This window comes from Mirounga angustirostris, unplaced genomic scaffold (genome assembly GCF_029215605.1).
Source record: "Mirounga angustirostris isolate CCGP_5_RB_7025 unplaced genomic scaffold, mMirAng1.0.hap1 SCAF_15, whole genome shotgun sequence".
In the NCBI taxonomy this organism is placed as follows: Eukaryota; Metazoa; Chordata; class Mammalia; order Carnivora; family Phocidae; genus Mirounga; species Mirounga angustirostris.
Genome location: NW_026991723.1, coordinates 46,657,535 through 46,728,249, shown reverse-complemented (window position 1 = coordinate 46,728,249; position 70,715 = coordinate 46,657,535). Strand labels below are relative to the sequence as shown.

Genomic DNA, 70,715 nt, shown 5'->3' with positions numbered 1-70,715 from the left:
CACATGTGTGTAATGACTTATGTACAATATTATTCATTGCAGCATTATTTATAATATCCAAAAACAGGAAACCACACAAACTCTTTTAATTAGAGACAGTGAAGTATATTCACACAAAGGAACACTACTCAGCTGGAGAAAATGATGAGGATGCTCTTCCTATACTGAAAAAAAAAGTAAAAAAAATAGGCAAGATGCAGAACGGTGTATATAAAATGCTATATTTGACATTAAAATGTAAAACAAATTTTACATTTGCCCTAACTTGTGTATGAACAAATAAAGAATGTATAAGAAGTAAATTACAATGATAACCTGTATTTTGGGGAGGAGACACTAAGGGAAGAGGACAGGGCAGAGGTCGTTTTACAGCTTATTTTTATATTTTAATTTTTAGTCCCATGAACATTACAAAGTAAAATAATAAACTAAAATGCATCTAACAAGTGCCAGTTATTAGAAATATGCATGAAGGAGGGGTGCCTGGGTGGTTCAGTCATTTAAGCATCTGCCTTCAGCTCAGGTTGTAATCTTGGGGTCTTGGGATCAACCCTGCTGGGGGCTCCCAGTGGGGAGCCTGCATCTCCCTCTGCCCCTCCCCCTGCTCATGCTCTCTCTCTCTCTCTTAAATAAATAAAATCTTAAAAAAAAGTAAAGGAAATATTCATGAAGGAGTCTTGCCGGCAAAAGGAAGTGTTAGATGAAGATTAGAAGAAACAGAACTGCACCAGCTTACCTTGGCGGGGAAGGGAGTGGCCAGGAGGAAGAGAGCCGGACAGAAGGGCCCCCACACCAACCAAGGGAGAGGGCTTCCACTCGCCAGAGCTGCCGGTGATGAAGGCAGTCCAGCGCCTCCAACCAGGAGCTCTCAGAAATCCTCATGGAGCAACTGTGGGGCCAGAGAAACTGCCATTCAGTGAGACTTGGTGGCTTTCCTACAGTCACAGTGACTTTCGCCCAATGTAAGAAGCAGAGCCACGGCCCAAAAGTCTGGGTCTAGTTCCACTACTTGACGTCATGTTCTGCTTTAGATTCATTGCATAATTTGAGATGAAATGGATCCCTGAATGTGAAAACTTGCTGAAGAACAAAACCTATTTCATCCCTGTTTAATTAGCATAAGTGTATTATTATTTCGTACATTTCCTTGACAAGTCTTGGACAAGACCTTTAAGGTGAAGTAACTTGCTCAAAGTAATGTAACAAGCCATAGAGCCAGCCAATGCCAGAACAAAGATTCTCAACCAGCTCCACCTGACTCAGAAAGCTGCACTGTGTTCCAGACCCCACAAACCCGAACAACACTGTGCAGTATCTCTGCAAAATAATAATGATAACAAGAATGATGATAATTTGCTCTGGCTTTCCTTATTCAAGTTCACACACTGTCTGCAGCCTTGAATTAAAGAAAGAACATTTTCTCTCCCTGGACATTTCTTTCCTCAGAATTGAGGGAAACAGAATGGAGGAGGTGCCAAGTAGAAATTCATAGCAGATAATACATACTCATATTTAGAAGCTAAAACTGATACTGTATATGCTAATGTTTCCCCAAACATTTAGCTTTATTAAGTTGACATCCTGCTTCTCTAACTGTCTTCACTGCCTAATACAAAATAAAAGTTGCTTGCTTTTAAATATATGTGCCATCTTAAAACTTTAAAACCAGAGTTCTAAACTTGGAGATATTGAGGAAGATAAATACTTTAAAGAGACTAGATGAAAAAACAAACAAACAAGCAAACAAATAAATAAAAATAAAGAGACTAGATGCCCTGCTAGCAGGGCATAGGTGGGCTCAGAGTAAAGGTAAGATCATTTGTACTCACAAGCTGGGTCATCTGAGTTATCCTTGTTACACCTACATGTACTGAGCTAGATAGATTATTAAATGAAAAAGCAGGTTACAAAATAAGCAAGTATAGTATCATCATATTTTCTATAAATAAAAATGCATGTAAAATGTCTGGAAAAATGCGCTAAAATGTTCGCAGTAGTGCTACCTGGGTGATAGAATTTTCATTGTCTTATACTTTCTGAGTTTTAAACATTTCTCCCATGAATATGGATTCATTTTAGAATCAGGAAAAAAATTAAATGATTTTATTTTTGAAACTTAAAAAAAGAACAATAAATATGGCTCCTTGTAGAGATTTGGCTCAGGATACTTACCACCTACAATAAACTAAGCCCCACCTCCAGTATGTATCAGAAACATCTAGAGAGCTTGTTAAAACAGATGGCATGGCTTCACGCCCAGTGTTTTTGATCCAATAAGTCTGTAGTGGGGCCTGAGTGTTTGCATTTCTAACAATTTCTAGATGATGCTGATGCTGTTGGTCCTAAGACTCCATATTACAAATCATGTCTCTTGTTTCTTGATAGCGTTGGTAGACTTTTAACAGATAAAGGCCTGGTCTCCTTCAGATTACTGATCTCATATTTTCCCACAATACCATCCTAGGTGGGAGATAGCTGATGAGGAGGGTTTTTTCTTTTTCTTTTTACTGCCTTTTCACAGCAGCAGATTCGATGGTCTTTCTCCTTCTTAAAGAAGCTGGATATAGAGATTATGATACCCCAAGGGCACCCCGTGACAGGAACTGTCTTCTCAGGAAAATGACCCAAACCAAGTTTTTGTCTGGAAGGGTTTCTGTTCCTCATGCCTGTGATTGTATGAAATCAAACCTACAACCATTATCTGAGTGGATGAGGAATATGATGTGAACACAAAGGAAATCAAACCTCTGAAAGATGGAGGTTTCTAAGGTAAAAGATGGCAGACTGGTTCAATAATCCAGAAGTATAGATGTTTGGTAAATACAGAGATTTGGGGGGCATTCTTGGAATTGCCTTTGGCTGAAATGAGTCATTTAGCCCAAGTTTTCTCCCCTGTATCCAATGACTGGATGTGGGAGGAACAAGGCTCAGACCCCTCACTCCACCTCTAAAGGGGCATTGCAGCTTCATAGCCCCGTCCCTCACCCAGGTTTTGACTAAAGCCATGTTGTGACTGGCCTGCATTTCAGCTTTTCCTCTCTTCCACTTCTGCCTTCTCTTCTTACATGTGTTGTGCCCATAGCCCTCCCTAATAAACTCCTTGCATGGCAATTTTGTCTTGGAGTCTGCTTTCTCAGCACCTGACTTCCAAAAGCATAACCCACAGACCTTCCATTTGGGGCCATAGCAAACCCAAATTCAGGGACGCCTGGGTGGATCAGTTGGTTAAGCATCTGCCTTTGGCTCAGGTCACGATCCCGGGGTCCTGGGATCGAGTCCCGCACTGGGTTCTCTGCTCAGCTGGGTGTCTGCTTCTCCCTCTCCCTCTGCTGCTCCCCCTGCTTGTGCTCTCTCTCTCTCTCTCTCTCTCTGACAAATAAATAAAACCTTTAAAAGAAAGAAAACCCTAATTCACATATTGCCTTGGTCAAGTACAATTAGCTTCCTAATATGTGTTACTATCTTATTCTTGCTATTTATGACTCCTTAAAATTTGTCACTTCACAGAAAACCCTTAGAGTCTGATTTGTCTAAATCTGTTTGCCTCTCCAGAGAACAACTCCTATCATGTCACAAACCACACTGTACTATGAGGAATTACTTCTCTTTCAACAAAAGTATGACCTACTTCAGGGTGGGGAAAGGACTTCTTGACTCTTTGCCTAGCATATTCTTGAACACATAAAGGGACAATCTAAATATTGAATGAATAAGGACATTTAAAATGCAGTGTTAACAGAAAGAAGAGATAGACAGGGGCACCTGGGTGGCTCAGTCGGTTAAGCATCTGCCTTTGGCTCAGGTCATGATCCTGGGGTCCTTGGGCTCCCTGCTCAGTGGGGAATCTGCTTCTCCCTCTCCCTCTGCTGCTCCCCCTGCTTGTGCTCTCTCACTCTCTCTCTTTAAAAAATGTTAAAAAAAAAAAAAAGAAAGAAAAGAAATATGTAAATACCATATTGTCATGGTCATTTATATGTGTGAGAAGACACTCTACCTAGAGATGAGGAAGTCTTGTTTATGTGTCTGCTAAGAGGTTAAGTTCTTATTTTTGTTTTTCAGTTTCTCTACTTTTCCTGGATGGACAATTTGGATAAGCTATGTCTTGCAGTAAAAAATAAAGTATCTTTCTTTATCTAACGAAAGATTGTTTTTTATCCTTGTATGGTATGGATACAATAAGATAATGACATGATATGTAGAGCAGAAGTGCTGGTGGGAGCCCTTCTTCTAATTGTTCTGCTTATCTGAGAAAATCCTTTCCTGAACCCACTCTTCATGGGCTTTTGGCCCCTGACTGCTGGTGATGGTTAGTCATGTTTTCAACTACCAATTAGTATAGAAACCATTGACACCAAACTTGAATGTTTCCTATTTTTGGTTCAGTTAAAAAAAAATGCAGTAGAAAAATATAAAACAATACATGTAAATAGTGTAAATGGCTCATTTTTACAGTTGTATAAAGTGCAACACTTCTCCCATTGTTCTGTTCAAAAGACCACTTGTCTTGTTATTGTCCAAAGTGGGTGGCTGCTAAATTAGTTTTTCCACCCACGATTAGTAGAGATTTGATGACAAAATTCCTTATTTCTTTGGCTTGTATACTTGAAACATTATGGGTAAGGAAGATAGCCAGCATGTAGTATCTGGAGACTAGTAGCCAGAGTCACATTACAACGATGCAGGGAAGTGATCATAACACAAAAATGGTCCCATGGTTTTACCTTCAATGCAAGAAGAATCCATCTTCTTAGAAACCTGTTCAGGCAAGTTTCAGTCACTGGAGGTGGAGATGTGTACCTCTTGGGAAGGGTGAAGCAAGGTTCAAGGAGAACAAAGAACAAGGTTAGCCTTGACCCATAAATCATGTGACTTTTTCTACCTAAGAGAGCTAAGTGCACATTGTTGTAGTGAAATTTATTCCAAGTTTCAACATAAGCCTTATAATTAATAAGGTATTTCCCTAGGAGAAAATTTAATTATTCCAAATAACAGAAATTCATGTGGGTTCTTGTCAGATGAACAAGGTAGTTATCAATGTGGATAAAAATATTTATGATCAAAATGGAGTTAATTTGAGAGCATTAAAAATTGAATTCTTAGCTGGTATATTATTCAGTATAGTGGACTTATTTTAGTAACAGCTCCTAACCTATTGTCACTCCTTGGGAGGAAGGTTTGAGTGGAAGAGAAAGAGGCTCACTGAAACTGGGAAGGAAATAAGCGTATTTCCAGAGCAAATTATGGGATTACATGAGCAATACCTTGAAGGACCTATTTGTGCCCACTAGAGGGGGAAGAAAAAGAAGATGTACTCTCTGTGGGTGGGATAGGGTTCAGGAGCTGAAACAAAAAAGTCCTCAAAATACTTCTGACTAAGTGGATTTCTACTATGGGTTGAAATTAGAAGGGCAAAGGGAGGGGTTCGGACATTTCAGGGTTTCAGCTGTAGCCCTCTACAGGGAAATTGTCTCAGAACACACAAACTAGGGTCCTATGCAGGAAGGATGTTAGAGATTTCACCAACAGATTCATCTCTAAGTTCTGTGCAAAAAGTTCCTTGGAACACTTGGGTCCACATCTGAGGCATTAAACATCAAAAACCACATGTGGCATTATACATACATGGGGTAGAGCGCACGGTTCCAGAGGAAAGATTTCTTCCCTAAAGCATCTCTCTCAGATTGTTGTGTGCAACTAATGCCTAATATATTAAAAATAAACAAAACATAACAAAAAAACACTAACTGTCCTCATGACCCTGAGGTCAGACCTGAGCTGAAACCAAGAGCCGGTTGCTTAACCGACTACACCACCAACATGCCCCAATACATAATTTTTTTAATTTTTAATTTTTTTTAAATGATCAGCTTTTTTTTTTTAGGATTTTATTTATTTATTTGGCAGAGAGAGCACAAGCAGGGGGAGCAGCAGACAGCGGGGGAGGGAGAAGCAGGCTCCTCACCGAGCAGAGAGCCTGACGTGGGACTCAATCCCAGGACCCTGGGATCATGACCTGAGTCGAAGGGAGACGCTTAACAACTGAGCCAGCCAGGAGCCCAATATATAAATTTTTTTTTAAAGTCTGTCCAGTAAAGAACTATCAAGAAAATAAAAAGACATATAAAAAAATCTCAAAAAATATATTGATATTAATATTTTCAATATAAAAAACTCAAAAAAGTTTAACAATGCAATAGCAATGTCAGCAAGAAATACAGAAGCAATTTACAAAAGCAGATATAGCTACAAGTAGATAATATGCATAGATAGCCTTCCTAGGGATCATACATATAAATGAAAAATCTGACAAACAAGATGGTTTGGAGATGGTTGGGCTAAGAGCACACACCTATACACAGTAGAAGTGTAAAATTTTCCAAACATGGGTGGTTATTTTGGTAAAATCTACCAAAATTTTTAAACCACTGGACCCAGCAAATGCAGTTCTGGATATTTATATTACAGAAATAATCTGTCCATACACCTGCCTAAATGTGTGCCCAAATTTATTTATTGCAGCATTATTTTTATAAAAGATAATTGCAGCCAAATTAATGTGCTCTTATAAAAGATTAGATAAGTAAACAATGGGCATTCCATATTATAGACTACTGTACAGCCATTAAATTCATTTACATAAAGATATTCACCTGCATCCAGGCTCATGTTAAATATTAATGAATAGATTGTTTTGAATTTTTCCCAGTAGTTTGTTAACCTTAAAAAAATAAAACTGCCAGTTATTTACCAGAATAGATAGATTTATTCAGGAATAGCACAGAATTACCATCAGGCACAGCAAGGTATAGCAAAACAGTAGGCAAGTTTGGAATAAAAAGAAGGAATGTAGGGGTGCCTGCGTGGCTCAATAGGTTAAACGTCTGCCTTCGGCTCAGGTCACGATCCCAGGGTCCTAGCATCAAGTACCCCGTAGGGCTCCCTGCCAAGTGGGGAGTCAGCTTCTCCCTCTACCCCTCCCCCCTGCTTGTGCTCTCTCTCTCATGCTGTCTCTCTCAAATAAATAAATAGAACCTTTCAAAAAAAGGAATGTACTTTTACAGAGAAAAGTGGTGGGGGGGGATGGGGGCAGCTGGGGGGAGCTGTTATAAACAAAATTCCATTGGAAAAAACCGGGAGCTCAAAGTATAGTGGCTTCTCATTGGCTGAATTGTGACTTATCTCTCATTGGCTGGGCTTTTGCCAGGGGGAGAAAGTTTTCTTCCTTCTGCTGAAATAGTAATGTAGTATTGGCTTACAAGGTCCATCTCCTCCTATTGGATTTGCAATTGACTTTGAGTGGTCGCGATGGTAAGGCATGAAGAGTTGCCTGTGTCCAACCTCCCAGCTCCATTTTGGTGAGGTTTCTCTTTATTAATTTTCACATGTTGTATAGAAAAATCCATGTTACTGATCACATTATTGATTGTGATAACTAGCTTAGAAACAATGCGTACAAAAATGTTCTGTCATTTTATTTAAACAGCAAACGTATTTATGGGAATCTAGAATAAGTACATAGTGCAAAATAAAGGAAAGGCAGGCTTTAAAATGGTGATGTCAGCCTAATACCAGTTCTGTGTTGTTATTTACTATCTAATCTGACCACATCACACCATCCAATATAATTGGTTTTTAAGGGAATTTGGGGAACTTTTTTTCCATCCCGATTTTAATAACTTTGTTCTCTGGTGTCCCTTTGCTAAGAAGCATATTGGAATGGCTTAGGGCTGGTTAAAAAAAAAAAAAAAAAGCTTTATGTGTCTTCATTAAGGATGAATAGAACATGGTGCTATGTTAATTAACCAGATGCACTAAGCCATATGAATACCTAGAGTTACTTTATTTCTTAATGTTGACACACTGAGCAAACCATTCTAGTGATTGATGTTATTCTGCCCTCTAGTGGTTAAAATTGAAAATCCCTGTTTGACTACATTCCAGGAAAATAGCTTTAAGGCAGGATCTTTATGAAATTTTCCCCTTAAAAGGACAAGCCAAAAATGAAAAACAGCATGGAAATACTGTTTTTGTATTGATGTATATACATCATATACAATATACATATACATATACAATATACAAAATTGATGTATATACATCATCAAATAATCAGAGCAGAAATATTTTGATCTCATCATATTTCAGATTTGCATTGTTTTGCCCATTACATCATTCCAAAATTTTCAAAACTGCAAAATTTCAACTCGATTTTAAGCATTCACAACCAACAGTGGAGTTCTACAGATGCTTCCCCATGCCATTTCCTGAACAGAGTACCATATCTTCAAGCCTTAAGAGAGTAAGGTTTTTCAAAGGCAGAAAAAAGAGACCACACAACATATCCAAACAAAAGAAAGCTGACCAAGTCTTAGTATTCTAAATGCTTTTTATACACTACTTCCTTGAAGGCACTAAAATCTTTGCTGCTTTAGTTCAATAGCTTTCATCCAGTTCAGGCAAACACATTCACAGGCATACATGTATGAATGACACAGAATGGCTTCTGGACCAGCTAACCCAGATTCTCCCAGTGTTCACAGATGTTTCAACCAAGGTTATTTGGTGACCTTCTAAATAGTCAAGTGGCATTGACTACATCCCCCCATTCTCCAGCCCATTCCCTCGACATTGTTCTCCTATACTAAGCATTGCCTCACTTAGGATGGATGTGGCTGTAAACACATGTGCTATTCCATGGTGCTTCCTAAACCTCAGCTTGCCTGGACATATTTCCATCTTTCTTTTGTAGATATGACCGAAGGAATCGTTTAAATAAGAAGCAGTATCAGAATGAGATCGATATACATCAGCTGAGAGCTTGCCAGGTCTATGACTCAAGCTGAGCAATTTTATTATGCACAGTCTCCTTTTCTAGTTCTTGTCTATAAAAGCATGTCCAGCTCTTTACTGGTCCATGTTCCCAAACTGTTACAATAAAAATGGGGGCTACTCATTCTTTGACTTACTCCAGCCAAGGGCCAGTCAACAGCTTTGGGGATAAGGATGAGGAGGCTGGGGGAGGGAGATTATACTTACTATTGATTCATCTACTTTATCCTAGTAAGTGGGGAAAGTGTAATACTCAGAAATCAAAATATTCTTTAAGTCAAAATTTAGCCATCAATAAGAAATTTTCTCTAACTCAGTGTGATTTTAATTTAAAAAACTCAATATTAACTCATAATTCACAATCCTTGCAAATCTTGCTTCTTCCACCAGACCTAACATTTACTCCATTTTTTCTGTCATCCCCTCTGTCCACACACGTACACCTTCCTCAAGATAATAATTACAAACTTTACTTCAAGAAATATCCTATGTTTTGTATATATCAACACTAACCTGGGGAGGTCACCTTATTTTAGTTCAAGGAAAAAGACAGACATAAGGTCTCCTGCCCAGGGCACAGGTGAGCACACTGAGCATACCCTTGCTCTTTTGGATCCATTCTTCCTACTTCTTTGCCCAAAATATTCCCTCCTGTCCAACATAAAAATCCCATTGGCTTGCTTTAGCTTCTTTCCAGTTCTGCTTTTCTTTCTAGGCAATGCATCATCCTGAACACACAGGATAAAGAATCAATCAGACAAATTCAGGATTTTCTTTGGAGAGAGTCCCTAAGATAAGAAAGAGAGTGAATGAATTTTCCCATGTTAGTAATTTCTGTTTCTGTTGCTACCTAATAAGCTTTTTTTCCTCTTGTGTCTTTATGTACAACACATAATAATTATGTGTTGTTGAATGAATGAATGAATGAATGAATGAATGAATGAATGAATAAATACAAATAAATGAGGAGTATCAGGATCTTGGCAGGAGTGGTAGTGATTAAGCACTGCACATGAACTGACAACCTTTGAAGGCCACCGCTTGTAGATGCTGAAGATACTCGGGGAGATTTTTCTAGTAGTCTGCCCATGTTCTCTGAGATTTCAGAGTATCAGGGGAGGCCATTCCGTGCTACAGCATCTCTGGTATGGGAGAAACCTCTCAGGTGGTGGTAACATTCTTGGAGTTGTCAAAATGAGCCATCTATTTTTGCCTTTAAGTGAGTTCAATCTTCATCTTCAAATACACTTAGAGCTCTCTTAGAGCTAGAATATTTTGTTACAGCATTTATGTTAAGTGCCTGGAGATTCTCCCTCATCCTAAGAACTTAATGTATCTATTGGTCCTGAACAAAAATGCTTCACTGAGATTCCACCCCAGAGTCAGTCTGGGAAATATAAGTGTTCCTGGTTTCTCGTGTAGGTCTCTCCTGGAAAAACATCACCTCTCTTGCACTTTATGTTTTCATTGACTCAGATACAAAAATTGAACACATGAACACATAACTTTTGAGAAATTCCATGCATTGGGATGGCTGGGTGGCTCAGTCAGTTAAGTGTCTGCTTTCAGCTCAGGTCATCATCCCAGGGTCCTGGGATCGAGTCCTGCATCGGGCTCCTTGCTCAGCAGGGAGTTGCCTCTCTCTCTGCCTTCCGCTCCCCCTGCTTGTGCGCTCTCTCCCTCTCTTTCTCACTCCCTCTCTGACAAATAAATAAATAAAATCTTTTTTAAAAATTGCATGCATTGTTACAAAATAAAGTTATTATACATGGTAATGAAAACATTGTTCTATAAAATATAAATACCAAGCGCAAAATAAAATATGTAAAAACAAATTTAAACCTGTCAGATAATTCATATTTCTCTGCTCTTAAGGTCACTATTATTGATTCCAGGTTTCAGTTTTCAGTTGGTAGCGCACCTTCTAAAATGCATAACCACCTGGACTTTGTATAAAATCATTTGTCGCTGTTTTGTGAGAGCCTAGTTCTCTTCCGTTTTTCCTTAGTTTTCTTTTTTTTTTTTCCAAATAAAAGGTGGGTTTTGTGGGTCCCTGGACGCTCTCCCGGTCAAGCGCTCTGAGCCCAGTGCCCAGCCATGGCGTGCCCCCTGGATCAGACCATTGGCCTCCTCGTGGCCATCTTCCATAAATACTCGGGCAGGGAAGATGACAAGAACACTCTGAGCAAGAAGGAGCTGATGGAGCTGATCCAGAAAGAGCTCACCATTGGTGCGAAGCTGCAGGATGCTGACATTGCAAAGCTGATGGACGACCTGGACCGGAACAAGGACCAGGTGGTGAACTTCCAGGAATATGTCACCTTCCTGGGAGCCTTGGCTTTGATCTACAATGATGCCCTCAAGGGCTGAAAATAAATCAGGAAGGTGGAGACACCCTCCATGTCTAAGTCAACTCCAGTGGTGGGTAACTGTTCAATAAATATCTTTTTTTGGTAAAAAAAAAAAAGATGGGTTTTGGGTTTTTTTCTTAAGATCCTATTTATTTATCTGAGAGAGAAAGCACAAGTCGGGTGTGGGGGAGTAGACTCTCCTTGTAGCAGGGAGCCCAACGTGGGGCTCAATCCCAGGACCCAAAGATCATGACCCAAGCCGGAGGCATATATGCAACCAACTGAACCACCCAGGCACCCCTTCCTTAGTTTTCTTTACAGGTTTGTTAATGAAGAGAAAGCACCTGCTGATTACCACTATGACAATTGCTTAAACACAGAGATGTTAACCCACATTTTCCCGGAAGTAACACCTTATTTCTCTCCTCCACAAACAAGCTTAGAGAGATAATCTTCTATATGTGGTATCCCTAATTCTCATTCTTGTGTTTCCTCTTCAACCTACACCTATCTGGTTTCTGCCCCATTAATTCCACTAAACTAGAACCATGCTAAGGTCACCAGTGGTGTCTGCTTGCAGGTCCACTGGGACAGTTCATCCACACCTGCCCCACAAGCAACACTCTGACCCATATTCCCTTCAGGAGTCTTGTCCCCATGTGACCTTTCAACTGCACTGGCCCCTCCTGCCTCAGTGCCCTTGCAGACTTTCCTCTGCCTGCCCGTTAAATGTTGAGGGTCTGCAAGACTACATTTGGGCCTCTTCTCATTGTCCTCTCTACTTAGAAAATGACTACATCCATTCCCTTGCCCTCATTCGCAGATACTCAATAAGGAATCGCAAATTGACACCTCCCTCATGGCATTCCTATAAATTCTAGACCCACATTCCCAAATGCCAGTAAGACTTCTGCATTTATATGTCTCCCAGGCACCTTAGAAAGGACATCTAATATTATTTTTCCGTTCCAGCGTCATTTGTATCTAAAGCTTCTTGTGTAGGGATGCCTGGGTGTCTCAGTCAGTTAGGTGTCTGACTCTTGATTTTGACTCAGGTCATGATCTCAGGATTGTGAAATGGAGCCCTGGGTCAGGCTCTGCGCTGGGTGTGGAGCCTGCTTGAGATTCACTCTCTCCCTCTCACTCTGCCTCTACCCCCTTCTCCCGCTCTAAAAATAAATAAATAAATACATAAAAATAAAGTTGCTTGTGTAAGAACATCATTTTCCTTTACTTCTCTTTGTAGTTTTTAACATAATTGAAAATGAAATAAACGTTAGTACCATTTTTATGTATCCCTCCCTGTGAGACTAAGTTTCAACACAGAAAGAACTACATGTGCTTTATTTATCTCTAGTTTTTTTTTTTCATTAAAAAAAAAAATATTTTATTTATTTATTTATTTATTTATTTATTTATTTATTTATTTGAGGAGGGTACACAGGCAGAGGGAGGAATCTCAAGCAGACTCTCTGCTGAGTGTGGAGCCTGACCTGGGGCTTGATCTCACAACTCTGAGATCATGACCTGAGCCAAAATGAAGAGTCTGAGGCTTACTGACTGAGCCACCCAGGTGCCCTTTTTCCCTTTTTTTTTTTTTTAAGATTTTATTTTTAAGTAATCTCCACACCCACCGTGGGGATTGAACTCACAACTCTGAGATCAAGAGCTGCCTTTCTTCTGACTGAACAAGCCAGGTGCCCCAGTTCACCTCTAGTTCTCGACCACAATTACACATTTGTCATTTAGATACTCTATTTTGACGTATACTCTGAATGGAATGAATGAGTAAATAAATTTTACTATCTGTTCTTCAATAACATTTACAAAACGATTTGGATTTGGATTTTAGAACAATCCAGTAAGTTTTCTTGGTAAGTATTTAATATATAAAACAAAGTGCAAATTTAATAACATGAAAAGGTAAATACATTTTGTAAATTTTAATGCAGTGAAAAGATAAACATTTCGTTATATATCATTTCTGATCTATAAATGTGATAGGTGCAAGAAGAAATGAGTGAATGAATGAATGAATGAGCCAGAAAGTATCAGGGCAGTCATCTCTTAGGAATTAATGATCCTGAAGCTGGATTTTTTTAACATTTTTTTAAGATTTTATTTATTTATTTGACAGTGAGAGATACAGCGAGAGAGGGAACACAAGCAGGGGGAGTGGCAGAGGGAGAAGCAGGCTCCCCACTGAGCAGGGAGCCCGATGTGGGACTCGATCCCAGGACCCCGGGATCATGACCTGAGCCGAAGGCAGACGCTTAATGACTGAGCCACCCAGGTGCCCCTTTTTAACATATTCTTGCTTCATACTATTCACGAAATATTTGCTGAATTAAATTCAATAACTTCTCTACTAAGGCAGAAATGAGAGCCCCTTGCAGTGGTGACCAGACGTAGGTGCGGGGCGGGATACGGCAAATTTGTCCGTGAGAGTCATTTCAAGATGACCCCAGGTCCCTTCCCTAATTCCTAACCTATCTTGGAAGTTGTTGGATGAAGACAAGGATCTCACGATTTCCGCTCTGACAATTTCCCAGGCGCAGTCGCTGTACTTCTTCTCTTCCAGGAGACGGATTTCCCGGAAGTACCTCTTCAGGGCCAGTGTCGGGCGGTCCATTCCCAGGGCACAATCTTCCCGTCCCACAGCCCGCAGCAAGCAGGTGTCCAGGTCTGGCAGCCGCCGATGGAGGCCGGAACGCAGCTGGTCCAGCAGGGGGAGCTCCAGGCAGCCGAGGCGTGCTCGGCGAGGCGGAGGTTGAAGGAGGGCGGGAGCAGCTCCTGGAGGACGGACGTAGCCTGGGCCTTCTGCAGCTGGCTGCCCTCCACCATCTCCCGCGGGAGTCTGAAGGCGTTGCTGTCCTGCAGACAGAAGAGAGGGGACAGTCTCCTTGCGTGGCTCAGAAGCGCGAAGTGCTCCCTGCTCACCAGCGCGTGGCTCCGAGGCAGGGCCCAGCCCCGAGAGCCCTCAGGGCCGCAGGTGAGCACCCCCGGGGCGGGAGCAGAGTGTGCAGGAGGGCCGCGGGGAAGACGAGGCTGCCGCTGGTCCGGCCGGGCTGGGCGTCTGGTGAACTCGGAGCCGAGGTTCTCTGAAGACAGGCTTTCCCAGCATGGCTTTTCAGTGGGGAACGCAGAAATTTTCACTTTCTGAACGTTCCTCTTCGCTTTTACTTCCTTTTTTTGTTTGTTTGTTTTCATTTATGTATTCTCCCTATTATCTAAGAAGATGTGTTCCACCTAGATCATTACTTTCACAACAGAAGCTGATTTTCCCAGTAAACTTACAATGGGTCCATCCACGTGGATACTTCTCGGCCAAATGAGAGACATCTTTGTCCTGAAGACTGAGGTGGTGTAGGTATGTATGGACTGAATACTCACACACCTACACACATATCTATTTTACTATAGAACTTTGCTCTTCTTTGTGTGAGGACAAAATTTGGCCTTGATTCTGGACGAAGTGTTTACCCTCCTTCCCTTACACAGGGAGACGGGCTCCTTGGTCTCTATGGATTTGAATCTTGTTAGGTACCGACCAAACCAGGTATGGTACAGAAGCTCTCTAGAACCAGAACTGAGTTTTATTTACTGTTATATTCACAACAGAGGCTTATGGTAATGAGTGAAAGACTCTCCAATTTTTCTCTTCATTCTAGAAATAATTCATGCAGGTCCATGTGGTTATGTTCACTGGGGCCTCAGGGGCAGGGCTCGTACAGACACTGTCCTTTCTCTGTCATTTTATAAACTGTCTACACTGCTCCTAGGCTGTGCCAGTGTCCCCAGCAGGAAGCCTGGTTCTTGTCTGGATGTGGAGGTGTGAAGATTCTAATTCCAGATAATTGGATTTTCCTAGCCACACCTCCCTGACAAGGTAGTTATCACCTCTACTAACATTTTTCCTCTGGAGTGACTGAGTGTCTTCCACCCAGGCTCTCCTGGACTCACTCCCTGAGGGCAGGCTCAGCATGTCCTGAGGACTTTAGATGCCCCTACTGTGCAGGGGCTGGTTTCCTTGTCAGCAAAGCAATGACTGGCCCTGGATCCTTGCCCTTGCCCCTGGAGTGTTTGTGCTGGGGACCCTAGCTCTCGGTGCTGACCTCCTCCTCTCCTGACCAGGTATCAAAAGTGTCAACAGCCCTTAGATGCTGAGGGTGAATGTGTGTTTTGTCAAACTGGAGGAAAGACCCAATTGTAATCATTTTGCCTTGAGTAAGGGAATACATTTATTTGCCACCACAGTTCTTACTTTTCAATTTTTTCATTTTTTTAAAGTAGGCTCCACACACAGGGCAGAGCCCAACGTGGGGCTTGAACTCACACTCTGAGATCAAGACCTGAGCTGAGATCAAGAGTCGGGTGCTCAACCAATTGAGCCACCCAGGTGTTCCTATTGTTCAATCTTTTACTTAAATTCCTGAACACTCATTAGTCTCCCCTTTGGAGGTCAGTTACTGAAGCGTAGGACACACAGTTCTGAAGAGGATAAGAGGATACCTACCACATTTTAAGTCGTTCCTTTATGGAAGATGCAATGCTAGGTGCCTTTAAAGTGCATGAGTTCAGTTAATATTCACAATATTCTGTTATACTTGTTAAATCTGTTTTTACTCCTGAGTTATATACAACTCACTCTTCTATGGATTTCCATGACTCATGTTGTATTTTCAGCTGATTTTGACCAAATTTTTTTTCTTTGCTTTAAATATTAAGAAAGAGAATGTCTGAACAGCTTGCCACTCTCATTTTTGAAGAAAGTCTGTCAGTCTTCATGTGCATGAGTACTTTGTTATTCGGAGATGCACTAAAGATTGTGATGTTCATAAAATTAGGTAACATTACCAGTGAGTAACAGAAAAAGATTCTTATCATATCAAACTCTCTAGAAAAAGAAATGCGGTATAATGCTGCTGTAGTAAACAGGATCACAATGAGAAGTTAAGGAACATAATTAATAAAGCCAGTCATTCCAGGAACTTTTTTTTTTATCAGTAGTAATAGATAATTTGATGAAGGATTGAATGAGTTATCTATTCCTGCCTAGTGAATTCTTAAAGCTGAGCAACTTTGATATACAAGGTAGTAAGAACCAAGACAGGATAAACCATTGTCAGTAATTAAGTCATGATTCACACTAAATACAATATTAAACCCATTAATAAGATTTGCCAGAACATCAATTCCATGAAATCACTCCAGAAGAAACATACAGCATAAAAGGGCAAACTATGCACAGAAAAACGAACCCCATTATTCCCAGATCCCATGCCATATTCTTCTCCACTTCAGATCCACTGACTTCTCTTATTTATGCTCCCATCAGCTCCAGTGTGGTCTCTGCTTATGATTCCACCCAACCAACTGTCATGAGGTCAGCAAAGGCATCTAGTTTTCTGACACGCCAGGCAGTTTCAATCCACATCTTCCAGGAATCCACTGATGGTCTTCGAAGCACATTTATGTCCTTAAATATACTCATCGGCATCCTCTCTTATTATCCACGTACTGTATGGCCATGAGTCCACTGTCTCCTTGTGGCTCTTCTCTCCCCTCCCTTCAATGGTTGGAGAGCCTCAGAATCAAGTTTATGTCTATCACACTACACGGTCTCCCCACATGAACACCTCTGTTTCTGGCATTCCCTGCTAGATATGGACCTCAGCCATGGCATTTCTTGTCAAATGCAAGATCACCTCTCCCCTGACACTGGACATTTGTGCCTCCATGTCTACCAGTCACCTGTCCAGGGGTCCACACCTTTTATTTGTACTTTCTGACCACCTCCATTTTGGCACCAGGTGAGAGAATTCACTTCCTTCCCTTCTTTATTATAACACCAAGTCTGAGGAATGTTTTTAGATTCCTATACCTATAATAATGAAAGATATAGACATCAGGAACTGTATTTATTGTGTCCTATAGCCTAAGGATAACATGCAAGTTGTCTTACAGGAAGTGAGTTGTTATTTCCAATGTTAATGTAGTATGATGGGTAAATGCATTGCCATCCAATTTTCAATCAAGTTGCACAATTAGACTTAGTGTTACTCTTTTAAAAGAATGCCAGTAGTAAAAGTTCAATAAAGAGGGGCACCTGGGTGGCTCAGTTGATTAAGTGTCAGGCTTCGGATCATGTCATGATCTCGGGGTCCTGAGATGGAGCCCTACCTTGGGCTCCCTGCTCAGCAAGAAGTCTGCTCTTCCCTCTCCCTCTCCCCCTTGCCCCTGCTTCTGATCTCTCTCTCTCTCTCTCTCACTCTCAAGTTAATAAAATCTTGGGGTCCTGGGATCAAGCCCCATTTCAGTCTCCCACTGAGCGAGGAAACTGCTTCTCCTTCTCTCTCTGTGTGCCCTCTCTCTGTCTCTCTCAAATAAATAAATAAAATCTTTAAAATGAATAAATAAATAAAAAAACCATTCAATAAAGAAAAAAGTGATAAACTGATTAAATATTAAAAATATATTTTATTATATTCTGCAATGTAAAGGTGCACATATTATATGAAAATCTGAATCTTATAAATATTAACAAAAATAAATATTTAAATATATAAATACATGAACATGGTCATCTGTAAGCAAATACTGCTTGCATGGTTCACATGTTCAGAAAAAACTTGAAAAATTGACTGTTCATGTCACCATAACAGCAAAAGTGACAGTCTTTGACACAGCAGAACAAGGGAAAGTATGATTATTAGTCAATGAAAATCATTTTATGTTGAAATGGGTCTCATTTCTTGCTCCTTAATCTTTCTTGCAAGATCGTTGATGAAAACAAGGAGCTCGTGACTTCTGCTCTGACAATCTCCCAGGCACAAGGGCTGTATTGCTTCTCTTGCAGATAGAGGGAGATTCTTTGGAAGTAGTTCCTCAGGATCGAGTCCACATTCATGAGGGGAGTCTCTGCCCGCTCCGCCTCCTGCATGGGACAGGCTTCCAGGTCGGTCAGCTGCTCAGAAAGTCCCGAGCAGAACTCCTCTAGGAGGGTCTCGTTCCAAGCAGCAGATGGGGCCTCTGTGCAGAAGAGGTGGAAGATCTTCTGGTTCATCACATGGACGACAGAGAGGGCTTGAGCCTTCTGCAACTGCTTGCCATCAAGCACCTCCTGGGGGAAGGCAAAGTCACTTGTGTACTTGTCACAAGAGCTAGCAGACATTCTCCTCATTTGTCCCAGGAGCGTCAAGGCCCTCCAGGCGAACAGGCCATGGCTCTGAGGCAGCTCACATCCCAGAGAGCAGAGGGAGCTGCAGCTGAGCACCACCAGGGCCACCAAGAAGGAAAAGGGCAGGGCCATTGGGGATCCTGCAGATGCTGCTGGCCTGGCTGGGGTGGGCAAGTCTGGGAACCGTGGCTCTAGGTTCTCTGAACATCTTCCCTTGTGTGTGTGGCTTAAGTAGGGGACATGGGAGTTTTCAATTTCTGAACGTTGCCCTTACTTTCTACTTCTCTTTTTGCTTTCCTTTCTGCACTTTCTCCTTGGGTTTGGAGCATGGGTTTCTCAACCGATTCTTTTTCTTATTGCCCCCTCCGTTTACAGTGTTTTGAATGTTTATGTAATTGAAACTTCCAAGAAAACTCAGTAACACAGACCTGCGGTCTATATAGTTATGTATGTATAGCTCTGCTTTATATATAAAAAAGAAACTGTCCATTTTACTGTGTTTATTTAATTCAGGGTGAAGAATGACTAGAAAGCTCAAATAAAGCTCAATTTTAAATCTCCTGAACCTTCACTGGATAACTCAATTTGATTCGTGACCTCCAATTTATTACTTATTTCAATGGCAATATAAAAGTACAATGGAAATTAAGAATTTCTACAAAGACATAATAATGATATCAATAGGGCGCCTGGGTGGCTCAGTCAGTTAAGCGACTGCCTTCGGCTCAGGTCATGATCCCAGGGTCCTGGGATCAAGTCCCACATCGGGCTCCCTGCTCTGTGGGGAGCCTGCTTCTCCCTCTCCCCCTCCCCCTGCTTGTGTTCCCTCTCTCACTGTGTCTCTCTCTGTCAAATAAATAAATAAATAATTAAAAAAAATAATGATATCAATATACTTAAATATTTAGAATCATTCCAAATTGCTAATGAAAAATTAAATCCTTTATTGGACATTTGTTTTTAGTGTACTGTATTTACATGGCCTCAATGAGAAAATAATTTTTAACTTCACTTGCTGCTTGATACTCATCAAGTTATTCTCAAAATATTTTTTCTATTTTACACTATATAGAATTACTGATGTGTTGAATAAGTTTTTCAGAATTAAATTATAAAGTATTATCTATTTGTATTTATTTCCAAAGCCTGCACCACAACAAGGCTCACACATCAGCAATGTCGACCACATAGCCAATGACAGCTCACAAGTAAGCAAAGATCACCTCTCCAGGTAAGACATCGATTTCCAGGAAATGATGGAGAAAAAGTGCTCCAAACCCAGATTATTCCTGTTATTCCTAGGTGGGGCATTATCTTGCAGACATTTTGTGTATCTTCCACAAATTCCATGTCCATGCTTCTTGTGTGATACGGAAGAAAACCCAATGAAAGACAATAAATACTGAGGATGAGGTTTTGTGAGACCACTCCAAGGCTGAGCTTTGGCATACCACACACCTTGGAATATTGAAGACTTGTTCCCAACCCTAAGAACTACTTGGTACATTGTTGGAAGCAACTGTAACAACTGTTCCCTCTGGTGGGGGGATGCTGGTGATGGGAGAGACTGTGCAGTTACAGAACAGGGAGGATGGAAAAAAACTCAGGACCTTCTACTAAATTTGGCTGTGAACATAACTGCTCTTTTTTAGAAAAAAAAAAGTATATTTTTGTAGAAGTTCATAAAAAGCCATGGAAATTGGCTTATTCCACTCGCAGAGTCAGTTCATTCCAGGAAAGAGCCTTTTTTGCCCCGGAAGAAGCTATCCCACCAGGGACAGACTTCTACATACAAGACAAGCCCAGTCTCCAGACTTGGTCACTGTCTAGCTCACCTTGCCCACTCGCTGGCAGCCCCTACTCCCCCGGAAAGATTGTGACGGGCCACCGAACAGCAACCTTCCACTCCTGTTTCCCCTTTGCTACAGCCACTGTTACATCACTGCAGTGGGAACATTCCCTTGGGTCCAGAAATAGTCACCAGGAGAAAAGAAGAGAGTTTCAGAAAAGCCTAGAAACTTCAGAGAACATTTGCTCTTCCTTGGTGGCCTTGTAATAGGAAGTAAAATGGCCAGACAGAAACCACAAAGGAAAAGGAAGCAGCTGTATGAATGGGCAGGAGAGGCTCCTGAGGAGGGAGGGAGGAGGACAGAGCTCACTGGGGGTTTCTACCCTGGGGGAGAAGGAAACACTATGATTTGGGAGTGAAAGTATGGGGTCTGGGGAAGCAGGGAGGAAGAGGAAATGTGCTCTAACAGAATGTCTGGAGTATGTGTATGTCCGTACAGTGTATATGGATACATATGAAATTATTGTGTCTATAATTACATTCCATTCATGGGCCACCTGTTCCCAGTTGGGTGTTTTAGAGGTTCAGCAGTTTGCAGTCAGTTACAGAGAGAAGGCTAGGAGATACCTTTCGCTTAGAGATGTCTATGAAAAAAATAATAGTCATCATCTGTTAAACTCTCACTTAGTGGAAGATACTAGATACATTTAAATGTGCTATTCCATTATTACAACAACTCTAGGAATATTTCCACCCCACTTCACATTTGGGAAAGCTGAACTTCAGAGAACTCAAGTGAGTTTCTCAGGATCAAACAACTAGATCGAAAGCAGAATCTAGAAGCAGTGGGTAGTCCTATAGCCCATGTGATAAATTACTACCAAAGGTTCATCTTGGGAAATTCTGAAGCCTCTCTTCTTCCAAACTTTCTGGAGATCATTCTTCCCTGGTTGTGTCCCACCTGCACTGGCTGCCCCATCTCTGTGCCCTTTGCAGGCTCCCCTCCTCTTTCTCAGCCTTAAAAGTTAAAGGTGCTCCGAAGCCTTAGGGCATTTTCTCCTTCCACACTCATTCAGACAGAAGGACTTTCAATAGCGAGCCTCGATTTCCAAATATGCAACAAACAACTGGGATTGAATGTCTCCAGGACGTGAAATGTTGGAGATTCCAGATTCACATATGCATCTACCAGGGGGAAGTCAGCTTTCCCCTCTTCTCGACATCCCTCTTTCAAGATCCTGGTGACACAATCCCTTGTCCTCTACTTCTCTGAAGAGGTAGACTCAAACTATTTTAGAAGGATTCCTTTCCCCCTCCCTCTGCTGGAAAAGCCAGCAGATTTTCCTCTGATCTTCACAGAGGGAGCCTAGTGGGGATTCTGAAGGTAAAACTCACAAACCTGTGGGCTCCAGTAACTAGGGAGCCCTGGAGTTGGTCCCTCTCCAGTGTAAGCACACAGAGCCTCAAGCAATGCTTCAATTACAGGTCGTGTTCCTCCCAATCCCTGCTCCTGGTAAGGTGTGATTGTCTGCATGCTCCTTTTTCTCTGGTTGCCAGTGCTGAGACTGGCCCTGGGACCTCAGTTGTGAATGGATCTAAGAAGTGTTGTTGTTTTCAATTGTCTTGCATTTTCTGGTTGTTTTTGTTGTTGGTGGTGGTGGTGCTCCTGCTGTGAAGTCAGGAAACAGTCCAAGTGGTTCAGTGTTGGACAGGAAACCAAGGCTTCGGTAATACACAAACCCGTGAACAGCTTCAGTATAGCTCTCACCTACGGAGGGATGCCCTTAGAGATACTCATGTTCACAGACACATTTTAACCACAATTTTGAGTAATTTAACTCAATGCATTGTATGACTGAAGCAGAAAGAAGAATCCTTAGAAAGATGGAACACATGGGCATGTGACTTAATGTTGTAGGTCAAGAATATCACTTTCAGATCCTTTTCCTGCTTTCTTCTTTTTTTTAATTTCCCTTTCCTTATTTCTTCATTTGAATATGAAGAGATGGGTCTCCTGATTTTGACTCAGAGGGTGAAGGTCTGCTGGAGCATCTCGTGAAGGACAGAGATGGGCCAGGCCTCCTGGACCTGGAGGCCACCCACCATGTCCCAGAGGAGATGTCCCTCAGTCAGGGGAAGGGATAGACCCTCCTCCTCTGTGTCAGAAGCAACGAGTCCTCCTGTGTAGCCGCCCAGGGCCTGGAGGCAGGTCACAGCCCAGAGCTGAGAGGCTGCTACAGGGAACCAGCCGGAGCCCTGCAGAGGGACTAGGCACTGCACCTGAGAGCTTCTGCTGGCCTGGGGGATCAGTGGGGGTCGCTGTGACCCCCCAGATCCTCTCCCGTTCTTTCTACTCGTGACTCTTAAATACAACAGGGTAGTTTTCATTTGCAGAATGTTCCTGTACACTTGCATGTCTTTAATTTTTGTTTGCTTTTTTATATTTGCTTTTCATTCATTAGAAGAGATGAGAATACATCACTCATATCAATTATTTTTTCATTTTTTCATCAAAGTTTAATTTGCCCAAAAGAGTTAAATCTCCCGGGCGCCTGGGGGCTCTGTTGGTTAAGCGACTGCCTTCGGCTCAGGTCATGATCCTGGAGTCCCGGGATCGAGTCCCGCATCGGGCTCCCGGCTCAGCGGGGAGTCTGCTTCTCCCTCTGACCCTCTTCCCTCTCGTGCTCTCTGTCTCTCATTCTCTCTCTCTCAAATAAATAAATAAATAAATAAATAAATAAATAAATAAATAAAGTTAAATCTCCCAAAACTATTTCCTATCTATACTCACTAGCTTCCCTTCTGTTCCTCACCCTTCCTCCTCATCCATTATGGTTTTTCGAGATTAATTCAGTCAAACCATCTCCCACCTGGGTCACACCCCTCTACTTCCAGCCTTGGGACACTTCCCATTCACCTTTTGCTATGATGCAATTCCTTGAAGCCTTTTCCTGCTTTGAAATAGACTCCTAACCAATATTCGCTCTTACCCTACTGCCTTAGGGCCATTCCTCCTTTGTTTGTAGTGTGGCTCTTTTCTCCCTTAACCACTGGACCTTTGAGGCATCACTTTTAAGTCCTTTTCTTATTCTACACCCCCTCCCCTTGGTTCACTTCCTTGGCGGGGCTTTAAGTGAATGGATTGGCTTATAAATGGCAGACTCAAGAATCCACTTTGTAAAGAATATTCACTCTTGGATGTCTACCAGTCTACTGTGGAAGCTATCTAGCGCTTTTGATTCTATGTCCTGACATGTATGTTTCCTCGCCTGCTTCTAGAATTCATACTTTCCCTTCTTCTCATTCTACCCTTTAATTTAACTGATATTACTTCCCAATGATTATCGTTTGGAGGTTGGTTTCTCTACAAACCTCAAGATACAGACGGCATTGATTTGTTATGTCCGCCTTTATCCTGATGACAACCTACAAACTGGCTTCAAGGAAGTCTATGGTTTTACTTCTAATGTGAATCACTAAATAATGGGTCAATGAGTTCTACAATGCATTTCTTTCATCAGGTTGTAATTGGACTTGTTTCCTCATTCAATAAGAAACAAATACAAGAATTTTTCCCTACAAACATTTAATGAACAAAAAAATAAAAAATGTAATAAATGTAAAGCATATATATTTCTATTAACCACAAAGTGAAGGTACACCTAATATTATACAGTATAAAATAATTTAAATCTTATAAATAGTGAAATACATATATAGTTAAATAGGTAGATCAGCATGGTCATCTGGAAGCGACAGGTGTTTGTAGAGTTACCTTGATGTGCTTAATACTCCTGAGAACATGTAACAAATTGAGTCTATTCATGTCACTAGGACAGCAGAAGTGACAGTTTGACATGGCAGAACTTCCGGAGAGTGTGATATTATTAGTCAGAGGGAATCATTTCCATGCTGAACCGGTTCTCACTTCTTGCTCCTTAATCTTTTTTGCAAGGTTGTTGATGAATACAAGGCTTTCATGATTTCCGCTCTGACAATCTCCCAGGCACAAGGGCTGTATTGCTTCTCTTGCAGATAGAGGGAGATTCTTTGGAAGTAGTTCCTTAGGATGGAGTCCACCTTCGTGAGGGGAGTCTCTGCCCCTGCCGCCTTCTGCATGGTACAGGCGTCCAGGTCGGTGAGCTGCTCAGAAAGTCCGGAGCAGAATTCCTCTAGGAGGATCTCGTTCCAAGAAGCAGATGAAGCCTCTGTGCAGAAGAGGTGGAAGATCTTCTGGTTCATCACATGGACGACAGAGAGGGCTTGAGCCTTCTGCAACTGCTTGCCATCAAGCACCTCCTGGGGGAAGGCAAAGTCACTTGTGTACTTGTCACAAGAGCTAGCAGACATTCTCCTCATTTGTCCCAGGAGCGTCAAGGCCCTCCAGGCGAACAGGCCATGGCTCTGAGGCAGGTCACATCCCAGAGAGCAGAGGGAGCTGCAGCTGAGCACCACCAGGGCCACCAGGAAGGAAAAGGGCAGGGCCATTGGGGATCCTGCAGAGGCTGCTGGCCTGGCTGGGGTGGGCAAGTCTGAGAACCGTGGCTCTAGGCTCTCTGTCCATATTTCCTTGTGTGTGTGGCTTAGTAGGGGACATGCAAGTTTTCAACTTCTGAACGTTTCCCTTACTTTCTACTTCTTTTTTGCTTTCCTTTCTGCAGTTTCCTTCGATTTACAGCATGGGTTTCTCAAACGTTTATTATTTTTTCCAATATTATCTGTTGCCTCCAGAGTCTTTGTTGATGTTTTTAATTGGACCTTCCAAGAGAACTTAATAGCATGGATAACAGTATATATAGTTACATATTGTATTTATTTCTGTGCTTTATAGGTAAAAGAAAGTATAAAGTTTATCCACTTCAGGGTTAAGAATGACTAAAAATTTTAAGCTAAAAGTTAAATTTTAAAGCTATTGATGCTTAAGTATATAAGTAAATTTGATGATTGGCTGTAATTTACTTACATATATAAATTGTAATACATAAAGTACATATGCAAATTAACAATGTCTTAAAAGACATAATAATTTTAGTGTACTTAAACAGGTAAAATCATTCCAAATTGCTAAAGCAAGTGAAAAAATAAATTAATGTTATTTTTTAAAGATTTTATTTATTTATTTGAGACAGACAGAAAGATAGAGAGCACATGAGAGGGGTTAGGGTCAGAGGGAGAAGCAGACTCCCTGCTGAGCAGGGAGCCTGATGCGGGACTCGATCCAGAGACTCCAGGATCATGACCTGAGCCAAAGGCAGTCGCTTAACCAACTGAGTCACCGAGGTACCCAGTTAAATTATAATTAACATCTGTTTTTAGTGTACTGAATTTTAATGTTGCCTTATATGACAAAATCATTTTTAACTTCACCTGCTACTACATACTCTTGAAGGCATTGTCAAAATATGTTTTCTGTTTAGCACTAGGTAATTACTGATGTTTTGAATAAGTGTTGTACAACTAAATCGTAAAATATAATGTTTGTATTTTATTTTCAAAACCTGCATCACATCAAGGCTCAGACAAGCAATATCCACAAGACATCCGATGGCAGCTCACAAGTAAGCACAGATCATCTCTCCAGGTCAGACTTTGAGATGTAGGAAATGATGGAGAGAAAAGTCCTCCAATCCTAAATTATTCCTCTTATTCCTAGGTTTGTCGTCCTCATCTTGCAGACTGTTTGGGTATCTTCCAAGAATTCTATGTCATGGTTTCTTGTGTCATACCGAAGACAACCCAATTAGAGACAATAAATACTAAGGTTTTGTTAGACCGCTTCAAGACTGTGCCAGTGTCCCCAACAGGAAGCCTGGTTCTTGTCTGGATGTGGAGGTGTGAAGGTTCTAATTCCTGATAAATGGATTTTCCCAGCCACACCTCCCTGACAAGGTAGTTATCACCTCTACTAACATTTTTCCTCTGGAGTGACTGAGTGTCTTCCACCCAAGCTCTCCTGGACTCACTCCCTGAGGGCAGGCTCAGCATGTCCTGAGGACTTTAGATGCCCCTACTGTGCAGGGGCTGGTTTCCTTGTCAGCAAAGCAATGACTGGCCCTGGATCCTTGCCCTTGCTCCTGGAGTGTTTGTGCTGGGGACCCTAGCTCTCGGTGCTGACCTCCTCCTCTCCTGACCAGGTATCAAAAGTGTCAACAGCCCTCAGATACTGAGGGTGAACGTTTGTTTTCTCCACGTAGAGGAAAGACCCCACTGTAATCCTTTTACCTTGAGTAAGGGAATACATTAATTTTGCCACCACAGTCCTTACTTTTCCATTTTGAAATTTTTTTTAAGTAGGCTCCACACTCAAGGTAGAGCCCAACATGGGGCTTGAACTCACAGTGTGAGATCAAGACCTGAGGTGACAGTATAAGAATCAGATCCTCAACGGCCTCAGCCACTCAGGCTCCCCTAGTGTGCTAATTGTACTTAAACTACGGTACACTTCTTTGCCTCAAAATTTCCGGACTGGGCACGGGGGATTCACTGATTGTGTCTCTCAGGAGAAACTTCCAGCACAGAAAGTAATGACTTTCAGTAGTTCATTCAGGCTGCGTATTTCTATTAGGCATCTTAGTCTGGTCATCTGTCTGGTGCTCAGAATGCAGGGGGGTGAGGCCCAGGCTATGATGTCAGGGAGAAACAGCCTTCTTGCCTTTCCTTATTCATGATATTGCATTTTCAGTTTCAATAAAAACAACAAAAAGAATTTGAATATCTTCATTTTTCCACAGTGCGTTGCTGGACACACTCCGAATTGCTGCTCCCGCATCATGTTCTACATCATCGTGAAGATCACACAAAGGGAAGTAACAGAAAAGTCAAGGGGCTGCACCCGGATTCTCTATCATGTTCAAGACATCAGTTTTCTGTATCTCATTTCAACTTTCCTAGAAAGCAAAACATGACAGTGGTGTATGGGGCAGGAGGGGAAGACGAATGTTACCTCTGAATGTCACAAAAGTGAAAGACTGGCCTCTGCTGAGAAAAATGACAGAGTGTACATCAGCAAAATTGAATGCAGGAACACTGGGGACCAGCAGCTCTGGCAGAGGGGGAGAATGAAGGCTGTACTGAATTACCCCAAGTCAGGACAGTGGCTGCCTCCGCCAGAAGCTCACACAAGACCAACTCCTGGGTCCCGAGCAGCCCTCAGCTTTGCAAGACCAGCCACCTGAATTTTCTTTCATTCAATCCACATATGCTCAGCTCTGAAGAGAGATGCGGGGGGGGGGGGGGGGGGGCGCACATCAACCAGCTCACAAGAGAATGGTGACCAGAACCCCAGCTGCTCACCCTCTGAGGAAGGAGAGGGGATACTCGTCCTGCCTGAGTGCTCTACCTAGTGGATAAATCCACTCAGGCCAGGAAAAGATTGCCTTGAGAAATCCAATATTAAGACAGGACACTGGATGATCCTAAAAGATTCTGCTCTTCATCTGGATAAGAATAATGATGATGATGTTTTATGATGATAACACCCAAAGCTGAATTCAGGCTAACTCTTCGGAGATCCTTGAAATCATTAACTCAATCCTCTCGATATCCCCATTTGCATTCCACTTATTTATACAGCTGTTTGGAGAGAAATAGAAAACCGGAGGGATGAATTATTCTGCAGCTACCAAAGATCCAAGGTTGAACATGAGCAGTTGTGAGATACTGGCTTGTCTGGAAGCTCCTGTTAAAAGGGGTGAAAGATAGAAATGGAGAGAGGATTTAAGAACCAGGAGAGGCCATGGCATGAAATCAGTCAGGAGGGGAGGGTGAAGGATCAAGGAGTCCAGGTTCCACTTCAAATGTAAAGTGCTGTGGTTCTGGATGGCAACAGGGGGTGTGGTGTGAGTCCACTGAACGGATGGACTTGAAGTTCTCAGAAAAGTTGACAGACTCCCTTTTAAATACTCATAAGGCAGGAGTCGTTTCTGCCAACGAAAGAGAACTTGCAGCTGGTACTGGAGTAACCCTCCTCCTTGCAATACGCTGCAGGCTGCTGTCGCGTCAGCGTCACCCATGCTGGGGACACTGCTGTGGGCCATGTCTGCGTAGGAGAACGCTGTGCTCACAGGGTCCACTTGAATCATCTCAGTCTCGGGAAGGATATGGAGAGACAGTTGACTCAGTGCTGCCCATTCCTACTGTTCCAACCTGTGAGGACAAGTCGCTGATCCAGTGGACACTTCCCCATTTCTCTTCTACATCCAGGTTCCCAAGTTGCTGCTGACCTTCCACACCTTCAAGTTTCCAGATGTGCAGCTGTGGTTTTTTGAGCAAAGGAGCATCCTGCTCCTAGTTTGATCAGAGCATAGGAGACCTAAAGCACAGGCATGGCTGAGCTCCTGGATTTCTTGGGTGTAGACCTGTGGGCAGGGTTCCCAGTATTTAGTGTATTTCTGTGCAGGACTGGATGTCCGGGGGACCTTCAGCTCCGCAGCGCACGAGTCAGCTGGCAGGCAGGGTGGAGGGAGGCCGCGCATGTTCCTTTGTCCTGAAGCTGCCAAACCTTGGCTGCTTGTGGCCGGTAAACTGCACGGTGATCTCTCGCAGCCCATCAGTGGGCACCTGGCCCCGAGACCTGCCTCCCCCACATCCCCTGACAGGTTGACCAGAAGCACCTGCGGATGGAAAGTTGATGGTGGTGCTCACTCCCCTCACCCTTGCCCCTGGCCCTGCCAATTGGTTCTCCAACACTTTCCGGTATTTAATAATCCATAATACTGGGATCAAAACTGAAGGTGGCTGTAGGGATTTTCAGGACAAGACTTACTCTTTATCACAGACAGAGTAAGGAAACAGATTTATGGCCGCATTAGAATCTCTGGTTGTCAACAAGTAGCCTTTTGTAGCTTAAAGGGACATCCTCAGGAAGAGGTCCCATTTCTGCAGCTATCCCAAGCCTGGCCTCCATCTTGGTCGCCACCGTGGTCACACGTGGCACCAGCGGGCAGTCCTCCTGGAGAACAGCTTCATTAATCCACCCTTCAACCTGATCCTGCTGTTTCCTTTTAGCCACAGCTGCTATTACATCACATTGGATGGAAATCAGAGTGAAGCCTGTCTTGCAAGTGGTTCTACAAAACCTAGAGACGTCATTTCAGTTTTGCATTCTACTTGCAATGTGCTGCTCTCCTGGGAAACCTTTAAGCTGAGACCACAACAGAACAGAAAGCTGTTGTGTGAGGAAACGACAGACGTTGGCGAGGATGCAGAGAAAGGGGAACCCTCCTACACTATTGGTGGGATTGCGAGCTGGTACAGCCACTCTGGAAAACAGTATATAGGATCCTCAAAAAGTTGAAAATACAACTACCTTACGACCCAGCAATTGCACTACTGGGTATTTACCCCAAAGATACAAATGTAGGGATCCAAAGAGGTAGGTGCACCCAATGTTTATAGCAGCAATGTCCAGAATAGCCAAACTATGGAAAGAGCCAAGATGTCCATCAACAGATGAATGGATAAAGAACATGTGGTATGTGTGTGTATATATATATATATATATTTCCATATATATAATGGAAAATTATGCAGACATCAAAACAACACCACCACCAACAACAACTAAATCTTGCCATTTGCAACGACGTGGAAGGAACTAGAGGGTATTATGCTGATCGAATATGTCAATCAGAGAAAGACATGTATCATATGATCTCACTGATATGTGGAATTCTTAATCTCAGGAAATAAACTGAGGTTTGCTGGAGTGGGGGAGTGGGAGGGATGGGGTGGCTGGGTGATAGACATTGAGGAGGGTATGTGCTATGGTGAGTGCTGTGAATTGTGAAAGACTGTTGAATCACAGATATGTACCTCTGACACAAATAATACATTATATGTTAAAAAAAAAAAAGAAGATAGCAGGAAGGGAAAAATGAAGGGGGGAAATCAGATGTGGAAACGAACCATGAGAGACTATGGACTCTGAGAAACAAACTGAGGGTTCTAGAGGGGAGGGGAGTGGGAGGATGGCTTAGCCTGGTGATGGGTATTAAAGAGGGCACGTATTGAATGGAGCACTGGGTGTTATATGCAAACAATGAATCATGGAACACTACCTTAAAAACTAATGATGTAATATATGCTGATTAACATAATATAATAAAATTAAATTTAAAATAAAAAGAAAGCTGTTGCGTGAACAGGCTGACAGGCCAAGAGATTGAATGCCAAGGATACTTTCGGGACGTCTGCCTTAGGAAGGAAACTGTTAGGAGGGCAATGTGTCCTAGAATGAGGAGGGGAGGGCAGGGGCAGGTGCCAGAAGGTTAAAGAAATAGCATGTTCTTCTGCACTTCTGCCTAGATTTTGTTATCAACTCTCAGATATTCATACAAACCACCCTTTCATCACTGAATATAAATAAAAGCCCTTCTTGGCAATGGGGAATGAATTGGTCAGCGTTCTCTAGAATTCACGATAGAATTCCGGTTGTGGAGGCTGCCCCCTTTGGAAGTCAGTTACTGAAGCATAGGACACACTGTTCCCAAGAATTTTGTAGAAAGACACAAACAGTATTCTCATATGTAGCTGTCAGAATTAAAACAAGAGCATATGTACCATATTTAAGTCGTTCCTTTATGGAAAATACAATGCTGGGTGCCTTTAAGTGCATGAGTTCTGTTAATCTTCACAATATCCTGTTACAATTGTGAATCATATCAAACACTGGAGAAAAAGAAATGGGGTATACTGCTGCTGTAGTAAACAGGGTCACAATGAGGAGTGAAGGAACCTAATTAATAAAGCCAGTCAGTCCAGGAAACATTGTTTTATCAGTAGTAATAGACAATTTGATGAAGGATTGAATGAGTTATCTATTCTTGAGCAGTGAATTTTTGAAGCTGAGCAGCTCGCTGATATACAAGGTAGTAAGAACCAAGACAGGATGGGCACCTGGGTGGCTCAGTCGTTAAGCGTGTGCCTTCAGCTCAGGTCATGAACCCAGGGTCCTGGGATCGAGTCCCACATCGGGCTCCCTGCTCGGCAGGAAGCCTGCTTCTCCCTCTCCCACTCCCCCTGCTTGTGTTCCTGCTCTCGCTCTCTCTCTCTCTCTGTGCAAATAAACAAAATCTTAGAAAAAAAAAAAAACAAGACAGGATAAGCAATTGTCAGTAATTAAGTCATGATTTAAAATAATACAGTATTAAACCCATTAATAAGATTTGCCAAAACATCAATTCCATGAAATCACTCCAGAAGAAACATACGGCATAAAAGGACAAACTATGCAAAGAAAAACGAACCCCATTATTCCCAGATCCCATGCTATATTCTTCTCCACTTCAGACACACACTTCTCTTATTTATGCTCCCATTGGCTCCAGTGTGGTCTCTGCTTATGATTCCACCCAACCGACTCTCATGAGGTCAGCAAAGGCATCTAGTTTTCTGACACGCCAGGCAGTTTCAATCCACATCTTCCAGGAATCCACTGATGGTCTTCGAAGCACATTTATGTCCTTAAATATACTCATTGGCATCCTCTCTTATTATCCATGTACTGTATGGCCATGAGTCCACTGTCTCCTGGTGGCTCTTCTCTCCCCTCCCTTCAATGGTTGGAGAGCCTCAGAATCAAGTTTATGTCTATCACACTACACGGTCTCCCCACATGAACACCTCTGTTTCTGGCATTCCCTGTAGATATGGACCTCAGCCATGGCATTTCTTGTCAAACGCAAGATCATCTCTCCCCTGACACTGGACATTTGTGCCTCCATGTCTACCAGTCACCTGTCGAGGGGTCCCCAGCTTTTATGTGTACTTCCTGACCTTCTCCATTCCAGCATCAGGTGAGAGGATTCACTTCCTTCCCTTCTTCATTATAACACTAAGTCTGAGGATTATTTTTAGATTCCTATCCCAACGACAACCAAACATGTAGACATCGGGACCTGTATTTGTCATGCCTTCTAGCCCAAGTGCAATGTACAAGTTGTCTTAGAAAAAGTCAGTTGTTGCTTCAGATGTACATAATCTGATGGGTAAATGCATTCTGCTGAACACTTTCTTTTTCTTTTTTTTCTTTTTTTTTTGGTTTTATTTATTTACTTGAGAGAGAAAGAGAGAGCATGAGAAGGGGAGAGAGTTAGAGGGAGTAGCAGACTCCCCGCCGAGCAGATTTCCCGACTCAGGACTCAATCCTGGGACTCCAGAATCATGACCTGAGCCAAAAGCACTCACTCGACCAAATAAGTCACCCAGGTGCCGCACTGCTGATCCTTTTCAACCAGGCTGCAATTAGACTTGGAGTTACTCTTTGAACACTTTCCGTAGTAAAAGTTCAATAAAAAAAAAAGATAAACTGATTAAATATCATGAGTACATTTTATTACATTGCTGATATATACAGCTGCATATAATAATATATAAAAATATAAATCCTATAAACATTTACATAAATAAATATTTAAATAGATAAATAGACATGAGCACGGTCAACTATAAGCGACGACTGCTTGTAGAGTTGATATGTCGCTTAATACTTCTGAAAACCTTTAACAAATGCATTCTGTTGATGTCACCATAACAGCAGAAATGAGAGTCTTTGACACGGAAGAACAAGGGAAAGTGTGATATTATTAGTCAGAGGGAATCATTTCCATCTTGAACCGGGTCTCACTTCTTGCTCCTTAATCTTTCTTGCAAGATCGTTGATGAAAACAAGGAGCTCGTGATTTCTGCTCTGACAATCTCCCAGGCACAAGGACTGTATTGCTTCTCTTGCAGATAGAGGGAGATTCTTTGGAAGTAGTTCCTCAGGATGGAGTCCACATTCATGAGGGGAGTCTCTGCCCCCTCCGCCTCCTGCATGGGACAGGCTTCCAAGTTGGTCAGCTGCCTAGAAAGTCCCGAGCAGAGCTCCTCTAGGAGGGTCTCGTTCCAAGCACCAGATGAAGCCTCTGTGCAGAAGAGGTGGAAGATCTTCTGGTTCATCACATGGACGACAGAGAGGGCTTGAGCCTTCTGCAACTGCTTGCCATCGAGCAACTCCTGGGGGAAGGCAAAGTCACTTGTGTACTTGTCACAAGAGCCAGCAGACATTCTCCTCATTTGTCCCAGGAGCGTCAAGGCCCTCCAGGCGAACAGGCCATGGCTCTGAGGCAGGTCACATCCCAGAGAGCAGAGGGAGCTGCAGCTGAGCACCACCAGGGCCACCAAGAAGGAAAAGGGCAGGGCCATTGGGGATCCTGCAGATGCTGCTGGCCTGGCTGGGGTGGGCAAGTCTGGGAACCGTGGCTCTAGGTTCTCTGACCATCTTCCCTTGGGTGTGTGGCTTAAGTAGGGGACATTGGAGTTTTCAATTTCTGAACGTTTCCCTTATTTTCTACTTCTCTTTTTGCTTTCCATTATGCACTTTCTACTTGGGTTTGGAGCACGGGTTTCTCAACCGATTCTTTTTCTTATTGCCCCCTCCCTTTACAGTCTTTTCAATGTTTATGTAATTGAACCTTCCAAGAAAGCTCGGTAACACGGACCTGCAGTCTATATAGATTTGGATGTATACTCTGCTTTATAGATAAAAAAGAAAGTGTCCATTTTACTCTGTTTATTTTATTCAGGGTGAAGAATGACTAGAAAGCTCAAATAAAGCTCAATTTTAAAGCTCCTGAACCTTCACTGGATAACTAAATTTGATTAGTGACATCGAAGTTTTTACTTATTTCAATGGCAATATAAAAGTAAAATGTAAGTTAAGAATTTCTAGAAAGACATAATAATGATATCAATGTACTTAAATATTTAGAATCATTCCAAATTGCTAACAGCCAATGACAAATTAAATCATTTATTGGACATTTGTTCTTAGTGTACTGTATTTATGTGGCCTCAATGAGAAAATAATTTTTAACTTCACTTGCTGCTTGATACTCATCAAGTTATTCTCAAAATATTTTTTTCTAATTAGCACTAGATAGAATTACCGATATGTTGAAATAGTTTTGCCGAATAAAGTCAAAAGTATAATCTATTTGTATTTCTTTCAAAGCGTGATTCACAACAAGGCTCAAACATCAGCAGTGTCCACCAGATAGTCAATGGCAGCTCACGAGTAAGCAAAGATCACCTCTCCAGGTAAGACATCGATTTCCAGGAAATGATGGAGAAAAGTTCTCCAATCCCAGATTATTCCTGTTATTCCTAGGTGGACACTATCTTGCATGCATTTTGTGTATCTTCCACAAATTCCATGTCCATGCTTCTTGTGTGATACCGAAGAAAACCCACTGACAGACAATAAATACTGAGGATAAGGTTTTGTGAGACTGCTCCAAGGCTGAGCTTTGGCATACCACACACCTTGGAATATTGAAGACTTGTTCCCAACCCTAAGAACTACTGGGTACATTGTTGGAAGCAACTGTAACAACTGTTCCCTCTGGTGGGGGGATGCTGGTGATGGGAGAGACTGTGCAGCTACAGAGCAGGGAGGATGGGAAAAACTCAGGACCTTCTACTAGATTTGGCTGTGAACATAACTGCTCTTTTTTAGAAAAAAAAAAAAGTATATTTTTGTAGAAGTTCATAAAAACCATGGAACTTGGCTTATTCCACTCGCAGAGTCAGTTCATTCCACGAAAGAGCCTTTTTTTTCCCGGAAGAAGATATCCCACCAGGGACAGACTTCTACATACAAGACAAGCCCAGTGTCCAGACTTGGTCACTGTCTAGCTCACCTTGCCCACTCGCTGGCAGCACCCCCTCCCCCGGAAAGATTGTGACGGGCCACCGAACAGCAACCTTCCACTCCTGTTTCCCCTTTGCTACAGCCACTGTTACATCACTGCAGTGGGAACATTCCCTTGGGTCCAGAAATAGTCACCAGGAGAAAGGAAGAGAGTTTCAGAAAAGCCTAGAAACTTCAGACAACATTTGCTCTTCCTTGGTGGCCTTGTAATAGGAAGTAAAATGGCCAGACAGAAACCACAAAGGAAAAGGAAGCAGCTGTATGAATGGGCAGGAAAGGCTCCTGAGGAGGGAGGGAGGAGGGCAGAGCTCACTGGGGGTTTCTACCCTGGGGGAGAGGGAAACACTATGATTTGGGAGTGAAAGTATGGGGTCTGGGGAAGCAGGGAGGAAGGGGAAATGGGCTCTAACAGAATGTCTAGAGTATGTGTATGTCCATACAGTGTATATGGATACATATGATATTATTGTGTCTATAATTACATTCCATTCATGGGCCACCTGTTCCCGGTTTGGTATTTTAGAGAATCAACAGTTTGCAGTCAGTTACAGAGAGGTTAGGAGAAGATCACTTTGCTCTTAGAATTGTCATTGAAAAAATTAATAGTCATCATTTGTTAAACTCTCACTCAGTGGAAGATACTAGATACATTTAAATGTGCTATTCCATTATTACAACAACTATAGGAATATTTCCACCCCACTTCACATTTGGGAAAACTGAACTTCACAGAACTCAAGTGAGTTTCTCAGGGTCAAACAACTAGATCACAAGCAGTAGCTAGAAGAAGTGCATAGTCCTAGAGTCCATGTGATATATTACTACCAAAGGTTCATCTTGGGAAATTCTGAAGCCTCTCTTCTTCCAGACTTTCTGGAGATCATTCTTCCCTGGTTGTGTCCCACCTGCACTGGCTGCCCCATCGCTGTGCCCTTTGCAGGCTCCCCTTCTCTTTCTCAGCCTTAAAAGTTAAAGGTGCTCCGAAGTCTTAGGGCATTTTCTCCTTCCACACTCATTCAGACAGAAGGACTTTCAATAGCGAGCCTCGATTTCCAAATATGCAACAAACAATTGGGATTGAATGTCTCCAGGACGTGAAATGTTGGAGATTCCAGATTCACATACGCATCTACCAGTGGGAAGTCCGCTTTCCCCTCTTCTCGACATCCCTCCTTCAAGATCCTGGTGACACAATCCCTTGTCCTCTACTTCTCTGACGAGGGAGACTCAGACTATTTTAGAAGGATTCCTTTCCCCCTCCCTCTGCTGGAAAAGCCAGCAGATTTTCCTCTGATCTTCACAGAGAGAGCCTAGTGAGGATTCTGAAGGTAAAACTCACAAACCTGTGAGCTCCAGGAACTAGGGAGCCCTGGAGTTGGTCCCTCTCCAGTGTAAGCACACAGAGCCTCAAGCAATGCTTCAATTACAGCTCGTGTTCCTCCCAATCCCTGCTCCTGGTAAGGTGTGATTGTCTGCATGCTCCTTTTTCTCTGGTTGCCAGTGCTGAGGCTGGCCCTGGGACCTCAGTTGTGAATGGATCTCAGAAGAGTTGTTGTTTTCAATTGTGTTGCATTTTGTGGTTGTTTCTGTTGTTGTTGCTCCTGCTGTGGGGTCCGGAAAAAGTTCCAAGAGGTTCAGTGTTGGACAGGAAACCAAGGATCCTACAATACACGAACCCGCAAACAACTTCAGTACACCTCTCACCTACGGAGGGATGCCCTTAGAGATACTCATGTTCACAGACACATTTTAACCCCAATTTTGAATAATTTAACTCAATGCGTTCTATGACTGAAGCAGAAAGAAGAGTCCTTGGAAAGACGGAGCACGTGGGCATGTGACTTTATGTTGTAGGTGAAGAATATCATTTCCGGGTCCCTTTCCTGCTTTCTTTTTTGTTTTATTTTCCCTTTCCTTATTTCTTCATTTGAATATGAAGAGATGGGTCTCCTGATTTTGACTCAGAAGGTGAAGGTCTGCTGGAGCACCTCATGAAGGACAGAGATGGCCCAGGCCTCTGGACCTGGAGGCCACCCACCATGTCCCAGAGGAGATGTCCGTCAGTCAGGGGAAAGGACAGACCCTCCTCCTCTGTGTCAGAAGCAACAAGACCTCCTGTGTAGCCACCCAGGGCCTGGAGGCAGGTCACAGCCCAGAGCTGAGAGGCTGCCACAGGGAACCAGCCGGAGCCACCAGAGAGGTTGGGCACAGCACCTGAGGGCTTCTGGTGGTCTGGGGGACCAGTGGGGGCGGCTGTGGCCCCCAGATCCTCTCCTGTTCTTTCTACTAGTGACTCTTAAATAGAACAGGTAGTTTGCATTTGCAGAATGTTCCAGTACATTTGCATGTCTTTAATTTTTCTTTGCTTTTTTATATTTGCTTTTCATACATTAAAAGAGATTAGAATACCTCATTCATATCAATTATTTTTTCATTTTTTTCATCAAAGTTTAATTTGCCCAAAAAAGGTAAATCTCTCAAAACTATTTCCTATCTATACTCACTAGCTTCCCTTCTGTTCCTCACCTTTCCTCCTCGTCCAATATGGTTTTTGGTGATTAATTCAGTCAAACCAGCTTGCACCTGGGTCACACCCCCTCCACTTCCAGCCTTGGGGCACTTTCCATTCACCTTTGCTATGATGCAATTCCTTGAAGCATTTTTTGGCTCTGAAATACACTCTTAACCAATATTCGCTCTTACCCTACTGCCTTAGGGCCTTTCCTCCTTTGTTTGTAGTGTGGCTCTTTTCTCCCTTAACCACTGGACCTTTGAGGCATCACTTTTAAGTCCTTTTCTTATTCTACACTCTCTGCCCTTGGGACCACTTCCCTTGCTGGGCCTTAAACGAATGGAATGGATTGCAAATGGCAGACTCAAGGATCCATTTATAAAGAATATTCACATTTGGATGTCTACCAGTCTAATGTGGAAGCGATCTAGCGCTTTTGATTCTATGTCCTGACATGTATGTTTCCTCGTCTGCTTCTAGAATTCATATTTTCCCTTCTTCTCATTCTACCCTTTACCTTAACTGGTATTACTCCCCTATGACTATCGTTTGGAGGTTGGTTTTCCTACAAACTCAAAGATACAGACAGAGCATTGGATTTGTTATGTCCGCCTTTATCCTGATGACACCATACAAACTGTCTTCAGAGAAGTCTATGGTTTTACTTCTAATGTGAATCATTAAATAATGAGTCAATGAGTTCTACAATGCATTTCTTTCATCAGGTTGTAATTGGACTTGTTTCATCTTTCAATAAGAAACAAATACAAGAATTTTTCTATAAAAACTTTTAATGAACAAAAAATAAAAAATGTAATAAATGTAAAGCACATATATTTCTATTAACCAGAAAAGGAAGGAACACCTATTATTATACAATAAAAAATAATTTAAATCTTATAATTAGTGAAATACATATATAGTTAAAAAGGTAGATCAGCATGGTCATCTGGAAGCGACAGGCGTTTGTAGAGTTACCTTGATGTGCTTAATACTCCTGAGAACATGTAACAAATTGAGTCTATTCATGTCACCAGGACAGCAGAAGTGACAGTTTGACATGGCCAAACTCCAGAGAGTGTGATATTATTAGTCAGAGGGAATCATTTCCATGCTGAACCGGGTCTCACTTCTTCCTCCTTAATCTTTCTTGCAAGGTTGTTGATGAATACAAGGCTTTCATGATTTCCACTCTGACAATCTCCCAGGCACAAGGGCTGTATTGCTTCTCTTGCAGATAGAGGGAGATTCTTTGGAAGTAGTTCCTTAGGATGGAGTCCACCTTCGTGAGGGGAGTCTCTGCCCCTGCCGCCTTCTGCATTGTACATGCGTCCAGGTCGGTGAGCTGCTCAGAAAGTCCGGAGCAGAATTCCTCTAGGAGGGTCTCATTCCAAGCAGCAGATGAAGCCTCTGTGCAGAAGAGGTGGAAGATCTTCTGGTTCATCACATGGACAACAGAGAGGGCTTGAGCCTTCTGCAACTGCTTGCCATCGAGCACCGCCTTGGGGAAGGCAAAGTCACTTGTGTACTTGTCACAAGAGCTAGCAGACATTCTCCTCATTTGTCCCAGGAGTGTCAAGGCCCTCCAGGCGAACAGGCCATGGCTCTGAGGCAGGTCACATCCCAGAGAGCAGAGGGAGCTGCAGCTGAGCACCACCAGGGCCACCAGGAAGGAAAAGGGCAGGGCCATTGGGGATCCTGCAGATGCTGCTGGCCTGGCTGGGGTGGGCAAGTCTGGGAACCGTGGCTCTAGGTTCTCTGAACATCTTCTCTTGTGTGTGTGGCTTAAGTAGAGGACATAGGAGTTTTCAATTTCTGAAACGTTTCCCTTATTTTCTACTTCTCTTTTTGCTTTCCTTTCTGCACTTTCTCCTTGGGTTTAGAGCATAGTTTTCTCAATCATTTCTTATTTTTTCCAGTATTATCCCCTGCCTCCAGAGTCTTTTTCGATGTTTTTTAATTGAGCCTTCCAAGAAACCTTAATAGCGTGGATACACAGTATATATAGTTACATATTGTATTTATATCCGTGCTTTATAGGTAAAAAAGAAAGTGTAAAGTTTCTCCACTTCAGGGTTAAGAATGGCTAAAAATTTTAAGCTAAAAGTTAAATTTTAAAGCTATTGATGCATAAGTATAAAAGTAAATGTGCTGAGTGACTTGTAATTTACTTACATACATAAACTGTAATATGTAACATACATATGCAAATTAACAATTTCTAAAAAGACATAATGATTTTGGTGTACTTAAACAGGTAAAATCATTCAAAATTGCTAAAAGCAACTAAAAAATTAAATTATTATTAACATCTGTTTTTAATGTACTGAACTTTAATGTTGCCTCATATGACAAAATCATGTTTAACTTCAACTGCTACTACATACTCTTGAAGGAATTGTCAAAATATGTTTTCTGTTTAGCGCTAGATAATTACTGATGTGTTGAATAAGTGTTGTACAACTAAATCATAAAACATAACCTCTTTGTATTTTATTACAAAGCCTGCATCACGTCAAGGCTCAGACAAGCAATATCCACAAGACATCCGATGGCAGCTCACAAGTAAGCACAGATCATCTCTCCAGGTCAGACTTTGAGATGTAGGAAATGATGGAGAGAAAAGTCCTCCAATCCTAAATTATTCCTCTTATTCCTAGGTTTGTCATCCTCATTTGCAGACCGTTTGGGTATCTTTCAAGAATTCTATGTCATGGTTTCTTGTCTCATACCGAAGACAACCCAATTAGAGACAATAAATACTAAGGTTTTGTTAGACCGCTTCAACACTGTGCCAGTGTCCCCAACAGGAAGCCTGGTTCTTGTCTCGATGTGGAGGTATGAAGTTTCTAATTCCTGATAAATGGATTTTCCCAGCCACACCTCCCTGACAAGGTAGTTATCACCTCTACTAACATTTTTCCTCTGGAGTGACTCAGTGTCTTCCACCCAAGCTCTCCTGGACTCACTCCCTGAGGGCAGGCTCAGCATGTCCTGAGGACTTTAGATGCCCCTACTGTGCAGGGGCTGGTTTCCTTGTCAGCAAAGCAATGACTGGCCCTGGATCCTTGCCCTTGCCCCTGGAGTGTTTGTGCTGGGGACCCTAGCTCTTGGTGCTGACCTCCTCCTCTCCTGACCAGGTATCAAAAGTGTCAACAGCCCTCAGATGCTGAGGGTGAACGTTTGTTTTCTCCACGTAGAGGAAAGACCCCACTGTAATCCTTTTACCTTGAGTAAGGGAATACATTAATTTTGCCACCACAGTCCTTACTTTTCCATTTTGAAATTTTTTTTAAGTAGGCTCCACACACAAGGTAGAGCCCAACATGGGGCTTGAACTCACAGTGTGAGATCAAGACTTGAGGTGACAGTATAAGAATCAGATCCTCAACGGCCTCAGCCACTCAGGCTCCCCTAGTGTGCTAATTGTACTTAAACTACGGTACACTTCTTTGCCTCAAAATTTCCGGACTGGGCACGGGGGATTCACTGATTGTGTCTCTCAGGAGAAACTTCCAGCACAGAATGTAATGACTTTCAGTAGTTCATTCAGGCTGCGTATTTCTATTAGGCATCTTAGTCTGGTCATCTGTCTGGTGCTCAGAGTGCAGGGGGGTGAGGCCCAGGCTATGATGTCAGGGAGAAACAGCCTTCTTGCCTTTCCTTATTCATGATATTGCATTTTCAGTTTCAATAACAACAACAAAAAGAATTTGAATATCTTCATTTTTCCACAGTGCGTTGCTGGACACACTCCGAATTGCTGCTCCCGCATCCTGTTCTACATCATCGTGAAGATCACACAAAGGGAAGTAACAGAAAGGTCAAAGGACTGCACCGGCTTTCTCTATCATTTTCAAGACATCAGTTTTCTGTATCTCATTTCAACTTTCCTAGAAAGCAAAACATGACAGTGGTGTATGGGGCAGGAGGGGAAGACGAATGTTACATCTGAATGTCACAAAAGTGAAAGACTGGCCTCTGCTGAGAAAAATGACAGAGTGTACATCAGCAAAATTGAATGCAGGAACACTGGGGACCAGCAGCTCTGGCAGAGGGGGAGAATGAAGGCTGTACTGAATTACCCCAAGTCAGGACAGTGGCTGCCTCCGCCAGAAGCTCACACAAGACCAACTCCTGGGTCCCGAGCAGCCCTCAGCTTTGCAAGAACAGCCACCTGAATTTTACTTCATTCAATCCACATATGCTCAGCTCTGAAGAGAGATGGTGGGTGGGGGCACATCAACCAGCTCACAAGAGAATGGTGACCAGAACCCCAGCTGCTCACCCTCTGAGGAAGGAGAGGGGATACTCGCCCTGCCTGAGCGCTCTACCTAGTTGATAAATCCACTCAGTCCAGGAAAAGATTGCCTTGAGAAATCCAATATTAAGACAGAGGGCACTGGATGATCCTAAAAGATTCTGCTCTTCATCTGGATAAGAATAATGATGATGAGGTTTTATGATGATAACACCCAAAGCTGAATTCAGGCTAACTCTTCGGAGATCCTTGAAATCATTAACTCAATCCTCTCGATATCCCCATTTGTATTCCACTTATTTATACAGCTGTTTGGAGAGAAATAGAAAACCGGAAGGATGAATTATTCTGCAGCTACCAAAGATCCAAGTTTGAACATGAGCAGTTGTGAGATACTGGCTTGTCTGGAAGCACCTGTTAAAAGGGGTGAAAGACACAAATGGAGAGAGGATTTAAGAACCAGGAGAGGCCATGGCATGAAATCTGTCAGGAGGGGAGGGTGAAGGATCAAGAAGTCCAGATTCCACTTCAAATGTAAAGTGCTGGGGTCTGGATGGCAACAGGGGGTGTGGTGTGAGTCCACTGAACTGATGGACTTGAAGTTCTCAGAAAAGTTGACAGACTCCCTTTTAAATACTCATAAGGCAGGAGTCGTTTCTGCCAACGAAAGAGAACTTGCAGCTGGTACTGGAGTAACCCTCCTCCTTGCAATACGCTGCAGGCTGCTGTCGCGTCAGCGTCACCCATGCTGGGGACACTGCTGTGGGCCACGTCTGCGTAGGAGAACGCTGCCCTCACAGGGTCCACTTGAATCATCTCAGTCTCGGGAAGGATATGGAGAGACAGTTGACTCAGTGCTGCCCATTCCTACGGTTCCAACTCGTGAGGACAAGTCTCTGATCCAGTGGACACTTCCCCATTTCTCTTCTCCATCCAGGTTCCCAAGTTGCTGCTGACCTTCCACACCTTCAAGTTTCCAGATGTGCAGCTGTGGTTTTTTGAGCAAAGGAGCATCCTGCTCCTAGTTTGATCAGAGCATAGGAGACCTCAAGCACAGGCATGGCTGAGCTCCTGGATTTCTTGGGTGTAGACCTGTGGGCAGGGTTCCCAGTATTTAGTGTATTTCTGTGCAGGACTGGATGTCCGGGGGACCTTCAGCTCCGCCGCGCACGAGTCGGCTGGCAGGCAGGGTGGAGGGAGGCCGTGCATGTTCCTTTGTCCTGAAGCTGCCAAACCTTGGCTGCTTGTGGCCGGTAAACTGCACGGTGATCTCTCGCAGCCCATCAGTGGGCACCTGGCCCCGAGACCTGCCTCCCCCACATCCCCTGACAGGTTGACCAGAAGCACCTGCGGATGGAAAGTTGATGGTGGTGCTCACTCCCCTCACCCTTGCCCCTGGCCCTGCCAATTGGTTCTCCAACACTTTCCGGTATTTAATAATCCATAATACTGGGATCAAAACTGAAGGTGGCTGTAGGGATTTTCAGGACAAGACTTACACTTTATCACAGACAGAGTAAGGAAACAGATTTATGGCAGCATTAGAATCTCTGGTTGTCAACAAGTAGCCTTTTGTAGCTTAAAGGGACATCCTCAGGAAGAGGTCCCATTTCTGCAGCTATCCCAAGGCTGGCCTCCATCTTGGTCGCCACCGTGGTCACACGTGGCACCAGCGGGCAGTCCTCCTGGAGAACAGCTTCATTAGTCCACCCTTCAACCTGATCCTGCTTTCTGTTTCCTTTTAGCCACAGCTGCTATTACATCACATTGGATGGAAATCAGAGTGAAGCCTGTCTTGCAAGTGGTTCTACAAAACCTAGAGACGTCATTTCAGTTTTGCATTCTACTTGCAATGTGCTGCTCTCCTGGGAAACCTTTAAGCTGAGACCACAACAGAACAGAAAGCTGTTGTGTGAGGAAACGACAGACGTTGGCGAGGATGCAGAGAAAGGGGAACCCTCCTACACTATTGGTGGGATTGCGAGCTGGTACAGCCACTCTGGAAAACAGTATATAGGATCCTCAAAAAGTTGAAAATACAACTACCTTACGACCCAGCAATTGCACTACTGGGTATTTACCCCAAAGATACAAATGTAGGGATCCAAAGAGGTAGGTGCACCCCAATGTTTATAGCAGCAATGTCCAGAATAGCCAAACTATGGAAAGAGCCAAGATGTCCATCAACAGATGAATGGATAAAGAACATGTGGTATGTATGTATGTATATATATATATATATATATATATATATATATATATATAATGAAAATTATGCAGACATCAAAACAACAACAACTAAATCTTGCCATTTGCAACGCCGTGGAAGGAACTAGAGGGTATTATGCTAATCGAATAAGTCAATCAGAGAAAGACATGTATCATATGATCTCACTGATATGTGGAATTCTTAATCTCAGGAAACAAACTGAGGGTTGCTGGAGTGGGGGGGGGTGGGAGGGATGGGGTGGCTGGGTGATAGACATTGGGGAGGGTATGTGCTATGGTGAGTGCTGTGAATTGTGAAAGACTGTTGAATCACAGATCTGTACCTCTGAAAGAAATACTACATTATATGTTAAAAAAAAAAAAAAGAAGATAGCAGGAAGGGAAAAATGAAGGGGGAAAATCAGATGTGGAGACGAACCGTGAGAGACTATGGACTCAGAAACAAACTGAGGGTTCTAGAGGGGAGGAGAGTGGCAGGATGGCTTAGGCTGGTGATGGGTATTAAAGAGGGCACGTGTTGAATAGAGCACTGGGTGTTATACGCAAACAATGAATCATGGAACACTACCTTAAAAACTAATGATATAATATATGTTGATTAACATAATATAATAAAATTAAATTAAAAAAAAAAAGAAAGCTGTTGCGTGAACAGGCTGACAGGCCAAGAGATTGAATGCCAAGGATACTTTCGGGACGTCTGCCTTAGGAAGGAAACTGTTAGGAGGGCAATGTGTCCTAGAATGAGGAGGGGGAGGGCAGGGGCAGGGGCCAGAAGGTTAAAGAAATAGCATGTTCTTCTGCACTTCTGCCTAGATTTTGTTATCAACTCTCAGATATTCATACAAACCACCCTTTCATCACTGAATATAAATAAAAACCCTTCTTGGCAATGGGGAATGAATTGGTCAGCCTTCTCTAGAATTCACGATAGAATTCCGGTTGTGGAGGCTGCCCCCTTTGGAAGTCAGTTACTGAAGCATAGGACACACTGTTCCCAAGAATTTTGTAGAAAGACACAAACAGTATTCTCATATTTAGCTGTCAGAATTAAAACAAGAGCATATGTACCATATTTAAGTCGTTCCTTTATGGAAAATACAATGCTGGGTGCCTTTAAGTGCATGAGTTCTGTTAATCTTCACAATATCCTGTTACAATTGTGAATCATATCAAACACTGGAGAAAAAGAAATGGGGTATACTGCTGCTGTAGTAAACAGGGTCACAATGAGGAGTGAAAGAACCTAATTAATAAAGCCAGTCATTCCAGGAAACATTGTTTTATCAGTAGTAATAGACAATTTGATGAAGGATTGAATGAGTTATCTATTCTTGAGCAGTGAATTTTTGAAGCTGAGCAGCTCGCTGATATACAAGGTAGCAAGAACCAAGACAGGATAAACCATGTCAGTAATTAAGTCATGATTCAAAATAATACAGTATTAAACCCATTAATAAGATTTGCCAGACATCAAATGCATGAAATCACTCTGGAAGAAACATGCAGCATAAAAGGGCAAACTATGCACAGAAGAACGAACCCCATTATTCCCAGATCCCATGCCATATTCTTCTCCACTTCAGATCCACTGACTTCTCTTATTTATGCTCCCATCGGCTCCAGTGTGGTCTCTGCTTATGATTCCACCCAACCGACTCTCATGAGGTCAGCAAAGGCATCTAGTTTTCTGACACGCCAGGCAGTTTCAATCCACATCTTCCAGGAATCCACTGATGGTCTTCGAAGCACATTTATGTCCTTAAATATACTCATCGGCATCCTCTCTTATTATCCATGTACTGTATGGCCATGAGTCCACTGTCTCCTTGTGGCTCTTCTCTCCCCTCCCTTCAATGGTTGGAGAGCCTCAGAATCAAGTTTATGTCTGTTTCTCACACTACACGGTCTCCCCGCATGAACACCTCTGTTTCTGGCATTCCCTGCTAGATATGGACCTCAGCCATGGCATTTCTTGTCAAACGCAAGATCACCTCTCCCCTGACACTGGACATTTGTGCCTCCATGTCTACCAGTCACCTGTCAAGGGGTCCCCAGCTTTTATGTGTACTTCCTGACCTTCTCCATTCCAGCATCAGGTGAGAGGATTCACTTCCTTCCCTTCTTCATTATAACACTAAGTCTGACAATTGTTTTTAGATTTCTATCCCTCCAACAACCAAAGATGTAGACATCAGGACCTGTATTTGACATGTCCTATAGCCTAAGGGCAAAGTACAACTTGTCTTAGAGGAAGTCAATTGTTGCTTCAGATGTTCGTAATCTGATGGGTAAATGCATTCTGCTGACCATTACCTTTTTTTTAAGATTTTATTTATTTACTTGACAAAGAGAGAGAGCATGAGAGGGGGGAAAGGTTAAAGGGAGTAGCAGACTCCTCGCCGAGCAGGGATCCTGACTCAGGACTCAATCCTGGGACTACGGGGCCATGACCTGAGCCGAACGCAGTCGCTCAGCCAACTAAGCCGCCCAGGCGGCCCACTGCCCTACATTTTTCAACCAAGCTGCAATTAGACCTGGTGTTACTCTTTGAACACTTCCCGTAGTGAAAGTTCAATTAAAAAAAAAAGATAAACCAAATAAATATCAAGAGAACATTTTATTATATTAATGACATGTACAGCTACATATAATATATGAAAAATATAAATCTTATAGACATTTACATAAATAAATATTTAAATAGATAAATAGACATGAGCACGGTCAACTATAAGCGACGACTGCTTGTAGAGTTGACATGTTGCTTAATGCTTCTGAAAACCTTTAACAAATGGATTCTGTTGATGTCACCATATCAGCAGAAATGAGAGTCTTTGACATGGAAGAACAAGGGAAAGTGTGATATAATTAGTCAGAGGGAATCATTTCCATGGTGAACCGGGTCTCACTTCTTGCTCCTTAATCTTTCTTGCAAGATCGTTGATGAAAACAAGGAGCTCGTGACTTCTGCTCTGACAATCTCCCAGGCACAAGGGCTGTATTGCTTCTCTTGCAGATAGAGGGAGATTCTTTGGAAGTAGTTCCTTAGGATGGAGTCCACATTCATGAGGGGAGTCTCTCCCAGCCCAGCCTCCTGCATGGGACAGGCTTCCAGGTCGGTCAGCTGCTCAGAAAGTCCCGAGCAGAATTCCTCTAGGAGGGTCTCGTTCCAAGCAGCAGATGGGGCCTCTGTGCAGAAGAGGTGGAAGATCTTCTGGTTCATCACATGGACGACAGAGAGGGCTTGAGCCTTCTGCAACTGCTTGCCATCGAGCACCTCCTGGGGGAAGGCAAAGTCACTTGTGTACTTGTCACAAGAGCCAGCAGACATTCTCCTCATTTGTCCCAGGAGCGTCAAGGCCCTCCAGGCGAACAGGCCATGGTTCTGAGGCAGGTCACATCCCAGAGAGGAGAGGGAGCTGCAGCTGAGCACCACCAGGGCCACCAGGAAGGAAAAGGGCAGGGCCATTGGGGATCCTGCAGATGCTGCTGGCCTGGCTGGGGTGGGCAAGTCTGGGAACCGTGGCTCTAGGTTCTCTGAACATCTTCTCTTGTGTGTGTGGCTTAAGTAGGGAACTTGGGAGTTTTCAATTTCTGAACGTTTCCCTTACTTTCTACTTCTCTTTTAGCTTTCCATTATGCACTTTCTACTTGGGTTTGGAGCATGGGTTTCTCAACCGTTTCTTTTTCTTATTGCCCCCCACCCCCGTTTACAGTGTTTTAAATGTTTATGTAATTGAAATTTCCAAGAAAACTCACTAAGGCAGATCTGCAGTCTATACACTTATGTATGTATAACCCTGCTTTATAGATAAAAAGAAAGTGTCCATTTTACTCTGTTTATTTATTTCAGGGTGAAGAATTACTAAATATTTCAAACTCAAAGCTAAATTTTAAAGCTCCTGATCCCTCACTGGATAACTAATACTGATTTGTGACTTCTAATTTTTTTCCTTATTGAAATGGAAATATAGGAGCACAATGCAAATTAAGAATTTCTAGAAAGACATAATAATGATATTAATGTGCTTAAATATTTAGAATCACTCCAAATTGCTAACAGCTAATGAAAAATTAAATCATTTGTTGGACATTTGTTTTTAGTGTACTGTATTTAAGTGGGCTCAATGAGAAAATAATTTTTAAATGCACTTGCTCCTTGATACTCATCAAGGTATTCTCAAATATTTTTTCGATTTAGCACTAGATAGAATTACTGATGTGTTAATTAACTTTTGCAGAATTAAATCATAAAGTATAATCTATTTATATTTATTTCCAGAGTCTGATTCACAACAAGGCTCAAACATCTGCATTGTCCACCAGGTAGACAATGGCAGCTCACAAGTAAGCGAAGATCACCTCTCTGGGTAAGACACTGAGATCCAGGAAATGATGGAGAGAAAGTCCTCCAATCCCAGATTATTCCTCTTATTCCTAGTGGGGCACTATCTTGCAGGCATTTCGTGTGTCTTCCACAAATTCCATGTTCATGCTTCTTGTGTGATACGGAAGAAAACCCAATGACAGACAATAAATACTGAGGATAAGGTTTTGTAAGACCATTCCAAGGCTGAGCTTTGGCATACCACACACCTTGGAATATTGAAGACTTGTTCCCAACCCTAAGAACTACTTGGTACATTGTTGGAAGCAACTGTAACACCTGTTCCCTCTGGTGTGGGGATGCTGGTGATGGGAGAGGTTGTAGAGCTACAGAGCAGGGAGGATGGGAAAAAACTCAGGACCTTCTCCTCACTTTGGCTGTGAACATAACTGCTCATTTTTAAAAAATATATATTTTTGTATAAGTTCATAAAAAGCCATGGAAATTGGCATCTTCCCCTCACAGAGTGAGTTCATTCCAGGAAAGAGCCTTTTTTTGGCCCGGAGGAAACTCTCGCACCAGGGACAGACTTCTACACACAAGACAAGCCCAGTCTCCAGACTTGGTCACTGTCTAGCTCACCGTGCCCACTCGCTGGCAGCCCGCCCTCCCCGGGAAAGATTGTGACGGGCCACCGAACAGCAACCCTCCACTCCTGTTTCCTTTTACTACAGCCACTGTTACATCACTGCAGTGGGGACGTTCCCTTGGGTCCAGAAATAGTCACCAGGAGAAAGGAAGAGAGTTTCAGAAAAGCCTAGAAACTTCAGAGAACATTTGCTCTTCCTTGGTGGCCTTGTAATAGGAAGTAAAACGGCCAGACAGAAACCACAAAGGAAAAGGAAGCAGCTGTATGAAAGGGCAGGAGAGGCTCCTGAGGAGGGAGGGAGGAGGGCAGAGCTCACTGGGGGTTTCTACCCTGGGGGAGAGGGAAACACTGTGATTTGGGAGTGAAAGGATGGGGTCTGGAGAAGCAGGGAGGAAGGGGAAATGTGCTGTAGCACAATGTCTAGAGTATGTGTACGTCAGTAGAGTGTAGATGGATACATATGATATTATTGTGTCTATAATTACATTCCATTCATGGGCCACCTGTTCCCAGTTGGGTGTTTTAGAGGTTCAGCAGTTTGCAGTCAGTTAGAGAGAGAAGGCTAGGAGAAGATCACCTTTCGCTTAGAGATGTCTATGAAAAAAATAATAGTCATCATCTGTTAAACTCTCACTAGTGGAAGATACTAGATATATTTAAATGTGCTACTTCGTTATTACAACAACTCTAGGAATATTTCCACCCCACTTCACGTTTGGGAAAACTGAACTTCAGAGACCTCAAGTGAGTTTCTCAGGGTCAAACAACTAGATCGAAAGCAGAAGCTAGAAGCAGTGGGTAGTCGTATAGCCCATGTGATAAATTACTACCAAAGGTTCATCTTGGGAAATTCTGAAGCCTCTCTTCTTCCAAACTTTCTGGAGATCATTCTTCCCTGGCAGTGTGTCCCCTGCACTGGCTGCCCCAGCTCTGTGTCCTTTGCAGTCTCCCCTTGTCTTTCTCAACCTCAAAAGTTAAAGGTGCTCCGAAGCCTTAGGGCATTTTCTCCTTCCACACTCATTCAGACAGAGGGACTTTCTTTTTTTTTTTTTTTTTAAAGATTTTACTTATTTGCAAGAGAGAGAATGAGAGACAGAGAGCATGAGAGGGAGGAGGGTCAGAGGGAGAGGCAGACTCCCCGACGAGAAGGGAGCCCGATGTGGGACTCGATCCCGGGACTCCAGGATCATGATCTAAGCCGAAGGCAGTCGCTTAACCAACTGAGCCACCCAGGCGCCCAGACAGAGGGACTTTCAATAGCGAGCCTTGATTTCCAAATATGCAACAAACAACTGGAATTGAATGTCTCCAGGACGTGAAATGTTGGAGATTCCAAATTCACATATGCATCTAGGAGTGGGAAGTCAGCTGTCCCCTCTTCTCGACATCCCTCCTTCAAGATCCTGGTGACACAATCCCTTGTCCTCTACTTCTCTGAAGAGGGAGACTCAGACTACTTATAGGGATTCCTTTCCCCCTCCCTCTGCTGGAAAAGCCAGCAGATTTTCCTCCGATCTTCACAGGGAGTGCCTAGTCGGGATTCTGAAGGTAAAACTCACAAACCTGTGGGCTCCAGTAACTAGGGAGCCCTGGAGTTGGTCCCTCTCCAGTGTAAGCACACAGAGCCTCAAGCAATGCTTCAATTACAGCTCGTGTTCCTCCCAATCCCTGCTCCTGGTAAGGTGTGATTGTCTGCATGCTCCTTTTTCTCTGGTTGCCATGCTGAGGCTGGCCCTGGGACCTCAGTTGTGAATGGATCTCAGAAGAGTTGTTGTTTTCAACTGTCTTGCAATTTGTGGTTGTTTCTGTTGTTGTTGCTCCTGCTGTGAGGTCAGGAAAAAGTTCCAAGTGGTTCAGTGTTGGACAGGAAACCAAGGATCCTGCCGTACATGAACCCGTGAACAACTTCAGTATAGCTCTCACCTACAGAGGGATGCCCTTAGAGATACTCATGTTCACAGACACATATTAACCCCAATTTTCAATACTTTAACTCAATGCGTTCTATGACTGAAGCAGAAAGAAGTGTCCTTAGAAAGATGGAACACGTGGGCAAGTGACTTAATGTTGGAGGTGAAGAATATCATTTCCGGGTCCTTTTCCTGCTTTCTTTTTTGTTTTATTTTCCCTTTCCTTATTTCTTCATTTGAATATGAAGAGATGGGTCTCCTGATTTTGACTCAGAGGGTGAAGGTCTGCTGGAGCATCTCATGAGGGACAGAGATGGCCCAGGCCTCCTGGGCCTGGAGGCCACCCACCATGTCCCAGAGGAGATGTCCCTCAGTCAGGGGAAAGGACAGACCCTCCTCCTCTGTGTCAGAAACAACAAGTCCTCCTGTGTAGCCACCTGGGCCTGGAGGCAGGTCACAGCCCAGAGCTGAGAGGCTGCCACATGGAACCAGCCAGAGCCCCACAGAGGGGCTGCGCATAGCACCTGAGGGCTTCTGGTGGCCTGGGGGACCAGTGGGGGTCGCCATGGCCCCGAGATTCGCTCCCATTCTACTTGTGACTCTTAATAGAACAGGGTAGGTTTCATTTGTAGAATATTCCTGTACACTTACATGTCTTTAATTTTTGTTTCCTTTTTTATATTTGCTTTTCATACATTAGAAGATATTAGAATACATCATTCATATCAATTATTTTTTCATTTTTTTATCAAAGTTTAATTTGCCCAAAAAAGGTAAATCTCTCAAAACTATTTCCTATCTATACTCACTAGCTTCCATTCTGTTCCTCACCTTTCCTCCTCGTCCACTATGGTTTTTGGTGATTAATTCAGTCAAACCAGCTTGCACCTGGGTCACACCCCCTCCACTTCCAGCCTTGGGGCACTTTCCATTCACCTTTTGCTATGATGCAATTCCTTGAAGCATTTTTTGGCTCTGAAATACACTCTTAACCAATATTCGCTCTTACCCTACTGCCTTAGGGCCATTCCTCCTTTGTTTGCAGTGTGGCTCTTTTCTCCCTTAACCACTGGACCTTTGAGGCCTCACTTTTAAGTCCTTTTCTTATTCTACACTCTCTGCCCTCGGGACTACTTCCCTTGCTGGGCCTTAAATGAATGGAATGGCTTGCAAATGGCAGACTCAAGGATCCATTTATAAAGAATATTCACACTTGGATGTCTATCAGTCTAATCTGGAAGCTATCTAGCACTTTTGATTTTATGTCCTGACGTGTGTGTTTCCTCGTCTGCTTCTAGAATTCATATTTTCCATTCTTCTCATTCTAACCTTTAACTTAACTGGTATTACTTCCCTATGATTATCGTTTGGAGGTTGGTTTTTCTACAAACCTCAAGATACAGACAGGGCATCGATTTGTTATGTCTGCCTTTATCCTGATGACAACATACAAACTGTCTTCAAGGAAGTCTATGGTATTACTTCCAATGTGAATCACGGAATAATGTGTCACTGAGTTCTACAATGCATCTTTCATCAGGTTATAATTAGACTTCTTTCCTCTATATAAGAAACAAATACAACAATTTTTCTATAGAAATATTTAATGAACAAAAAAATAAAAAATGTAATAAATGTAAAGCACATTTATTTTTATTAACCACAAAGTGAAGGTACACCTAATATTATATAATAAAAGATAATTTAAATCGTATAAATAATGAAATACATATATAGTTAAATAAGTATATCAGCATGGTCATCTGAAAGCGACGGTGTTTGTGGAGTTGACTTGATATTGCTTAATACTCCTGAGAACATGTGACAAACGGATGTTGTTCATTTCACCATAACAGCAGAAATGAGAGTCTTTGACACGGAAGAACAAGGGAAAGTGTGATATTATTAGTCAGAGGGAATCATTTCCATGGTGAACCGGTCTCATTTCTTGCTCCTTAATCTTTCTTGCAAGATCGTTGATGAAAACAAGGAGCTCGTGACTTCTGCTCTGACAATCTCCCAGGCACAAGGGCTGTATTGCTTCTCTTGCAGATAGAGGGAGATTCTTTGGAAGTAGTTCCTCAGGATGGAGTCCACATTCATGAGGGGAGTCTCTGCCCCCTCCGCCTCCTGCATGGGACAGGCTCCCAGGTCGGTCAGCTGCCTAGAAAGTCCCGAGCAGAACTCCTCTAGGAGGGTCTCGTTCCAAGCACCAGATGAAGCCTCTGTGCAGAAGAGGTGGAAGATCTTCTGGTTCATCACATGGACGACAGAGAGGGCTTGAGCCTTCTGCAACTGCTTGCCATCAAACACCTCCTGGGGGAAGGCAAAGTCACTTGTGTACTTGTCACAAGAGCTAGCAGACATTCTCCTCATTTGTCCCAGGAGCGTCAAGGCCCTCCAGGCGAACAGGCCATGGTTCTGAGGCAGGTCACATCCCAGAGAGCAGAGGAAGCTTCAGCTGAGCACCACCAGGGCCACCAAGAAGGAAAAGGGCAGGGCCATTGGGGATCCTGCAGATGCTGCTGGCCTGGCTGGGGTGGGCAAGTCGGGGTACCGTGGCTCTAGGTTCTCTGAACATCTTCCCTTGTGTATGTGGCTTAAGTAGGGGACATGGGAGTTTTCAATTTCTGAACGTTGCCCTTACTTTCTAATTCTCTTTTTGCATTCCTTTCTGCACTTTCTCTTTGGATTTACAGCATGCGATTCTCAACCATTTGTTATTTTTTCCAATATTATCTCTTGTCTCCAGAGTCTTTGTCAATGTTTTTAATTGGACCTTCCAAGAAAACCTAATAGCATGGATACACAGTATATATAGTTACATATTGTATTTATATCCGTGCTTTATAGTTAAAAAAGAAAGTATAGGGCGCCTGGGTGGCTCAGTTGGTTAAGCGACTGCCTTCGGCTCAGGTCATAATCCTGGAGTCCCGGGATCGAGTCCCACATCAGGCTCCCTGCTCAGCAGGGAGTCTGCTTCTCCCTATGACCCTCGTCCCTCTCATGCTCTCTGTCTCTCATTCTCTCTCTCACAAAAAAGTGAAATCTTAAAAAAAAAAAAAAAAAGAAAGTATAAAGTTTATCCACTTCAGGTTTAAGAATGACTAAGAATTTTAAACTAAAAGTTAAATTTTAAAGCTGTTGATGCATAAGTATATGAGTAAATTAGATGACTGAGTGTAATTTACTTACATATAGAAATTGTAATATATAAATACATATGCAAATTAACAATTTCTAAAAAGACATAATGATTTTGGTGTACTTAAACAGGTAAAATCATTCCAAATTGCTAAAGCAAGCGAAAAATTAAATTATTATTAACATCTGGGTTTAGTGTACTGAATTTTAATGTTGCCTCATATGACAAAATCATTTTTAGCTTCACCTGCTACTACATACTCTTGAAGGTATTGTCAAAATATGTTTTCTGTTTAGCACTAGATAATTACTGATGTGTTGAATAAGTGTTGTACACCTAAATCGTAAAATATAATCTGTTTGTATTTTATTGTCAAAACCTGCATCACATCAAGGCTCAGACAAGCAACATCCACAAGACATCCGATGGCAGCTCACAAGTAAGCACAGATCATCTCTCCAGGTCAGCCTTTGAGATGTAGGAAATGATGGAGAGAAAAGTCCTCCAATCCTAAATTATTCCTCTTATTCCTAGGGTGTCGCACTGATCTTGCAGACCGTGGGTATCTTCCAAGAATTCTATGTCATGGTTTCTTGTGTCATACCAAAGACAACCCAGTTAGAGACAATAAATACTAAGGTTTTGTTAGACCGCTTCAAGACTGTGCCAGTGTCCCCAACAGGAAGCCTGGTTCTTGTCTGGATGTGGAGGTGTGAAGGTTCTAATTCCTGATAAATGGATTTTCCCAGCCACACCATTCTGAAAAGGTAGTTATCACCTCTACTAACATCTTTCCTCTGGAGTGACTGAGTGTCTTCCACCCAAGCTCTCCTGGACTCACTCCCGAGGGCAGGCTCAGCATGTCCTGAGGACTTTAGATGCTCCTGCTGTGCGGGGGGTGGTTTCCTTGCCAGCAAAGCAATGACTGGCCCTAGATCCTTGCCCTTGCCCCTGGAGTGTTTGTGCTGGGGACCCTAGATCTCGGTACTGACCTCCTCCTCTCCTGACCAGCTTTCAAAAGTGTCAACAGTCCTCAGATACTGAGTGTGAACGTTTGTTTTCTCCAAGTAGAGGAAAGACCCCACTGTAATCATTTTACCTTGAGTAAAGGAATACATTTATTTTGCCACCACAATTCTTACCTTCAATTTTGAAATTTTTTTTAAGTAGGCTCCACACACAGGGTGGAGCCCAACGTGGGGCTTGAACTCACAGTGTGAGATCAAGACCTGAGGTGAGATAAGAATCAGATCCTCAATGGACTGAGCCACTCAGGCTCCCCTAGTGTTCTAATTTTACTTAAAGTACTCTACACTTCTTTGCCTCAAAATTTCTGGGCTGGGCATGAGGGATTCACTGATTGTGTCTCTCAGGAGAAACTTCACAGAAATTAATTACTTTCAGTAGTTCATTCAGTCTGTGTATTTCTTTTTTCTTTTATTTTTTTTTGAGATTTTATTAATTTATTTGAAAGAGGGAGACATAGCAAGAGAGGGAACACAAGCAGAGGGACCAGTAGAGGGAGAAGCAGGCTTTCTGTGGAGCAGGGAGCCCAATATGGGGCTCGATCCCAGGAACCTGGGATCATGACCTAAGCCTAAGGCAGATGCTTAACATGAGCCATTCAGGCACCCCCAGGCTGCATATTTCTATTAGGCATCTTAGTTTGGTCATCTGTCTGGTGCTCAGAATGCAGGAGGGTGAGGCTCAGGCTATGATGTCAGGGAGAAACTGCCTTCTTGCTTTTCCTTATTCATGATATTGCATTTTCAGTTTAAGTAACAACAACAAAAAGAATTTGAATATCTTCATTTTTCCACAGTGCTTTACTGGACACACTCTGAGTTGCTGCTCCTGCATCATGTTCTACATCATCGTGAGGATCATACAAAGGGAAATAAAAAAAAGGTCAAGGGGCTACACCGGGTTTCTCTATCATTTCCAAGACATGTTTTCTGTTTCTCATTTCAACCTTCCTAGAAAGCAAAACATGCAGTGGTATGTGGGGGAGGCAAGAGATTATATTGGAAAAAATAATAAATGGTTGCAAAACCCATGCTCTAAATACTAAGTATTTTTTCATTTTTTCATCAAAGTTTAATTTGCCCAAAAAAGGTAAATCTCTCAAAACTATTTTCTATCTATACCACTAGCTTCTCTTCTGTTCCTCACCCTTCCTCCTAGTCCATTATGTTTCTGGTGAGTCAGTCAAACCAGATCACACCCGAGTCACACCCCCTCTACTTCCCAGCCATGTGGGCACTTTCCATCCACCTTTTGCTATGATGCAATTCCTTGAAGCATTTTTTGGCTTTGAAATACACTCTTAACCAATATTCACTCTTACCCTACTGCGTTAGGGCCATTCCTCCTTTGTTTGCAGTGTGGCTCTTTTCTCCCTTAACCACTGGACCTTTGAGGCATTACTTTTAAGTCCTTTTCTTATTCTACACTCTCTGCCCTCAGAACCACTTCCCCTGCTGGGCCTTAAATGAATGGAATGGCTTGTAAATGGCAGACTCAAAGATCCATTTATAAAGAATATTCACACTTGGATGTCTACCAGTCTACTGTGGAAGCTATCTCGCCCTTTTGATTCTATGTCCTGATGTGTGTGTTTCCTCGTCTGCTTCTAGAATTCATATTTTCCATTCTTCTCATTCTACCCTTTAACTTAACTGGTAATACTTCCCTATGATTATAGTTTGGAGGTTGGTTTTTCCTCAAACCTCAAGATACAGACTGGGCATTGATTTGTTATGTCTGCCTTTATCCTGATGACAACATACAAACTGTCTTCAAGGAAGTCTATGGTATTACTTCCAATGTGAAACACGGAATAATGTGTCACTGAGTTCTACAATGCATCTTTCATCAGGTTATAATTAGACTTCTTTCCTCTATAAGAAACAAATACAACAATTTTTCTATAGAAATATTTAATGAACAAAAAAATAAAAAATTTAATAAATGTAAAGCACATTTATTTTTATTAACCACAAAGGGAAGGTACACCCAATATTATATAATGAAAAATAATTTATATCTTATAAATAATGAAATACATATAGTTAAATAAGTATATCAGCATGGTCATCTGAAAGCGACGGTGTTTGTGGAGTTGACTTGATGTTGCTTAATACTCCTGAGAACATGTGACAAACGGATGTTGTTCATTTCACCATAATAGCAGAAATGAGAGTCTTTGACATGGCAGAACAAGGGAAAGTGTGATATTATTAGTCAGAGGGAATCATTTCCATGTTGAACTGGGTCTCACTTCTTGCTCCTTAATCTTTTTTGAAAGGTTGTTGATGAATACAAGGCTTTCATGATTTCCGCTCTGACAATCTCCCAGGCACAAGGACTGTATTGCTTCTCTTGCAGATACAGGGAGATTCTTTGAAGTAGTTCCTCAGGATGGAGTCCACATTCATGAGGGGAGTCTCTGCCCCCTCCGCCTCCTGCATGGGGCAGGCTTCCAGATCGGTCAGCTGCTCAGAAATTCTGAGCAGAATTCCTCTAGGAGGGTCTTGTTCCAAGCAGCAGATGAAGCCTCTGTGCAGAAGAGGTGGAAGATCTTCTGGTTCATCACATGGACGACAGAGAGGGCTTGAGCCTTCTGCAACTGCTTGCCATCAAGCACCGCCTGGGGGAAGGCAAAGTCACTTGTGTACTTGTCACAAGAGCTAGCAGACATTCTCCTCATTTGTCCCAAGAGCGTCAAGGCCCTCCAGGCGAACAGGCCATGGCTCTGAGGCAGGTCACATCCCAGAGAGCAGAGGAAGCTGCAGCTGAGCACCACCAGGGCCACCAGGAAGGAAAAGGGCAGGGCCATTGGGGATCCTGCAGATGCTGCTGGCCTGGCTGGGGTGGGCAAGTCTGGGAACCGTGGCTCTAGGTTCTCTGAACATCTTCCCTTGTGTGTGTGGCTTAAGTAGGGGACATGGGAGTTTTCAATTTCTGAACGTTTCCCTTACTTTCTACTTCTCTTTTAGCTTTCCATTATGCACTTTCTACTTGGGTTTGGAGCATGGGTTTCTCAACCAATTCTTTTTCTCATTGCCCCCTCGTTTACAGTGTTTTGAATGTTTATGTAATTGAAACTTCCAAGAAAACTCACTAACACGGATCTGCAGTCTATATAATTATATATGTAGAGCCCTGCTTTATAGATAAAAAAGAAAGTGTCCATTTTACTCTGTTTCTTTAATTCAGGGTGGAGAATGACTAAAAATTTCAAACAGAAACCTCAATTTTCTACCTTTGATTCTTCACTGGATAACTAAACTTCATTAGCGACTTCTAATTTTTTACTTATTTCAATGGAAATATAAAAGTATGCAAATTAAGAATTTCTACAAAGACATAAAAATGATTTCAATATAGTTAAATATTTAGAATCATTCCAATTTGCTAACAGCCAATGAAAAATTAAGTTATTATTGGACATTTGTCTTTAGTGTACTATATTTACGTGGCCTCAATGAGAAAATAATTTTTAACTTCACTGGCTGCTTGATCATCATCAAGGTATTCTCAAAATATTTTTTCTATTTAGCACTAGATAGAATTACTGACGTGTTGAATAAGTTTTGCAGAATTAAATCATAAAGTATTATCTATTTGTATTTATTTCCAAAGCCTGCACCACAACAAGGCTCACACATCAGCAATGTCGACCACATACCCAACGGCAGCTCAGAAGTGAGAAAAGATCACCTCTCCGGGTAAAACATCGATTTCCAGGAAATGATGGAGAAAAGTTCTGCAATCCCAGATTATTCCTGTTATTCCTAGGTGGACACTATCTTGCATGAATTTCGTGTATCTTCCACAAATTCCATGTCCATGCTTCTTGTGTGATACGGAAGAAAACCCAATGACAGACAATAAATACTGAGGATAAGGTTTTGTGAGACCGCTCCAAGGCTGAGCTTTGGCATACCACACACCTTGGAATATTGAAGACTTGTTCCCAACCCTAAGAACTACTGGGTACATTGTTGGAAGCAACTGTAACAACTGTTCCGTCTGGTGCGGGGATGCTGGTGATGGGAGAGACTGTGCAGCTACAGAGCAGGGAGGATGGGAAAAAACTCAGGACCTTCTACTAAATTTGGCTGTGAACATAACTGCTCTTCTTTAGAAAAAAAAAGTATATTTTTGTAGAAGTTCATAAAAAGCCATGGAAATTGGCTTATTCCATTCGCAGAGTCAGTTCATTCCAGGAAAGAGCCTTTTTTGCCCCGGAAGAAGCTATCCCACCAGGGACAGACTTCTAAATACAAGACAAGCCCAGTCTCCAGATTTGGTCACTATCTAGCTCACTTTGCCCACTCGCTGGCAGCTCCCCCTCCCCCGGAAAGATTGTGACGGGCCACCGAACAGCAACCTTCCACTCCTGTTTCCCCTTTGCTACAGCCACTGTTACATCACTGCAGTGGGAACATTCCCTTGGGTCCAGAAATAGTCACCAGGAGAAAGGAAGAGAGTTTCAGAAAAGCCTAGAAACTTCAGACAACATTTGCTCTTCCTTGGTGGCCTTGTAATAGGAAGTAAAATGGCCAGACAGAAACCACAAAGGAAAAGGAAGCAGCTGTATGAATGGGCAGGAGAGGCTCCTGAGGAGGGAGGGAGGAGGACAGAGCTCACTGGGGGTTTCTACCCTGGGGGAGAGGGAAACACTATGATTTGGGAGTGAAAGGATGGAGTCTGGGGAAGCAGGGAGGAAGGGGAAATGTGCTCTAACAGAATGTCTGGAGTATGTGTATGTCCGTACAGTATATATGGAAACATATGAAATTATTGTGTCTATAATTACATTCCATTCATGGGCCACCTGTTCCCAGTGGGGTGTTTTAGAGGTTCAGCAGTTTGCAGTCAGTTAGATAGAGAAGGCTAGGAGAAGATCACCTTTCACTTAGAGACGTCTATGAAAAAAAATAATAGTCATCATCTCTTAAATTCTCACTTAGTGGAAGATACTAGATACATTTAAATGTGCTATTCCATTATTACAACAACTCTAGGAATATTTCTACCCCACTTTACATTTGGGAAAGCTGAACTTCAGAGAGCTCAAGTGAGTTTCTCAGGATCAAACAACTAGATCGAAAGCTGAATCTAGAAGCAGTGGGTAGCCCTTAGCCCATGTGATAAATTACTACCAAAGGTTCATCTTGGGAAATTCTGAAGCCTCTCTTCTTCCAAACTTTCTGGAGATCATTCTTCCGTGGCTGTGTCCCACCTGCACTGGCTGCCCCATCTCTGTGCCCTTTGCAGGCTCCCCTTCTCTTTCTCAACCTTAAAAGTTAAAGGTGCTCCGAAGCCTTAGGGCATTTTCTCCTTCCACACTCATTCAGACAGAAGGACTTTCAATAGCGAGCCTCGATTTCCAAATATGCAACAAACAATTGGGATTGAATGTCTCCAGGACGTGAAATGTTGGAGATTCCAGATTCACATACGCATCTACCAGTGGGAAGTCAGCTTTCCCCTCTTCTCGACATCCCTCCTTCAAGATCCTGGTGACACAATCCCTTGTCCTCTACTTCTCTGAAGAGGTAGACTCAAACTATTTTAGAAGGATTCCTTTCCCCCTCCCTCTGCTGGAAAAGCCAGCAGATTTTCCTCTGATCTTCACAGGGAGAGCCTAGTGAGGATTCTGAAGGTAAAACTCACAAACAGGTGGGCTCCAGTAACTAGGGAGCCCTGGAATTGGTCCCTCTCCAGTGTAAGCACACAGAGCCTCAAGCAATGCTTCAATTACAGCTCGTGTTCCTCCCAATCCCTGCTCCTGGTAAGGTGTGATTGTCTGCAAGCTCCTTTTTCTCTGGTTGCCAGTGCTGAGACTGGCCCTGGGACCTCAGTTGTGAATGGATCTAAGAAGAGTTGTTGTTTTCAATTGTCTTGCATTTTGTGGTTGTTTCTGTTGTTGTTGCTCCTGCTGTGGGGTCAGGAAAAACTTCCAAGTGGTTCAGTGTTGGACAGGAAACCAAGGATCCTACAATACACGAACCCGCGAACATCTTCAGTATACCTCTCACCTACAGAGGGATGCCCTTAGAGATACTCATGTTCACAGACACATTTAAACCCCAATTTCGAATAATTTAACTCAATGAATTCTATGACTGAAGCAGAAAGAAGAGTCCTTGGAAAGACGGAACACGTGGGCATGTGACTTAATGTTGGAGGTGAAGAATATCATTTCCGGGTCCCTTTCCGGCTTTCTTTTTTGTTTTATTTTCCCTTTCCTTATTTCTTCATTTGAATATGAAGAGATGGGTCTCCTGATTTTGACTCAGAGGGTGAAGGTCTGCTGGAGCACCTCATGAAGGACAGAGATGGCCCAGGCCTCCTGGACCTGGAGGCGACTCACCATGTCCCAGAGGAGATGTCCCTCAGTCAGGGGAAGGGACAGACCCTCCTCCTCTGTGTCAGAAGCAACAAGTCCTCCTGTGTAGCCGCCTGGGGCATGGAGGCAGGTCACAGCCCAGAGCTGAGAGGCTGCCACAGGGAACCAGCCGGAGCCCCACAGAGGGGCTGGGCACAGCACCCGAGGGCTTCTGGTGGCCTGAGGGAACAGTGGGGGCCGCTGTGGCCCTCAGATCCTCACCCGTTCTTTCTACTCCTGACTCTTAATAGAATAGGGTAGTTTTCATTTGCAGAATGTTCCTGTACACTTGCATGTCTTTAATTTTTGTTTGCTTTTTTATATTTGCTTTTCATACATTAGAAGAGATTAGAATACATCATTCATATCAATTATTTTTTCATTTTTTTATCAAAGTTTAATTTGCCCAAAAAAGGTAAATCTCTCAAAACTATTTCCTATCTATACTCACTAGCTTCCCTTCTGTTCCTCACCTTTCCTCCTCGTCCAGTATGGTTTTTGGTGATTAATTCAGTCAAACCAGCTTGCACCTGGGTCACACCCCTCCACTTCCAGCCTTGGGGCACTTTCCATTCACCTTTTGCTATGATGCAATTCCTTGAAGCCTTTTTCAGCTTTGAAATAGACTCCTAACCAATATTCGCTCTTACCCTACTGCCTTAGGGCCATTCCTCCTTTGTTTGCAGTGTGGCTCTGTTCTCCCTTAACCACTGGACCTTTGAGGCATCACTTTTAAGTCCTTTCTTATTCTAGACTCTCTGCCCTTCCAACCACTTCCCTTGCTGGGCCTTTACTGAATGGAATGGCTTGTAAATGGCAGACTCAAGGATCCATTTATAAAGAATATTCACACTTGGATGTCTACCAGTCTACTGTGGAAGCTATCTAGCGCTTTTGATTCTATTTCCTGACATGTGTGTTTCCTCGTCTGCTTCTAGAATTCATATTTTCCCTTCTTCTCATTCTACCCTTTAACTTAACTGGTAATACTTCCCTATGACTATCGTTTGGAGGTTGATTTTCCTACAAAATTCAAAGATACAGACAGAGCATTGGATTTGTTATGTCCGCCTTTATCCTGATGACACCATACAAACTGGCTTCAAGGAAGTCTATGGTTTTACTTCTAATGTGAATCATTAAATAATGAGTCAATGAGTTCTACAATGCATTTCTTTCATCAGGTTGTAATTGGACTTGTTTCATCTTTCAATAAGAAACAAATGCAAGAATTTTTCTATACAAACATTTAATGAACAAAAAATAAAAAATGTAATAAATGTAAAGCACATATATTTCTATTAACCAGAAAAGGAAGGAACACCTATTATTATAAAATAAAAAATAATTTAAATCTTATAAATAGTGAAATACATATATAGTTAAATAGGTAGATCAGCATGGTCATCTGGAAGCGACAGGCATTTGTAGAGTTACCTTGATGTGCTTAATACTCCTAGAATATGTAACAAATGGAGTCTATTCATGTCACCAGGACAGCAGAAGTGACAGTTTGACATGGCCGAACTCCAGAGAGTGTGATATTATTAGTCAGAGGGAATCATTTCCATGCTGAACCGGGTCTCACTTCTTCCTCCTTAAACTTTCTTGCAAGGTTGTTGATGAATACAAGGCTTTCATGATTTCCGCTCTGACAATCTCCCAGGCACAAGGGCTGTATTGCTTCTCTTGCAGATAGAGGGAGATTCTTTGGAAGTAGTTCCTTAGGATGGAGTCCACCTTCGTGAGGGGAGTCTCTGCCCCTGCCGCCTTCTGCATTGTACAGGCGTCCAGGTCGGTGAGCTGCTCAGAAACTCCCGAGCAGAATTCCTCTAGGAGGGTCTCATTCCAAGCAGCAGATGAGGCCTCTGTGCAGAAGAGGTGGAAGATCTTCTGGTTCATCACATGGATGACAGAGAGGGCTTGAGCCTTCTGCAACTGCTTGCCATCGAGCACCGCCTTGGGGAAGGCAAAGTCACTTGTGTACTTGTCACAAGAGCTAGCAGACATTCTCCTCATTTGTCCCAGGAGCATCAAGGCCCTCCAGGCGAACAGGCCATGGGTCTGAGGCAGGTCACATCCCAGAGAGCTGAGGGAGCTGCAGCTGAGCACCACCAGGGCCACCAGGAAGGAAAAGGGCAGGGCCATTGGGGATCCTGCAGATGCTGCTGGCCTGGCTGGGGTGGGCAAATCTGGGAACCGTGGCCCTGGGATCTCTGAACATCTTCCCTTGTGTGTGTGGCTTAAGTAGAGGACATAGGAGTTTTCAATTTCTGAAACGTTTCCCTTATTTTCTACTTCTCTTTTTGCTTTCCTTTCTGCACTTTCTCCTTGGGTTTAGAGCATGGTTTTCTCAACCATTTCTTATTTTTTCCAGTATTATCCCCTGCCTCCAGAGTCTTTTTCGATGTTTTTTAATTGAACCTTCCAAGAAACCTTAATAGCATGGATACACAGTATATATAGTTACATATTGTATTTATATCCATGCTTTATAGGTAAAAAAGAAAGTGTAAAGTTTCTCCACTTCATGGTTAAGAATGGCTAAAAATTTTAAGCTAAAAGTTAAATTTTAAAGCTATTGATGCATAAGTATAAAAGTAATTGTGCTGAATGACTTGTAATTTACTTACATACATAAACTGTAATATGTAACATACATATGCAAATTAACAATTTCTAAAAAGACATAATGATTTTGGTGTACTTAAACAGGTAAAATCATTCAAAAATGCTAAAAGCAAATGAAAAATTAAATTATTATTAACATCTGTTTTTAGAGTACTGAACTTTAATGTTGCCTCATATGACAAAATCATGTTTAACTTCATCTGCTACTACATACTCTTGAAGGAATTGTCAAAATATGTTTTCTGTTTAGCGCTAGATAATTACTGATGTGTTGAATAAGTGTTGTACAACTAAATCATAAAACATAACCTCTTTGTATTTTATTACAAAGCCTGCATCACGTCAAGGCTCAGACAAGCAATATCCACAAGACATCCGATGGCAGCTCACAAGTAAGCATAGATCATCGTTCCAGGTCAGACTTTGAGATGTAGGAAATGATGGAGAGAAAAGTCCTCCAATCCTAAATTATTCCTCTTATTCCTAGGTTTGTCGTCCTCATCTTGCAGACCGTTTGGATATCTTCCAAGAATTCTATGTCATGGTTTCTTGTGTCATACCGAAGACAACCCAATTAGAGACAATAAATACTAAGGTTCTGTTAGACCGCTTCAACACTGTGCCAGTGTCCCCAACAGGAAGCCTGGTTCTTGTCTGGATGTGGAGGTGTGAAGGTTCTAATTCCTGATAAATGAATTGTCCCAGCCACACCTCCCTGACAAGGTAGTTATCACCTCTACTAACATTTTTCCTCTGGAGTGACTGAGTGTCTTCCACCCAAGCTCTCCTGGACTCACTCCCTGAGGGCAGGCTCAGCATGTCCTGAGGACTTTAGATGCCCCTACTGTGCAGGGGCTGGTTTCCTTGTCAGCAAAGCAATGACTGGCCCTGGATCCTTGCCCTTGCCCCTGGAGTGTTTGTGCTGGGGACCCTAGCTCTCGGTGCTGACCTCCTCCTCTCCTGACCAGGTATCAAAAGTGTCAACAGCCCTCAGATACTGAGGGTGAACGTTTGTTTTCTCCACGTAGAGGAAAGACCCCACTGTAATCCTTTTACCTTGAGTAAGGGAATACATTAATTTTGCCACCACAGTCCTTACTTTTCCATTTTGAAATTTTTTTTAAGTAGGCTCCACACACAAGGTAGAGCCCAACATGGGGCTTGAACTCACAGTGTGAGATCAAGACCTGAGGTGACAGTATAAGAATCAGATCCTCAACGGCCTCAGCCACTCAGGCTCCCCTAGTGTGCTAATTGTACTTAAACTACGGTACACTTCCTTGCCTCAAAATTTCCAGACTGGGCACAGGGGATTCACTGATTGTGTCTCTCAGGAGAAACTTCCAGCACAGAAAGTAATGACTTTCAGTAGTTCATTCAGGCTGCGTATTTCTATTAGGCATCTTAGTCTGGTCATCTGTCTGGTGCTCAGAATGCAGGGGGGTGAGGCCCAGGCTATGATGTCAGGGAGAAACAGCCTTCTTGCCTTTCCTTATTCATGATATTGCATTTTCAGTTTCAATAACAACAACAAAAAGAATTTGAATATCTTCATTTTTCCACAGTGCGTTGCTGGACACACTCCGAATTGCTGCTCCCGCATCATGTTCTACATCATCGTGAAGATCACACAAAGGGAAGTAACAGAAAGGTCAAGGGGCTGCACCGGCTTTCTGTATCATTTTCAAGACATCAGTTTTCTGTATCTCATTTGAACTTTCCTAGAAAGCAAAACATGACAGTGGTGTATGGGGCAGGAGGGGAAGACGAATGTTACCTCTGAATGTCACAAAAGTGAAAGACTGGCCTCTGCTGAGAAAAATGACAGAGTGTACATCAGCTAAATTGATTGCAGGAACACTGGGGACCAGCAGCTCTGGCAGAGGGGGGAATGAAGGCTGTACTGAATTACCCTAAGTCAGGAGAGTGACTGCCTCCGCCAGAAGCTCACACAAGACCAACTCCTGGGTCCCGAGCAGCCCTCAGCTTTGCAAGAACAGCCACCTTAATTTTCCTTCATTCAATCCACATATGCTCAGCTCTGAAGAGAGATGGGGGGGGGGCACATCAACCAGCTCACAAGAAAAAGGTGACCAGAACCCCAGCTGCTCACCCTCTGATGAAAGAGAGGGGATACTCGCCCTGCCTGAGTGCTCTACCTAGTTGATAAATCCACTCAGGCCAGGAAAAGATTTCCTTGAGAAATCCAATATTAAGACAGAGGGCACTGGATGATCCTAAAAGATTCTGCTCTTCATCTGGATAAGAATAATGATGATGATGTTTTATGATGATAACACCCAAAGCTGAATTCAGGCTAACTCTTCGGAGAATCTTGAAATCATTAACTCAATCCTCTCGATATCCCCATTTGCATTCCACTTATTTATACAGCTGTTTGGAGAGAAATAGAAAACCGGAGGGATGAATTATTCTGCAGCTACCAAAGATCCAAGGTTGAACATGAGCAGTTGTGAGATACTGGCTTGTCTGGAAGCTCCTGTTAAAAGGGGTGAAAGATAGAAATGGAGAGAGGATTTAAGAACCAGGAGAGGCCATGGCATGAAATCAGTAAGGAGGGGAGGGTGAGGGATCAAGGAGTCCAGATTCCACATCAAATGTAAAGTGCTGTGGTTCTGGATGGCAACAGGGGGTGTGGTGTGAGTCCACTGAACTGATGGACTTGAAGTTCTCAGAAAAGTTGACAGACTCCCTTTTAAATACTCATAAGGCAGGAGTCGTTTCTGCCAACGAAAGAGAACTTGCAGCTGGTACTGGAGTAACCCTCCTCCTTGCAATACGCTGCAGGCTGCTGTCGCGTCAGCGTCACCCATGCTGGGGACACTGCTGTGGGCCATGTCTGCGTAGGAGAACGCTGTGCTCACAGGGTCCACTTGAATCATCTCAGTCTCGGGAAGGATATGGAGAGACAGTTGACTCAGTGCTGCCCATTCCTACTGTTCCAACTCGTGAGGACAAATCGCTGATCCAGTGGACACTTCCCCATTTCTCTTCTCCATCCAGGTTCCCAAGTTGCTGCTGACCTTCCACACCTTCAGGTTTCCAGATGTGCAGCTGTGGTTTTTTGAGCAAAGGCGCATCCTGCACCTAGTTTGATCAGAGCATAGGAGACCTCAAGCACAGGCATGGCTGAGCTCCTGGATTTCTTGGGTGTAGACCTGTGGGCAGGGTTCCCAGTATTTAGTGTATTTCTGTGCAGGACTGGATGTCCGGGGGACCTTCAGCTATGCAGCGTACGAGTCAGCTGGCAGGCAGGGTGGAGGGAAGCCGTGAATGTTCCTTTGTCCTGAAGCTGCCAAACCTTGGCTGCTTGTGGCCGGTAAACTGCACGGTGATCTCTCGCAGCCCATCAGTGGGCACCTGGCCCCGAGACCTGCCTTGCCCACATCCCCTGACCGGTTGACCAGAAGCACCTGCGGATGGAAAGTTGATGGTGGTGCTCACTCCCCTCACCCTTGCCCCTGGCCCTGCCAATTGGTTCTCCAACACTTTCCGGTATTTAATAATCCATAATACTGGGATCAAAACTGAAGGTGGCTGTAGGGATTTTCAGGACAAGACTTGCTCTTTATCACAGACAGAGTAAGGAAACAGATTTATGGCAGCATTAGAATCTCTGGTTGTCAACAAGTAGCCTTTTGTAGCTTAAAGGGACATCCTCCGGAAGAGGTCCCATTTCTGCAGCTATCCCAAGCCTGGCCTCCATCTTGGTCGCCACCGTGGTCACACGTGGCACCAGCGGGCAGTCCTCCTGGAGAACAGCTTCATTAGTCCACCCTTCAACCTGATCCTGCTTTCTGTTTCCTTTTAGCCACAGCTGCTATTACATCACATTGGATGGAAATCAGAGTGAAGCCTGTCTTGCAAGTGGTTCTACAAAACCTAGAGACGTCATTTCAGTTTTGCATTCTACTTGCGATGTGCTGCTCTCCTGGGAAACCTTTAAGCTGAGACCACAACAGAACAGAAAGCTGTTGTGTGAGGAAACGACAGACGTTGGCGAGGATGCAGAGAAAGGGGAACCCTCCTACACTATTGGTGGGATTGCGAGCTGGTACAGCCACTCTGGAAAACAGTATATAGGATCCTCAAAAAGTTGAAAATACAACTACCTTACGACCCAGCAATTGCACTACTGGGTATTTACCCCAAAGATACAAATGTAGGGATCCGAAGGGGTAGGTGCACCCCAATGTTTATAGCAGCAATGTCCACAATAGCCAAACTATGGAAAGATCCAAGATGTCCATCAACAGATGAATGGATAAAGAACATGTGGTATATATATAATGGAAAATTATGCAGACATCAAAAAAAAAAACCCCTACAGCTAAATCTTGCCATTTGCAACGACGTGGAAGGAAATAGATGGTATTATGATAAGCGAAATAAGTCAATCGGAGAAAGACATGTATCATATGATCTCACTGATATGAGGAATTCTTAATCTCAGGACAAAAACTGAGGGTTGCTGGAGTGGGGGAGTGGGAGGGATGGGGTGGCTGGGTGATAGACATTGGGGAGGGTATGTGCTATGGTGAGCGCTGTGAATTGTGTAAGACTGTTGAATCACATACCTGTACTTCTGAAACAAATAATACATTATATGTTAAAAAAAAAAAAAAGGAAGAAGATAGCAGGAAGGGAAAAATAAAGGGTGGGAAATGGGATGCAGAGACGAACCCTGAGAGACTATGGACTCTAAGAAACAAACTGAGGGTTCTAAAGGGGAGGGGAGGGGGGGATGGGTTAGCCTGGTGATGGGTATTAAAGAGGGCACATATTGAATGGAGCTCTGGGTGTTTTCGGCAAACAATGAATCATGGAATACTACATCAAAAACAAATGATGTAATGTATGGTGATTAAAATATATAATAAAACAAAATTAAAAAAAAAAAAAACAGAAAGCTGTTGCTTGAACAGGCTGAGAGGTCAAGAGAGTGAATGCCAAGGATACTGTCAGGACTTCTGCCTTAGAGAGGAAGGAAACAGGAGGGCAATATGTCCTAGAATACAGAAGAGCAGGACAGAGGCAGGTGCTAGAAGGTTAAAGAAATAGCATGTTCTTCTGCACTTCTGCCTAGATTTTGTTGTAACTCTCAGATATTCATACAAACCACCCTTTCATCACTGAATATAAATAAAAACCCTTCTTGGCAATGGGGAATGAATTGGTCAGCCTTCTCTAGAATTCACGATAGAATTCCGGTTGTGGAGGCTGCCCCCTTTGGAAGTCAGTTACTGAAGCATAGGACACACTGTTCCCAAGAATTTTGTAGAAAGACACAAACAGTATTCTCATATGTAGCTGTCAGAATTAAAACAAGAGCATATGTACCATATTTAAGTCGTTCCTTTATGGAAAATACAATGCTGGGTGCCTTTAAGTGCATGAGTTCTGTTAATCTTCACAATATCCTGTTACAATTGTGAATCATATCAAACACTGGAGAAAAAGAAATGGGGGATACAGCTGCTGTAGTAAACAGGGTCACAAGGAGGAGTGAAGGAACCTAATTAATAAAGCCAGTCATTCCAGGAAACATTGTTTTATCAGTAGTAATAGACAATTTGATGAAGGATTGAATGAGTTATCTATTCTTGAGCAGTGAATTTTTGAAGCTGAGCCCCTCGCTGATATACAAGGTAGTAAGAACCAAGACAGGATAAACCATGTCAGTAATTAAGTCATGATTCAAAATAATACAGTACTAAACCCATTAATAAGATTTGCCAGACATCAAATGCATGAAATCACTCTGGAAGAAACATGCAGCATAAAAGGGCAAACTATGCACAGAAAAACGAACCCCATTATTCCCAGATCCCATGCCATATTCTTCTCCACTTCAGATCCACTGACTTCTCTTATTTATGCTCCCATCGGCTCCAGTGTGGTCTCTGCTTATGATTCCACCCAACCGACTCTCATAAGGTCAGCAAAGGCATCTAGTTTTCTGACACGCCAGGCAATTTCAATCCACATCTTCCAGGAATCCACTGATGGTCTTCGAAGCACATTTATGTCCTTAAATATACTCATCGGCATCCTCTCTTATTATCCACGTACTGTATGGCCATGAGTCCACTGTCTCCTGGTGGCTCTTCCCTCCCCTCCCTTCAATGGTTGGAGAGCCTCAGAATCAAGTTTATGTCTGTTTCTCACACTACACGGTCTCCCCGCATGAACACCTCTGTTTCTGGCATTCCCTGCTAGATATGGACCTCAGCCATGGCATTTCTTGTTAAACGCAAGATCACCTCTCCCCTGACACTGGACATTTGTGCCTCCATGTCTACCAGTCACCTGTCAAGGGGTCCCCAGCTTTTATATGTACTTCCTGACCTTCTCCATTCCAGCATCAGGTGAGAGGATTCACATCCTTCCCTTCTTCATGATAACACTAAGTCTGAGGATTGTTTTTAGATTTCTATCCCTACAACAACCAAAGATGTAGACATCAGGACCTGTATTTGACATGTCCTATAGCCTAAGGGCAACGTACAACTTGTCTTAGAGGAAGTCAATTGTTGCTTCAGATGTTCGTGATCTGATGGGTAAATGCATTCTGCTGACCATTTTCTTTTTTTTAAGATTTTATTTATTTACTTGACAGAGAGAAAGAGCATTAGAGGGGGGAAGGGTTAAAGGGAGTAGCAGACTCCTCGCCGAGCAGGGATCCTGACTCAGGACTCAATCCTGGGACTACGGGGCCATGACCTGAGCCGAACGCAGTCGCTCAGCCAACTAAGCTGCCCAGGTGGCCCACTGCCCTACATTTTTC

At 42.9% G+C, this 70,715-nt stretch overlaps 8 protein-coding genes and 2 pseudogenes across 8 annotated transcripts; 1 reads left to right on the top strand and 9 right to left on the bottom strand.

Moving 5' to 3' along the window:
• Positions 1–10,874: 10,874 nt before the first annotated feature.
• Positions 10,875–11,231, top strand: LOC123849683 (protein S100-A6-like). The gene has a single exon (XM_045882490.3). It carries the CDS (start codon positions 10,927–10,929, stop codon positions 11,197–11,199), a length of 273 nt encoding a protein of 90 aa, XP_045738446.1. The 5' UTR covers positions 10,875–10,926; the 3' UTR covers positions 11,200–11,231.
• Positions 11,232–13,548: 2,317 nt separating this feature from the next.
• Positions 13,549–14,390, bottom strand: LOC123850269 (interferon omega-1-like). Its single transcript, XM_045883674.1, is given in 2 exon segments — positions 13,549–13,910; positions 13,913–14,390. Coding segments are annotated over 2 exon segments (840 nt in total).
• A 3,538-nt stretch (positions 14,391–17,928) lies between these two features.
• LOC123850268 (interferon alpha-1/2-like) lies at positions 17,929–18,492 on the bottom strand. The gene has a single exon (XM_045883673.2). The coding sequence runs from the start codon at positions 18,490–18,492 to the stop codon at positions 17,929–17,931; it is 564 nt and encodes a 187-aa protein (XP_045739629.2).
• Positions 18,493–24,073: 5,581 nt separating this feature from the next.
• On the bottom strand, positions 24,074–24,637 carry LOC123841125 (interferon alpha-like). The gene has a single exon (XM_045870800.2). The coding sequence runs from the start codon at positions 24,635–24,637 to the stop codon at positions 24,074–24,076; it is 564 nt and encodes a 187-aa protein (XP_045726756.2).
• Positions 24,638–32,770: 8,133 nt separating this feature from the next.
• LOC135362645 (interferon alpha-1/2-like) lies at positions 32,771–33,334 on the bottom strand. The gene has a single exon (XM_064579015.1). The coding sequence runs from the start codon at positions 33,332–33,334 to the stop codon at positions 32,771–32,773; it is 564 nt and encodes a 187-aa protein (XP_064435085.1).
• Positions 33,335–38,479: 5,145 nt separating this feature from the next.
• Positions 38,480–39,043, bottom strand: LOC135362650 (interferon alpha-1/2-like). Its single transcript, XM_064579020.1, has one exon. It carries the CDS (start codon positions 39,041–39,043, stop codon positions 38,480–38,482), a length of 564 nt encoding a protein of 187 aa, XP_064435090.1.
• A 7,708-nt stretch (positions 39,044–46,751) lies between these two features.
• Positions 46,752–47,315, bottom strand: LOC135362642 (interferon alpha-1/2-like). The gene has a single exon (XM_064579008.1). The coding sequence runs from the start codon at positions 47,313–47,315 to the stop codon at positions 46,752–46,754; it is 564 nt and encodes a 187-aa protein (XP_064435078.1).
• Positions 47,316–52,673: 5,358 nt separating this feature from the next.
• On the bottom strand, positions 52,674–53,237 carry LOC123842462 (interferon alpha-1/2-like; annotated as a pseudogene).
• A 3,916-nt stretch (positions 53,238–57,153) lies between these two features.
• Positions 57,154–57,715, bottom strand: LOC123841123 (interferon alpha-1/2-like; annotated as a pseudogene).
• A 5,145-nt stretch (positions 57,716–62,860) lies between these two features.
• LOC135362652 (interferon alpha-1/2-like) lies at positions 62,861–63,424 on the bottom strand. Its single transcript, XM_064579022.1, has one exon. The coding sequence runs from the start codon at positions 63,422–63,424 to the stop codon at positions 62,861–62,863; it is 564 nt and encodes a 187-aa protein (XP_064435092.1).
• Positions 63,425–70,715: the final 7,291 nt, after the last annotated feature.

Coding starts and splice junctions, on each gene's coding strand:
- LOC123849683 (XM_045882490.3), top strand. CDS start 10,927: ATGGCGTGCCCCCTGGATCAGACCATTGGCCTCCTCGTGGCCATCTTC.
- LOC123850268 (XM_045883673.2), bottom strand. CDS start 18,492: ATGGCCCTGCCCTTTTCCTTCTTGGTGGCCCTGGTGGTGCTCAGCTGC.
- LOC123841125 (XM_045870800.2), bottom strand. CDS start 24,637: ATGGCCCTGCCCTTTTCCTTCCTGGTGGCCCTGGTGGTGCTCAGCTGC.
- LOC135362645 (XM_064579015.1), bottom strand. CDS start 33,334: ATGGCCCTGCCCTTTTCCTTCTTGGTGGCCCTGGTGGTGCTCAGCTGC.
- LOC135362650 (XM_064579020.1), bottom strand. CDS start 39,043: ATGGCCCTGCCCTTTTCCTTCCTGGTGGCCCTGGTGGTGCTCAGCTGC.
- LOC135362642 (XM_064579008.1), bottom strand. CDS start 47,315: ATGGCCCTGCCCTTTTCCTTCCTGGTGGCCCTGGTGGTGCTCAGCTGC.
- LOC135362652 (XM_064579022.1), bottom strand. CDS start 63,424: ATGGCCCTGCCCTTTTCCTTCCTGGTGGCCCTGGTGGTGCTCAGCTGC.